The sequence below is a fragment of the Siphateles boraxobius genome, unplaced genomic scaffold (genome assembly GCF_051911475.1).
Source record: "Siphateles boraxobius isolate OS27281-9 unplaced genomic scaffold, OSU_SipBor_1 86, whole genome shotgun sequence".
NCBI lineage: Eukaryota > Metazoa > Chordata > Actinopteri > Cypriniformes > Leuciscidae > Siphateles > Siphateles boraxobius.
Genome location: NW_027509215.1, coordinates 327,567 through 399,655, shown reverse-complemented (window position 1 = coordinate 399,655; position 72,089 = coordinate 327,567). Strand labels below are relative to the sequence as shown.

The 72,089-nt window shown below is 39.0% G+C and overlaps 2 protein-coding genes across 4 annotated transcripts in view; both read right to left on the bottom strand.

Annotated features, from left to right (window-relative positions):
• The window catches only part of epha4b (eph receptor A4b), a 156,098-nt gene extending 126,176 nt beyond the window's left edge, over positions 1-29,922 (bottom strand). For all 3 annotated transcript variants that reach the window (XM_077221789.1, XM_077221790.1, XM_077221791.1), the window contains exons 1-3: positions 28,929-29,922; positions 9,399-9,463; positions 2,889-3,549 (exon numbers count right to left, since the gene is read on the bottom strand). In XM_077221789.1, the coding sequence (XP_077077904.1) occupies positions 2,889-3,549; positions 9,399-9,463; positions 28,929-29,022 (820 nt within the window). In that variant the 5' untranslated portion in view covers positions 29,023-29,922. The remainder of the gene's footprint in view (positions 1-2,888; positions 3,550-9,398; positions 9,464-28,928) is intronic.
• Positions 29,923-50,243: 20,321 nt separating this feature from the next.
• LOC143731141 (uncharacterized) lies at positions 50,244-55,293 on the bottom strand. The gene is made up of 8 exons (XM_077221801.1): positions 55,082-55,293; positions 54,785-54,899; positions 54,486-54,673; positions 53,340-53,363; positions 53,043-53,160; positions 52,735-52,922; positions 51,176-51,257; positions 50,244-51,061 (listed from the first exon to the last, which is right to left on the bottom strand). The coding sequence occupies exons 1-8, from the start codon at positions 55,143-55,145 to the stop codon at positions 51,010-51,012; spliced, it is 831 nt and encodes a 276-aa protein (XP_077077916.1). The 5' UTR covers positions 55,146-55,293; the 3' UTR covers positions 50,244-51,009.
• Between the last annotated feature and the right edge of the window lie 16,796 nt (positions 55,294-72,089).

The window sequence follows — 72,089 nt, the reverse complement described above, 5'->3', positions numbered from 1 at the left end:
GTGTGATTATTTTGCAAAGTGTTACCATTTCATGACCACACAACCAATGAATCGGTCGACCTCTAACATTCTGAAATATACATAAAAGGAAAACTATGTAGGATACTTTATCCTAAAATTCAATGTTCTCAATTTGGCCATCCATTTCTAGAGTTATGAATGATCCGGATGTAATATCAACAGTCACTTTAAATATCAAAATCTTGATCAATCTTTCTTGATTGATCGGAATTCCAAAATATATTAGTTGATATTTTTACACAAAATAACTAGTTTTCTGTTATTTTAATTGGATGCCACTTTCAGAATTAAACAAGATGTGTACTGACAACAAAATGCCATTCTACTCTCATTCACAAATATCAGGAAGTAGATATTGGTACCATTAAATTAGCATAAGCTAAGCTAACTAAAACAAAATTCATAGCAACGGAGCAAAAAAAGCACAAAATCAATGGAGAAAAAAATGGGGGAAAAAAATTGAGATGGTATCTGCTTGCGAGCGGTAGGAGTTCTGTAAACGTTTCATCATGAAGGTGTTGTCATTGACTCCTCAGCAGGTCCCTCTGTGTTGTTCTAGCCTGTCTATTAGCAAACAACATGAACCCCCTCAGCAACCATTAGATGGAAAGCAAGCAGCCCAATGCACAAAGAAAGAGAACAACATCCCCACAATACACTCATGTTCCCGTCATGCTTTATTCACTTCCACTCCTCTTTCCAAAGTCCTCTAAAATCTCAAAGTTGATAATAGAAAGTACACTGCATAATGATGCTACTCGCAAATAAATAAAGATCAGTAGGAGTTTGTAGATGAGCTGCAAATTCAATCAACAAGAGGTTTTAAACTTTGATAGCTGTGTGAGTTGCTAGATATTTACTTTTTAATGTTGTGACGTGTTTGCAGGCTATGCAGAAATCAAAACAGCAAAAGAATAATGTAAGAAGAATTAAAAGTAATTTAAGCGAGGTTGATCCCAGCGGATCAGAAAAATAATAATAATAAAAAGTTTATATATATATATAGATAAATTATAATATACCAAAACGTATGTGTGTGTGTGTGTGTGTATATATATATATATATATATATATATATATATATATATAAATGCATTGTTCTAAAATATACCAAAATGTAGCATATAGTATTTGAATAATGAATTTGCTTAATAAAATTATGTTTTAATGAAAATTAAGAATGTAAATATGTAATATTAGTTTAAAAAAAGTGTAAAATTTAAAACGTTATTGTGAATACAGTTGTGCTGAACATTCTTTAAACATATGGCCACTGGTACCTTATAGTTTAAATATTAAACTCCATGAATCTAGAAGATCTGGGGTTTGAGCAAGTACTACACTTAAATGAGACAAAAGTAAGCAGATTTGAAAATAATGATTCAACAGCTGGCATAGACTTCTTTAAAGAAAACTTCTACAAACTCATCCAATGAACGCACACACTCTTGAATAAAAGCAAGACAGCCTGCTGGAGTCCTATGGATTTGCAAAGCAAGTAAACAGAACAGATAGTCTTTGGAATGCTATGTCTCAATAATTTGTATCCTGGAGCATAACTACCTTCCCAAACTCAGGGAAACAAGGCACGGAGTGAATCTGAATGAGTCACAGAAGCCCACAGCTACTTTCATTGCAAACTTATTTGCATTTGCTCACAAACACACACACACACGCTCACTAAACATACAAAGGGACTGCAACTGCTAAAAAAACAGATTGTGGATATTTCATCACTACAGACCGTGCCATATTAACCAATAAATCCCCTAATAAAGTCATAAAAACATGGGTTTTGTTATACAGTGGCCCTAAAACGTATTTGGAAAATTTAGCCAAACTTGAAATACATGAATGGCATTGTTTTTTCTAAGAAAGTACCTTTAATTTAAAAGAAAGATTGCATACACTTGATAATGTCAAACATCCAATAAAAATGACCTAGAATACACTTAAAAGTAAATGCAAAAGAAAACAAAAGGTTAGCTCTGTTTGGCTTAGCATCGTTTGCACCGAATATTTTGTATGGAAAGCAATGAGATTCAAACATATTAATAGGGATGCAGTAATATAAAAATTTTGACCAAAGCTGAAAATTATTTTCATGTTATAGCTGATAATGTTAAATGGCAAATTTGTACTATTTTGACTAAATAAATTAAAATCCCCCCCCAAAACATTTTTTTTAAATGCTAGTGAATGCTAAGTAAATTTAGGCATCACAATAAAATAATCAACAGTATAAAAAAAAGGATATTCATTTTGAGATTTGCAACATTTAAGATTACATTTAAAGGAAAACGCCACCGTTTTTTGAAATAAGGGTTATTCCCTCACTGTCTCCCCTACATTTAGATAGGTGGGCAAACAAATTTTTTTCTCAGTCAAGCATGCATTGTCTTAGTCTGGCAGTACCGCCGCTAGCTTAGCTTAGCATAACGAATGGATTCCGTTGTTGACGGATAGGATGTTGTGATAAAAAGTGATACAAAAGAAGGTTTTTTTTTTTTTGGATCACTTTTAATCACGACATACTATCCTTTAACAGTGTCATTAAATTATTAGTGTTCATTTTGAGATTTAGATGACGGCAAAGGTAATCTAAATGTAAAATAGGAGGAATGAGCATGCACAATTTAATATATCCAATATCGACCAATAAAGAAAAATACTTTAATATTGGCCGGTAACCAAACAATAGGGTGATTGCCATTGAAATGACTGTGAAAAGTGTCCCAATTTACTGTGTGCATCCCTACATCTTAAAGTGTAACTTGAGGGTACAGACGTGTCTAAATACTTTTAACTACCACTGTATATCTAAAGTTGCCAACACAGGAGAACAATAAGCTGCATAGAAAACTCACGCTGACAGTAGTCCTTGTTCTCTTCGAAGCCTGGCTTGCAGACACAGCGTCCAATGGGCACCAGCCATCCGCCATCTCCACTGCAGTACATCCTCGGCGCCTCAAACTCCTCAGAGTCATTCACACAAGATCCCCTAACCTCCACCAAAGCCGAATCTCCCCCTGTCACCGTGTCGGGAAACTGGGCCAAGTTCAGAACGGCAAGAGGACACTTCTTGTAGAAGACCCTCAGGGACACCAAAGCGATGCAGGCTCCAACATCTTGGAAAGCCAGGTAGAAACCCTTCTTGCTCAAGTTACTGATGTCCCTGACTTCTGTGTTTAGTTTCATGACGCGATCGCCCACGTCAGTCTGCGTGAAGCTCTCGTCGGCTGCAATAGTGTCTATCTTTATGTACTGGCTCTCCTTGATGAACCACAGTTTGGCGTTGTTGGACTCGTAGTAGTACATATTGAAAGTTTCTTTGCAGGTGCCAGGGACTCCAGGCAGACTGTTGCAGTCACGCAGGGTGAACTTAATCTCGATGTAGACGCGCTGCGCTCCATCTCGTGGGATGTGGCGCGTGAGTAGCCAGTTGTTCTGATTAGCCTCCATCACATTACACACCTGGTAGGAGCGCATTGGGGTGTTCCTCTCATCCATCACACTGATTTCCTCCCACTGCAACAGACAGAACAACTGTTATGATTGCAAAAATGTGCAAGTTTGCCAATCCTGAACTCTGGGCTTAAATATTGCATGTATATTGTGTAAATATTTGTTATATATTATTTCTATTGCATGTACACTTATGGAACACATAGTATGCCTCAGTTAGTTTGTGTGAGGGTGTATGTCTCCAGATGCATGGGCAGCAATAGATAGAGTATGTGTAAGGGACTCGTCTCCCATCATCTCTTGCCATCTGCTTCCACTTGTCTACGGTACCTTCATTTGGAACACTTCATGCATAAGTAACATTTCACTCCTTAAAGGGAGAGAAAATAAACCATCCAGGGAGTCTTAGAGGGGTGGGCAATTTTTCAACGGCTGGTTCTCAAAAAAGATTCTGATTTGCTTCAATAAATTCTATTCCGTCTCTGTATAATTTGCAGCGGAGATGAGCTAGAAGACCACCGGCTCAGTTCTAAGTGATTTTAGAGATTCATTCGAGCTGCTGATCAATCAGCAAGTAATGTACTAGACTTCAAATTCTCAGCATTCAGGAATCACTGCTTGACCACTTGAGTTGCCACTCGAAGGCATTCATCATCATTTCCACTCAAGATTTCTTGAAATTTTGTTCATTTACAGTGAATGGGACTGGAGCTTTCAAGCCCAAAAAAGGATACAAAAACACCATAAAGTATCATTAAAAGTGATCAATAATGACTTGTGCTCTATATTCAAATTTTCCTGAAGCCATACAATGGCTTTGTCTGATAAACAGAAAGTTGCTATGTTGGACACATCAACAAAATCTTACTTTGTTTCGGATATGTCCAATGAATAGGTTGATACAAAATCTGATCTGAATGATTTGACTCAATGATCCAGTTACCACAGTTATCAGATCACTGACTGGAGTAAATAACAACTTTCAATCTGTCCATCATATTAAGCTATCGTGAAACTTGAGACAGCATGTCAATCGTTTGATACTTTTATGGTGCTGTCGTTTCCTTTATGAAGCCTAAAAGCTCCAGTCCTCAATAATGGCAAAGAGCTATCAGTACATAAAATATCTCATTTTGTGTTCCAAGGAAAAAACAAAGTCAAATGGGTTTGGAATGACACATGGATGAATAAATGATGATAGCTTTTTCATTTTTGGGTGAAATAATCCTTTAACAACCCTTAAACTGATTGGCAGTGAATATGGGTGCACATTTAAGCAAATGGTCAAGGAGACCTAGTACATCAGAATGTCTACAAAAGAGCCATTTTCCACATCAGTGCATTCAAGCATTTTAGGTATTTTATACAGTGCGTCAACAAAGTCTGAAGTGCACATAACTTGCCGGCCATGCCATTATGTCATAGCAACAATGAGAGCGTTTATGACACGTTGCCATTAGTTTATAGCTTCAAAAAAAGTGATCGAGGCTCAGTGTCAATTGTTAGAGCAGTTTGGCTTTAAACTGAGCCATATGCTGACTGGTGGGAATGGGTGGATATTACAGATCAAAGTGACAGAGCCACTAAACGTCTTGGGTATGTTCTTTCCCTTTGAGTGGAATAATTACGACTTTTGAAGGAATATTTATGTAGGGATAAAGGCAGTTTTATGCCTTTCTGTTTATTTATTTTCAAGAGTCTGTCTGAACCAAACTGCTATGGAAAGTTTCTTTGGAATTGCATTGTCTGAATTCATGAAGTATTTTACCACAGATTGGCGGTTACACAAAGTCTAAAGGGTTGAGTTACACACCCCAGATCTCCAGGCGCACATATACAATTTAGTTACACATTTTTGTATGCCACGATAGGGCACAGCCGTCCAAAGGAAATTGGCCATGTGCAGTTGATATTCGAAACGTTCATAAATGCACCTACGTACAGCTAGTTCAACACACGCTCACATTTGTTAAGTGAAAAACAGGTTATTTGGACAGGAGGTAAAGCTTAGCCACTCTCAATCAACGTAGCGGTCATAAGTGTGACGTGGGCGTCTTGTTAATTAGCGTCTCCAGCTGGCCGATTCCCCTAGAGTCTCTTCTGAAATACCTTAACTCCATTCCCCAGTCACCCTTCACAGGCTCTGGCAGCTTTGAAGCCAGGCAAATATGTCAGATCAGGGGGTCTGCTTAGCCCTTCATTGGCTTAACTTAATTGCAGGCCCACAATCATCTGGTAGTTTAAGATACTTAAATGCAATTGACTTTAAATCCCTAAAAGAACGTCTGTTTTTTGGGGGGAGAAGGCCCCTTTTGGAGGACACGTTAATAGGGCTACCTGTTTTCTATCACTCTAGGTGAATTGCTCCCTTCTATTTTAGTAACAGACATGCACACATACCCTAAACGACTATGGCCATTTGAGAGCCAGTCCAAAACAAACCTTCCACATCTGGGACAGGGAAAGCTGTATTAGTCTTGACCTGCGAGGGTCAAGTGGCAGTCGATTGAGTCAGTAAGGTAAATATCCAGCGGAGGTGAAGCGGCTGCTTTGGGAACACATCGGCTTTCCTGTGAGTCGCTCCACAACGGCGCACCATCGCCGGGTTCAGTGGGTCTCGGGTCTCCATGATAATCCTCAAATATGAAACGCAAGCCGCAGCTGCGAGACCTGATTTAGCCTTACAGTTCAGTCCCATTAAACAACTGCCATACCAGCAAAACAAAGACACTCCTACTATCACTGAATCTAAGGTAAACACAGCACGAGGACAGGGAGGAATGTTCTCTGAAGAGTTTAACAGACGTAATGTGGAAACAGGCCAATTGGAAGAGACTCTCACAGTACTGTATGTAAGAGTATCACTCAATCCAGTAACAAAAATATGATCGGTAAGGGTAAAATTTAATTAGTGGTTTGTTGTAAAAATAAATAAATAATACTATCCATTTAAAAGCTGTTGATGGCTACTGATGGGAAAGCACATACTTTTGAATATGCAATAAGAAAGCATGCCAGCATTGAGATCTACAATGTTTCCCTTTGCAAAGGCTGTTTACATGAAGCATTTAGATAAATTCAATAAGATGTTTTTCTTTAGCAGATCTAAAAATGAATGGTTAAATGGTCTATATTAAAAATCTGTAGTATATAGAGTAATGCAGGAATTAGTCCTAAAATCATTTTTTTTGAAATGACAAAAAAGTATTTATGTACTGAATTTAAGCAACAAAATGTCTAAGAATCATAAACCTTTGTTGATCACAAAGCTTTTGTCTTTAATAATCCAAATGCCAACAGAAAAATCCCATTGGCTTTTTGTCAATGGAAACAGGGTGATGTTAACTTCCAGATTGGCCTACAAAAATACATTGTCTCTCCAGCACCATTTTGTCAAAAAAAAAAAAAATTCAGAAATATTCTGTCAAATTTAAGTTGATTTGTATAGCGCTTTTCACACTACATTGTTTCAAAGCAGCTTTACAGAAAACCAATAGTCAAATCAGTGAAGTGAAGCTTAAGATCAGCCATCATAACTTGCGAATGATGTACAGTTAAAAATATGGAATATTAATTTTGAATTCTGCTAAAGAAAATAGTGTTTTTAATAAAAAAAAATCTAAAACAATTACTAGCAATTGTGGATCTTTGTTGTGATTGTGCAAAATCCATTAAAATTATGTTGGTGTTAGATGATAGCAAATGTAATCAAAGATGTAAAAAAGTCAGAAACAAGCATTCACAATAAAAGAATACACTAATATTGGCCGATAAGTGATATGGTCCAGATACATCATACATCCCTAGAACACACAAATTCCAATCATGCGTACTATGTAGGACAGATAGTATGCAAACTAGAATGCAGTCTTAGAGAAACAGCCCCCTGTAGACACTCCATTCACCTGCTGAGGAGCTGGTGATGTGCTCACTCACACTACAGAAATTCAAACATTCCAAGCCGTTTACATGAACAATCTCATAAATGAAGTTTGGTTTACAGTATGCATCTGTTTTGAGGATCTTGCCCTACAGTGTTTGCATTGTCTTCCACGACTTCAATTTTAAATGTCATTCAGTATTCACATGATTTCTTATGGAGATGTGCCTGGTTTGTGCTATTGACAACATATCAGCCTGTTATGCAATGCAATGCAATACTCTGTTATGCAAGTCTAACATTTCTTGGTTTGGGAAGGAGTACATGTCTGTCGCACTATTTTCAGCAAAAAATAATAATTTGTAAATTCCGCTCATCTCTAGATTAAGCTGCTACACGACACGTCTCATAGACACGCCTGTGGGGCACAGGCAATCTGATCTAGCTTCTGACGTCTCTATTAAATCATTTAAAAGGCAGCTGTGAAATCCCCGAGATTGATTTTCTTTTAAGTTCACCATGGTTTTTGCTAACTTGATTATTTTTAGACCACTTTGGGTGCATCAAAAAAGACAGAACATGCCTCCTCTACTCAAAATAAACGGCTCCTTCTTCTGTTCTCTGGCACAGGGGATTGTGTTCCTGCTTTAGAGACTCTTAATCTTGACGTCTTCCTCAAATAAATTGGAAGTAAGCGACCGGGTAAGTTGGTGTTAAGCCGAACATGAATGCCTCTTGGCTGAAAACGAGTATAAGCTTGCTAGACTTCACTTCACAGATGACCTTGACACCACATCCTACAATTTGCACATGCAAAAAACAGTGGCTCCTATTTATATAACTTGAGAACGTGCTTACAGCCTTCCTTTCCCATGGGCTCGATGTATGCTGTATCCACTCTTATACATATGCATGTGGAGGTTGGGTCTAACCATATGCGATTCCAGCACATTTAAGACATGATTACCGATAATTGTTGGCAGGGGGATTTTTTTTTTCTTTTTGTTTAAGGTGTCCCTCTACAGTTCAAATAATTTTGTGTAAAAGAAGCACTGAAGATTACCTTGAAGAATAAAATGTGTAAGATCAACAGAGCTTATTCAAAGTCCATTTTGGTGGCCATCTTTGAAACTCCTCTCCGGCATGCAAGTGCAGCTCCTATCTCTTTGAATGGGGGAACATCAAATTCTCCAGAACTGTTCACCAAGCTTATGATTACATTTTATATTTGAAATCATCAATGAAATCGACAACAACTGTTTCATAAATTTTGTTTGTAAATGCTCGTATCATTACAAGAAACAGAATTTTGCAGCCTGGACAAAGCTAATGCGCATGCACAGTCCTAAGCATGCGTCTCAAAACACTGTCTGTTTCTATAACAACCGGAGATTCTAACGGCAGCTGCAGTGATGACTTTGCTAATCAATGATTGGGTCTTTCATTTAGAAGGCGGGTCTTATTCGCCATTTTGGGCATTGCACTTTCTCCCATTCATAAGTAATCGGAGTGCACCGTCTCCCTATAAAGTCTTCGACTTATTTTATGTAAAAAAACTACAGCGTTTTGTTGAAGGAACCAGGGTGATTCTTACTTCTGGATTGGCCTACAAAATCCTTCATCACCAAATTTTGTCAAGAAAAAAAAACCAATATCCAAATCAGTGATGTTATGCTTAAGATGACATCATAACCTTATAATGTACAGTAAAAAATGTGGACTAATATTTTAAAGTTCTGCTAAAAGAAAAGAGCATGTTTTAATAAAAAAGGAAAAACATGCAAAAGGGGTTCAAATAGAAAAAAAAAATACAAGAGTTCAAAAGTGTGTCGGAGCCCAAGAGCCCAGACTCATTTTAATTTAAAAAAATAAATAAAAGTTGTCCCTGCACAGTTCAAATAATTTTGTGTAAAACAAGCGCCAAGACAAAATGCACCATAATTTTGGCTGGTTGCAAGAGTCAAAATTGATTAAAGACGTTTGTGGGGGCTTGTGTGTTTGGGTCTTGATTTTGATTGGTTGTGTTACTCACCCCTTCAGCTGGGTAGGCCTCCCAGCCAAGGTCTCCCAGAGCAGACATAGTGTCCAGCAATGTAACTAGAGAGAAAGAAAGGAGTAGAGAAAGAAAAAGAGCACACGGGGGAGAGAGAGAAAAAGTAATGATTTGTTAAAGTTCACTCAACCTCGTGACACTGTGAGCAAAACAAGCTAGTTAGATGAGATTGCATATTTGGCAAGTAAATCACAGAGCAGTTGCAGACAATCAGGTCCGTAGCCTGAGGGACGAGAGTCTAGCCCCACGGTTTAAATCATTCCCACAATGCCCTCGTTCATCCAGCGTAGAAATCCAATGCTGGGAACCCATTACGAGGGAAAGACTGTTTTGTAAATCAGATGTATCAATAAAAACACATTCATGTCTTACACAGCATTACCGGCAGAACAACGCTTGCCCTCGATCGCTGTATTGATGGTTTTCATTTTCAGTTCTGGAGTATGTATGAATATGTGTGCGTATGCAAAGGGAAATGGGTCAACAAAACATCTAAGAGGTCATTTAATTTCTTATGCAAGTCTCTCCCCCCCTTCGCACAGGGGGTCGCATACTGTGTTTTTCTGCTATGATCTACATTCCAGGGTAAATCAGGTTTTGCCATCGACGGCTACTACTTTTTAATCACCTCTGATGTTGCGTTTTCACACTGAGGAAAAGATATACATATGGCTAATTTAATAAAGTTTTGCAAACCATGTGTTCTACATTTCAATTCTACATTTCATGAATTAAAAGACAAAATTATCAAAACACTGATATATTTGGTCACAGTGACATCACAGAACTGAAATTAACAAAATCAGACTTCAAATTTCATATATTTAAATATGTATATATAATAAAAATATACACATTAGATAGACAGACAGACAGACACACACGCACACGCACACACACACACACACACACACACACACACACACACACACACACACACACACACACACACACACACACACACAATCACTTCTTCCAGTCAATACTTCCAGGATATTCGCATAAAGAAAAGCTGAGCACAGCATGTTTGACATCAGCACACATAAGTTATTGGCATGCAGATCTTAAGTGGTTTAATAGCTTTGTTTGTCTTTCACCCTCTCGGAAGTCAATGTTTTAACTGTATTCGTTCAAAGAAAAAGTAAAGAATGAGAATAGACCAAGGTATATCCTTAGCCGCTGTGTATGAAGTGGAGTGGGATGTGTGTTTGATTTATAGTGACAGTGCAGTGTTGGTGTAAGATTAATGGAGTCATGTTTCATAAATATTTTCTTGAGGGCTGACTGTAATCCTTAAGCGGTGAGAGGGATCTGATCTACCTCACATACTGCACAGCACAGCACACATAAGATGTCCAAACAACGACAGCGACACAGAGCTGTGAATGTCATTCACTCATTTCACATGCAAAGAGGCGTTAGCCAATCAGAAAAGTGGTCATTTACACAATTAATCTTAAGGTACAATACCAAAACAGCTTGTTTAGTTCTAAGGGCCAAAGAGAGGGTGGAAACGGACATTTAAAAATAAGTTACAACTGGTTTCAGTAAAAAAAAAAAAAAGATTGAGAATGCACAATTTGTGTTTAATAGTTTGAGTAAACCATTAAAAAAGTAAATTAAATTATATATTATATATAAATTAAATTACATATAGCCTAAAGTGTAAAATGAAAAAAGAGTGTTCTAATGAAGTGATTTACCACCTCCTCCTCTCTGCAGCCCCCATCTAAATCCTCTGGATTGATGAGGAGCGCTTTTCTAAAGAGCCCTTCGCCTGATGCAACACATTACGCCCCGGTGACGGTGACATTTGTAAATAAATAAAGTCTCAGCGAAAGTGTGTCAGAGTATTTGCTAAGGCCATTTGCTCAGTGAACAGGTACCCTTTTCACAGAGGAAAGGTCGCTCTTTAAAACCGCACACAAGGGATACACAGCATTTATGTGGTCTCTGTTTGGTTAAACCTACTGATTATTACAGATGTCTTTAATAGCACACCAGCTAATAGAGGGCGGAATCTGACCCAATACAACCGCTGTGTGGATCAGAAAAACTAATCTGGATGCGTTAAAGGTTAAACAATTCTGAAATTGCAGAGGAGGAAGAGGAAGGCCGCAATAATACAGATAACACAGGTTGGGTTGATGACTGTTATGTCAATTACTCAAATACAGTGGTATGAAAAAGTTTTGGCACCTCTGTACATTTTCATGATTTTGTTTTATAAATCATTGGTTGTCTGGATAAGATATTTCAATTAAATGTCATATAGGAGACAAACACAGTGATATTTGAGAAGTGAAATAAAGTTTATATGATTTATGGAAAGTGTGCAAGAATTATTTAAACTAAATTAGGCATGTGCATAAATTTAGGCACCCTTGTCATTTTATTGAATTCAATACCTTTAGCACTAACTATTAGAACTCAGAATTGGTTTGGTAACCTCAGTGACCCTTGACCTCCATACACAGGTGAATCCAATCATGAGAAAGGGTTTAATGAGGCCAATTGTAAGTATTTCTTCTCTTTGCATCTTCTCTGAAGAGTGGCAACATGTAAGCCTCAAAACAACTCTCAAATGACCTGAAACCAAAGATTGTTCAACATCATGGTTTAGGGGAAGGATACAGTAAGCTGTCTCAGAGATTTAAGTTCTCTGTTTCAACTGTGAGGAACATTGTGAGGAATTGGAAGACCAGAGGCACAGTTCTAGTTAAGGCCAGAAGTGGCAGACCAAGAAAGATCTCAGATAAGCAGAGGCACGGGATGGTGAGAACAGTCACAGTCAACCCACAGACCAGCTCAAAAGACCTACAACATCATCTTGCTGCAGATGGTGTCACTGTGCATCGTTCAACTATTCAGCGCACTTTACACAAGGAGATGCTGTATGGATGAGTAATGCGGAAAAAGCCTTTTCTCAGCACACGCCACAAACGGTCTCGCTTGAGGTATGCTCAAGAACATTTGGACAAGCCAGCTTCATTTTGGAATAAGGTGCTGTGGACTGTTGAAACTAAAATAGAGTAATTTGGGCAAAACAAGGGGCGTTATGCATGGCGGAAAAAGAACACAGCATTCCAAGAAAAACACTTGCTACCTACAGTAAAATTTGGTGGCGGCTCCATCATGCTGTGGGGCTCTGTGACCAGTCCAGTGCATGGATTCCATTCAATATAAGCAGATTCTGGAGAACAATGTCCAGGAATCAGTGACAAAGTTGAAGTTGCGCCGGGGCTGGATCTTTCAACAAGACAACGACCCAAAACACTGCTCAAAATCTACTAAGGCATTCATGCAGAGGAACAAGTACAACGTTCTGGAATGGCCATCTCAGTCCCCAGACCTGAATATTATTGAAAATGTGTGGTATGATTTAAAGTGGGCTGTCCATGCCCGTAAACCATCAAACCTGACTGAACTGGAGATGTTTTGTAAAGAAGAATGGTCCAAAATACCTTCTGCCAGAATCCAGACTCTAATTGGAAGCTATAGAAAGCGTTTAGAGGGTGTTATTTATGCAAAAGGAGGATGCACAAAATATTGAGTTAATTATTATTTTGTGGTGCCTAAATTTATGCACATGCCTAATTTAGTTTAAATAATTCTTGCACACTTTCCATAAATCATATAAACTTTATTTCACTTCTCAAATATCACTGTGTTTGTCTCCTAGACCTATATGATATATTTAATTGAAATTTCTTATCCAGACAACCAATGATTTGTAAAAGAAAATCATGAGAATTTGCAGGGGTGCCCAAACTTTTTCATACAACTGTAACTGGTGATAAAGCCTGAGGGGGTGAAACATATACAGACCTTTATTTAACTAAACACTACAACTCTTCTGCTCTGCTTCACAAACACAACTGTGTGTGTAGTGAAAACCTCACTTGCAACTCAAATTTGCATGTAATAGCTTATAGTGGAATTACCATGAATTGAAATTCAAAGAAACTCAAAGTTGTTGTTCTAGTCATGTCAACAGACAGATATATATATATATATATATATATATATATATATATATATATATATATATATATATATATATCGCATATACTCGCATTGTAGAGGTATCTATCTATCTGTCTATCTGTCTATCTATCTGTCTATCTATCTATCTGTCTATCAAGCTATCTATCTATATAATATATATATATATATATATATATATATATATATATATATATATATATATATATATATTATATAGATAGATAGCTTGATAGACAGATAGATAGATAGATAGATAGATAGATAGATAGATAGATAGATAGATAGATAGATAGATAGATAGATAGATAGATAGATAGATACCTCTACAATGCGAGTCGATCACTCGCATATGCGACTAAATCATCACTCTTGGCTACAAAAGAATATCTATCATTAGCATAGATTGTAAAAAGAATAGATCATTAGCCTTTGGCTAATAAATTATTTGATTGTACTCGCCAGTGTGTGAGGCGAAGTATAAGTTTAGCATGGATATATGTTCACTCGATAAACACTCACGTTTCTCACACACACGCAAAGAGAGAGAGAGAGAGAGAGAGAGAGAGAGAGAGAGAGAGAGAGAGAGAGAGAGAGAGAGAGAGAGAGAGAGAGAGAGAGAGAGAGAGAGAGACTAATGTCGCTACATGTTACGATATTCTTTGTTATATTTTTCTGTCAGTTCATTTGGAATTATTCAGCTTTTAAGAACAAGCAGAACAAGCACAAGCAGAAGATATGTAGTGGTAATTTCAAAACACTGCTTCATGAAGCTTCAAAACCTTTACGAATCAGGAGTCAAATGACTTGTTCGACTTGAACCGGCGCAGCACAAACCGATCGGTTTATGACATCAAAGTACCGCGAGAGCGATTAGAGAGCAGACAGCTCCTTATGCTTTTGAATCGCTCTCGCGGTACTTTGATGTCATCAACCGAGCGGTCTGTGCAGCGCCGGTTCAAGTCGAGAGTGTAGTTCCAGTCCAAAATTAGGTGTGTTCGACATCGGCTGCGGCTGGATGTAATCGATTGGCGAGAGTTGCCGTGTGCAGGCGGGGAGGAGCTGCAAACAGAGACGTGAAGTCGGACACTAGGGTTGTTTGTGATGCGCTTTGCCTCGCCTGAAACGTAGTCGAGACTCGAGAGTAGGCGGCTGCAGTGAGAGGAGGAGTGAAAAAAAGCGCAGGCAAGCCGGACAGTTCTCTTCTCGCAGTGGATCTGACACCTGCGATATCAATGATGGATATCGCGGGATTCATGGGATTCACGCTTGTGCACAGTGTTGCTAATAAACTGGATGTAATTTAAGTTCTGTTGCTTTTATATGAAAATAAATATAATGAACAAGACACCCAAAGTACTTATTATTTAATTCCATTCCAATTAAGTGTTTATCAATCATTTTTTTCTTTAATACAGACATAGGGTATGTGTTTTTTTTTTGTTTTTATAATAAAATGGCATTGCATAACCCATAGAGATCGCACTTTCCGAGAGTTTGGGAATATTCACACATAACATATACACATAAAACATGATATCCGAGTTTTAAAATCAAACATTTTAAAATAGAACAATACATCACAATTGTTTAAACTAATCAACATTAAGCTGTGTCGTCAGCAAGTCATTTCCCATCATGCTTTTGATCAGTTGGTGGAGAGCAACATGCGTTCTACTGCAGAATCCGACACGTGCGTCTTGCGCTCGCGAGAGCTTTTTGACACACGTCAGTATGACATCATAGCAAGGCGGACCGCACTCGGACGCGTGATTTTTTTTCCCAAACCACTTCAGTGGAAATCCCGCCCTGCAGCCGATTTAAAAGTTTTCATTGGTCATGTCAATCACTGTACTGATTGCCTACACCAAACACTGATCCCTAAACCTACCCGTCACTGTAACCTAAACCAATGAAATCGGCTGCAGGGCGGGATTTCCGCTGAAGTGGTTTGGGAAAAAAAATCACGCCACTCGGACACATTTCTAACCGGCATGCATTGCGCGCTGATCACCGGTGATCGGTTCTGCGCAGATTTTGCTCATCTCAAACAAGCCCCTTCACTCCTAACTTCCCTCCATCTCGTTCACTCGGATGTGCGTCATTGCTTACGTTTCACGAGAGCCCACTACTGGCGGAAACTGCAATGGGCTGAACTGGAACGTCCTAAGCCCTTGATAACTTGGAATCAACTATGGAGTTGATTTATTATTTTAAATTTTTCCCCTTTAAGAACTTGTTTAATGCAGCATCCAAATGTATATAGGTGTGTTTGGATTGTTTTAAATTTTAAAGAAATATAATTAATATATATATTTCGGCAAACAGCAATCTCATTGGATGGCGCTTATCCCTGTTTTTATTTCAGCAAATCAGCTCGAGCGAACGCTGCCAATGTAATTAATATGTATGAACCCAGCAATCAATCCTTGTGTTGTATATTGTCATTATTATTAGTAGAATTAGTAGTAGGATTATTATATTTTAATAATTACTATTATATATATATATATATATATATACGATCCTTCTCAAGAAATTAGCATATTGTGATAAAGTTCATTATTTTCCATAATGTAATGATAAGAATTAAACTTTCATATATTTTAGATTCATTGCACACCAACTAAAATATTTCAGGTATTTTTTTGTTTTAATACTGATGATTTTGGCATACAGCTCATGAAAACCCAAAATTCCTATCTCAAAAAATTAGCATATCATGAAAAGGTTCTGTAAACGAGCTATTAACCTAATCATCTGAATCAACTAATTAACTCTAAACACCTGCAAAAGATTCCTGAGGCTTTTAAAAACTCCCGGCCTGTTTCATTACTCAAAACCGCAATCAAGGGTAAGACTGCCGACCTGACTGCTGTCCAGAAGGCCATCATTGACACCCTCAAGCAAGAGGGTAAGACAGAAAGAAATTGCGGCGTGGCATGGAGGCAATCAGCCTTGGGTCTTGCGTCTCTCAACTTTCTCTTCACAATATCCCACAGATTCTCTATGGGGTTCAGGTCAGGAGAGTTGGCAGGCCAATTGAGCACAGTAATACCATGGTCAGTAAACCATTTACCAGTGGTTTTGGCACTGTGAGCAGGTGCCAGGTCGTGCTGAAAAATGAAATCTTCATCTCCATAAAGCTTTTCAGCAGATGGAAGTATGAAGTGCTCCAAAATCTCCTGATAGCTAGCTGCATTGACCCTGCCCTTGATAAAACACAGTGGACCGACTGTGCTGACATGGCACCCCAGACCATCACTGACTGTGGGTACTCCAGTGCTGCTTATCTGTAGCCCAGGTCAGGCACTTCTGCCGCTGTTTCTGGTTCAAAAGTGGCTTGACCTGGGGAATGCGGCACCTGTAGCCAATTTCCTGCACACGCCTGTGCACGGTGGCTCTGGATGTTTCTACTCCAGACTCAGTCCACTGCTTCCGCAGGTCCCCCAAGGTCTGGAATCGGGCCTTCTCCACAATCTTCCTCAGGGGTCCGGTCACCTCTTCTCTTTGTGCAGCGTTTTTTGCCACACTTTTTCCTTCCCACAGACTTCCCACTGAGGTGCGTTGATACAGCACTCTGGGAACAGCCTATTTGTTTTTGAGAAGGACTATATATATATATACATTTTTTTTTTTTACAGAAACACTGACTGACCAACAGTATCTTAAGCACCACCACCAGTCCTAAATTCAAAATGAACATTCATGCATGGTTACCAAGTTTTAGTTCTAATTACTATAGTTATATCATTAAATAGTGCTTGATTATCATAATATAATGCTTGATTGACTGAAGAGTGTACGTTTAGATATTTAAAAAGCTGTGCCATTTTACAAAGAAAAGCTGATTTGGTGGAATATATATATATATATATATATATATATATATATATATATATATATATATATATATATATATATATACAGTATATCAATAGTAGCCTATATCAGTATGGCGAGTAACCAAACGATTCTATTGCCAAGGTGTGCGTAGAGGTGTAGATAGATAGATCGATTTTAAATTTAAAACCCTTCAGATTATCTTGATTATCAAAAATTGACAAAAGACAAGAAATAGGCCAAAAAGCTCACATAAATGTGTTGTCCAGAGGCCACAAATATAGTGCAAAAAGTTCCAGGTGCTCAAAACTTTTTGGGTTCAACCCTTCATCAGTGTCATCCGTTCTCTCCAGAGTATCTTGATTTACATAGATAGATCTAAATAGATAAATAGACTGATGGCCAGATACTCTTATAAATTCATGTTCTCTTTCTCTCTTCGATTCCTTCTCACTCTTATTTTCTCGTTCTGTTTCTCTGGCTCTGGAGAAGTGAATTCATCCACAGGCTTAACACCTTGACTTGGACTTGTCACTTGCCCATTTGTGTCCGTGCCCAGCTCATATTCATCATCCAATAAAACACCATCAATGTCAATACTAGATTAAACCCTGCAAAACACTTTACATTAAGATCCATATCGCGCCTCATCTCACACTTATGACAAATAATACACAGCATCATCTCACATTTCCATTGCCTTGCGTAATTCATACTTTAACATTCGTTTGTTTGTTGTGTCAAGTTGCAGTTTGTTTGAAATAACAAACCTTTTCACCTGAAGGGAAACTCGACGAAGTGCTATAAGAAGAGATCCTGTCATAGCTTTTTGGCACATAACAGCTACCGTAGGTGCAACACGCATTTGAAAAAGACGAGGTACTGGAGAGCACAATTAACTGCAATTCAATTCACAGTGAATACAATTTCAATGCTAGATGGGAGAAATTCCTACACAATATACCTTTAAAAACATACTTTTACTTTTATTCAGTAAGGATGCATTTGTAACAGAGCACTAGCGACTGACGCTAGAGGCTAGGATCCTTGTTAACCTTGTTTGCCTTCTGAGCCTGTAACGCCAGTTCGAATCCGGAGGGGTTAAATTGGTGCATTACCAGGATTGGGAGTGAGGTTTAGGGAGGGGGTGAGTGTAATGGATGCTAGTTAGTACTTGTATGAGTAAATCTCACTCCCGTGGCCTTACAGGGTTAGTTCACCCAAAAATGAAATTTCTGTCATTAATTATTCACCCTCATGTCCTTCCGAACCCGTAAGACCTTCGTTCATCTTCGGAATACAAATGAAGACCTTGATGAAAATATGAAATCCGAGAGCTTTCTATTTTGAAAGAACAAAGTGTTTTTTGCTAATGTAGTGGGTTGTCAGTGTTTATAATTTTTTACTATTGTGACTGACGTCACGGCAGAATGCGTCCAGCATCATTTCCGCCTAAGCGAGTTAAAGGGGGGTGTGGCACAATGGTGTGGGAGACACGCACATGTTTGTTTGGCGTGGAATTGCTGTGAGTGAGAAGAGCTGTTGCACGCTGGGGGTACCGCTTACCGTTTATGTTGCCAATAATCCTCGGGTAGGTCGTTTGATTTATGTGTAAAAAGCAGAGTATTGTTTGTCATTGAATATGTGTTTTAGATGTGTTTTAGTAACAGACCTGGCATTGCGACGCGGTCATTCACTTGGATCTGTACGTATCACATCGTTCAGTTTCCCCTGTTCATGTTGCGGACAATTCCCGGGTAGGTCGTTTGATTTTATTATGTGCAAAAAGCAGAGTATTGTTGTTCTTGAGCATGTATGTTTTGTATGTGTTGTAGTAACCTAACAAGCTTCCCATCGTGTTCGTGACTTGCGATATGACGTGTTCAGTATAAGATAGGACACACTGTGGAGGTAAAGAAATTATTTATGTGGTTTTATATTTTATAGAAAGATGTATAAATGAAATGTATGGTCCAAATGCTAATTGTATATTTTAATAGTGTACAAATGTAGATGTGTATTATGTTTTGGCAGATTCATCTGGCAGCTGTTGGTGCACTACACCACTGTTTTTCCCAGTATATGGTTTATTTACAATTGTGTCTGTTTGGATTTGTTTCTGGATGGTTTCGTAAATTTCATGTTCATATGGTATTGTTTATTTGTGTTCTTTTTCTTTAGTTGATTTTCGTCCATTGTATAGTGTAATTTTCTTTTTTTCTTTTTTTTCTTTTGTTTGGCCAGCTAGGGGTTTTCCTTTAATGGACGTGACTATATCTTCCTTATTCGGAGATGATGTGATGCAGTGATAGTGGTATCTTTTGATTTGAGTGTTGTGTATTACATTTGGCACGTGTGTTACAATTTTCCTGGGTTGCACTAAATTAGCGGAGATTGTTACTTCCAGTCCAAGACTTTGTCTAAGTAAATCAATCTGGCCCCTATTGCGGCCCCGTTATTTTGTGAATGTTTATTTTGTTTGGTATTTGTTGAATCAATGTTTATATATGGTTTTTTTTAAAAGAAGAAATAAAGAAACCGTGTACCTCACCAGAGCCTATACTTTCATTTAGTTGAACAACTTGAGCGGGTCTACTCCCCCATTACTTATAGACTTCGGATATCTCTCCGTTACACTAAGAATCAACTTAAAAAATTACACAGTGTAGCTTTAAAAATGTCTTTACTACCTTTCTGGGCCTTGAAAGTGTTAATAACATTGCAGTCTATGGGGATGTCAGAAAGCTTGCTGTTTTATTCAAAAAGATCTTTATTTTTGTTCAGAAGATGAACGAAGGTCTTACGGGTTTGGAACAACATGAGGGTGAGTAATTAATGACAGAAATTTCATTTTTGGGTGAATTAACCCTTTAGGGGCACGCAAGCCACTGACGTTAGAGGCTGCGGTCTTTAGAATCTTTGTTAGCATGCAGGAACGCCGGTCTGAATCCCACTCGGAGCAGTGTAAACCGAGTAAACCGGAGGGGTTACACATTCAACTGAGCAAAAGTGATGATAACTTATATTGTTACAAATCATTTCTATTTCAAATGAACACTGATCATTTGAACTTTCTATTAATGAAATAATCCTGGAAAAAATGATTATAACTGTTTGCAACATTGATAACAAATAAATGTTTCTTGAGCACCAAATCAGCAAATTAGAATGATTTCTGAAGGATCATGTGACACTGAAGACTGGAGTAATGATGCTGAAAATTCAACTTTGCCATCACAGGAATAAATACATCCAGTAGTTGAGCCAACACCAAACCTGTTCCCTTTTTTATTCTAGTTCTCTCTCTTTTATCCAGATCGCCCATGATGCTCTCGCCTGCTGTTGAAGTGCTTGAGGCCAGGCCAAGGGTGATTCCAGCCACTTTGAGTGGGGAGAGCAGTGTTCCTCTGGCTGTGATCTCCACTTCCATCCTCTTTTGCTTTCTAATCCTGGCAGAAGAGCTGCTTTAATCTACCTGCCAGCAATCAAACGCCCTGTCATCCCTTCCGAAACCTTGGGCAGAGTCGCCCGACTTCACAATGAGGCCAGCAGCCAAAAAACACACGCTTTGTCACAGGTGTGAATATATAGATTGCTAACTTGAAAAACAGAATCGATATGAAGATCAAAAGATGTACTGCAAAAGCCCACCTATAGAATACATTAGGTCTAAAAACAAAGTTTATATACAGATAAAATACAAAATCACACAAACCTTTAATCCTCTCTGATGGATTTCTCCATCTGAATGAGGCTATCAATGGTGCTTAAGGCCTTTCGTTCCAGTCTAAGTGGCAGGGGCCAGGGTGTTGACGTGGTAACAGGGAGGTACAGGGGTACAGCAAGGGGGAAATTGAAGATCTTGTGTGCATCTCGCTCCAGTAAGATATTAAGGAATGCTGGAGTCGGTGTGTTTCGGTCAGCCCTCTCCACACTGGGTCACTCGGCAGCCAATGGTACATTAGTGAGAACATAATCACTACTGAGGGCCAAATCAGTGTACCTGCGAGCAGCTACCAGCAACATGGGCTGAATCCCTAATGAGCCAAAGTCATCAGAAAAGCATATGGAAGAGACTGTTTCCTCTTCCAAATTCGCAGATGGCTTAGAACGAGGTATATAAAAGCATATTAGATGGAGATGCCAGATATATCAGTGACTATATCAGTATTGGCCACCATTAGCGTTTGAATCGGCATCGGTCTGATTAAAGATAATAAGTGCTTAATTTTCTATTACAGTTTTCATAAGTACTAAACACTTATATTTTCTATATATTTGATCTATTTCCCATAATTTCTACTTATTGTTTTGATTCTTGATTTCATATATTAAATTAATAACATAAAATATGTGATAGTGTGATATTCTAATATGCTCAAGAAACTATTTTTGTATTATATAATTATCAATGTTGACAGCGGTGCAGCTTAATGTTTTTGTGGAAACTGTGATGCATTTTTTTCTGGATTCTTTTGATAAATAGATATTTGTTCAAATGTACATAATTTATTTGAAATATAAATATTTTACTATCACTTTTTATCAATTTAATGCATCCTCGCTAAGTAAAAGTATTAATTTATTTTTAAAAAATCTTGATTCCAAACTTTTGAATCATATTGTATACAAAATAAAAGCAGAAAAACTGTGCATAATTATATACAATGTAATATGTAGTTCTCTATATTATATAAATATGGTTTGGATCAATGTGTAAAAAGTCCTATAGAAATAAAATACATTTTTGAGAGAAAATCTGCATGACATGTAGAGGTGTAACAATATATCGTGTCACAATATTTTGAAATACAAACATGCAACAATATGTATCGTGGATAGTGACAATATGTATTGTGTATAGTTCACCCAAAATAAAAATTACTGTGTGAGAAAAAAATTAAAGTTTTAGTGTCAGTACTACATTAAACTGCTATATATCATGTTGAATATAATGTATCATAATGCAATGGGGGAATATCCGTGGGTCCTTATAATGCCAAATGTCTTGTTACCAGTAAAAAGTGGCCTACATTATTTTAAATATATCTAGTAAGTGTCAGAGATCAAGCATATTCGTCTAAAATAATTCTGTTTTCAGTTTCAGAATCATGAATATTTTTATTCTGGTGTCACTATTGTCCTGTGCATTGGGTTATCAGCACCAAGTCCAAGCCTATTCATTTCCATCCCCAATGTAATATGTTTAGCTGTAATTAGCTGTATTCAGAAAATCTAGCGGCAAGCAACACCAAAATATATGTCAGATACAGATTTTAAATAGCAATAAAAAAATACTGAGGAAAATCTTGTAAATTGAAAAAAATGGCATCTGTTTGCCCCATGAAAGTACTGTAAAATGTATCTAGAGCACCCCAAATCCAGACAAGCACTGACACACACGAAACTGAGTACAGGAGAGAAGGAAAGCTGAATACACTCGCATACGCACACACATGCACTCTGACAATCAGACAGGAGGACAAAGCTTGGAGTCACGGGAATACAAAGCTTTAGAAGACAAGATTTTTGAATGACAGCATCCTCAAGTCCCTTGGCACCAAATTGGCCACAGAAGGGAAAGAGTGAGAGAAAGCGGAAAATGAAAAGAGTGTGAATGACTGAGAGAGAAAGAGAGAGACTTTCAGTAAGTCCAGGCTAAAGCTCATTGGCATACAAACCCTTCCCACAAACACATCTCCATTCTGTCTCTTTTTTCCCCCATCAGCTGCCAGGTCATCCTGCTATTGTGCTGCCAACATCAGCCCCGGCCTGGAGAGTGCATGGAGAATGAAGCCCTCAGACAATGACCACTCTTTTCCTCTCCTTTTCATCTCTTTCATTCTCATTTTCCTCTGCCATTTCCCGCTGGCCATCAGACTCTACAAGGACTGAACAAAAAGACCACAAAAATTCCCATAATGACCTGGCTGCTGGATGGAAAAGGTTTGACTCCATTCACAAATCTGAGTATCCCTGATTTGTGATTAATGCATGAGGTAAATATTTCAGATAAATATTTAACCTAAAGGGATAGTTGAGAAATTCTGTCATTTACTCACCGTCAAATTTATTTCTTCTGCTGAACACAAAAGAACACAAAAGAAGATATTTTAAAGAATATGAGTACCCAAACAGTTGATGAGCCCCAATGACTTTCATAGTATGGAAAAAAATAAAAAATACTGTGGAAGTCAATGGGGCTCATCAACCGGCATTCTACATTACCAACATTACAGACATTCTTCAAAATATCTTCTTTTGTGTTCAGAAGAAAGAAAGAAATTCATACAAGTTTGGAACAACTTGACGGTGAGTAAATGATGACAGAATTAACATTTTTGGGTGAACTATCCTTTAATGGATGTAGCCCAAATTGTAATAAATGTTTTTTATTTACACAAAAATAAATAATGATAATAATAAATTAAATGTATAATTGTTTAATTATCTAAAAAATTATTCAACTGATGAATTAAATTGTTTAATTAAATATTAAAAAATGTCAGCACATTTTTTTTTGAAATTACTCACTTTAGAAACATTACTACAAAAAAATTTTCAGTTTTTGACCAATGTCACTGTATTCTGTCACATTGTTGTAGAAGTGGGTTGTATGACACTAGAAACCTAAAAGGAAATCGTGAATTAATTTTCAGTATCATCTTCTCACAAACCTCATTCAATCCATTTTCAGTGCACTTACTTGTGACCACCAATAGTTTTGTGGTACATTATCGTATCACTTTAACTATTTTCCAACAAAAAAATGCTGCCCCATCTTTATAACATGACCAGGCTGTATTATTTTCCAGTTAAGAGGCGCATTACTTAAATTACACCTCTTTTATCACTGTGTGTTGACCGTCTAAAGTGCCGTCTCAAGAACCGCATAAGACTGGATCAGGTCACAAAGACAGTATGTGATATCAGAGTGACCCAGGAAGCTGGCTGTCCAGAGCAGGATGTTGGTTTTGGCTTTTGAAAAAAGATGCTCCTCAGGTGAGTGGGGAGAAGTCGGTGGCAAGGTCGCATTCCATCGAAATGTAAATCCAGCCATCGTTTGACCCATCGCACAGGAGGAGCTAGCGTAGACAAGCTGAGCAAACAGCCCACCATCAGCTCTGACTCACAGAAAACAGAGACTCAAAGCATACGGGACGGAGGCAGTGAGAGATTTCACCCGGTCAATAACACAGAGCCGAGCAAATTGAAAAACCCTGCTGTTTGTTTAGTGCTGCAGTAAGGCGGCGATTCTCCGAGCACAATCGCCTCTCCAAACCGCACAAAAAAGAGAGAAGCCGAGGCCAAAGGCAGGCAGATGAATTCAATTATAACAAATAAAAGGTCAAGACTGGGACCCAGCAAGACCGCAGGGAGAGCGGAGCACACAGCGTGATGTTTAGAGTCAGGCTCCATTGTGTTGACTAGCCTGCTAATGAGCTTCCAGTCAGAGAACCGGTAGCTGAACATGAGTGTCAGAGGCGTTCATTTGTAGAAACAGAAAGGAAAGAGCGAGAGAGTTAAAAAAAGAGGGGACAGTGCAGCTCATTTGTCAGAGACACAAGTAGTTGTAGCTGACAGGGCAATGCTTTGTGCCCGCAGAACAGAGGGCATCCCATTGAATATAGGTCACCAGCCCAGCATGTCACAAAAAGGGTTCCTTTACCAAAACAATATAGAACCCCAAACAATGACCTGAGCTCAACCAAAACAAATAACTGATCACGTAAAATGATCCTTCTTAGAAAAAAATCTTGTTTATATTCTGCAGTTTGGCAATTAATGTTGTTTGCAAACTTCAAGACTGATGATGTCTTAAAATCAATAGCTATCCGTCTACCCCCTACCTTTTTCACCGATTTGAATTTCATTGCTAATACTATTGGCAATCCATTATCTGGCTTGAGCCATTGTGTGTCCAGAAAATCATTTGCCCTCAGACTTTGGTCATGTGTGGTGATAATAGTGTGTATGGTGGGAAATTAAGATGCCTCCAAAGGTCTTTTTTATGATTGCACATTGCTGTGCGACCCACAGCGTAAAGACATCAGTAATCCCAGTAATAGAGGTGAATCAGAGCAGTGGGGCGGCCAATCAATGTCCACGTCAGCTCAAGGTCATGAACAAAATAATGATGGTGATAAAAGCAATCCAATTACACTGATGTGATTAATCATAGAATATATATATATATTCCCATTCCAATTACATAGTTAAACAAGTATAATCGATAAATAGATCAATAGTTTCCTAAGAAAGACTCTAGTAATCTCAAATGTATCAACTCGAAGAGATCTCAAAGAAATTACAAATTTGGACTTTCTTTGTTCAGCAGAACATAAAAGAATATATTTTGAAGAATGTACGGACTGTTTAAACAATGCAAGTCAATGTGGCCCAAAAGAACATTGGACCACATTGATGTTTAGTTCAATGTATGCACCAAAAAAGAATGTCATCATCATACCTGTTTGGAACTAGATGAGACCAGTTGCAATCTAAAGTCAAAGATTTCAATACTCAAACACTTATTTTTACCCAAAACCAAATGATCTGAGGTATGCTATCCAAATTAATATTATTGTATACAGTATAGCAACAAATATCTTTTTTTGTGTGTTCCTATTTTAATTTCTCCAGAGACATTTGTGGAAAAAGTTTGAGATAAACTTTTGTGAAATCAGATGTATGTCTACTTAGCTATCTATATATCCAACAGCTAAATAGATAGAAAGAAAGAAAGACTGAATGGCTGGATGGCTGGATGGATGGATGATGCAATTGTATAGTTTGATTCTAATTTTAGAATATATATTGACTTGCTGTAATCTAGCAAATCAAATATACATTATCATAAGAGCATGTATCCTTGATTTTGTGTGTGTTGTGTGTCCCTCTCTTGCTTGTTTTAGCCGAGGCATTTGGCCATAGGGGCACTCTAATCCAGACTGTTTAAACCTAGAGAAAAGGCAGAGAACAGAGGCTCCTTCACAAACAGACCCTGTTCCCCTGGGGGGAAGCTGAACCACTAATCCTGCTGCCCAGTAAATGAAAGCATGCAACAGGGACAGGTCACCCAAACTCGCTAGAAGGGAGGAAAGAGAGAGGAATATCACAGAAGTAAAAACGGCCCATGGCAGAGAATACTAATCTAGAGCAAAAGAAGCGGAAGAAAAAAACATAAATCAATGACCATTCCAGGGGTTCAGCAAAAAGATTAAATGTTCATTTTAAGCCATTAAACCGAATTAAGCTCGCCAACCCAGATCAGACTCAATATAATCTTTTCTCAAGCAGGTGGTGGTATGAAACCTCTGCTGTAAGCGCTCTTCTTCATTTTATTGTAAATTTAGGTTTGACTAATTTGTGTACATTTGTGTGCTTGTTCAAACTGCAAGAGTCTGCAAAACATGCCTGTGATGTGTCGGCATAATAGCGTTAAGATCTGAAAAGGGATCCAAATCTCAACCCAATATAGTGAAATAAAAACAGATTTTTCGGTTTCTGCCCCAAGTGTTTTATTTCCTATATTTACAAAATTGTGCTAAGATCCAGCGCAAAACAAAAGCTTCACAAAATAATTCTAGTGCTGCAAGGCGCCCTCTGTTGTTCACATTAGCTACTGCACTGTCCCCTGACCTCTCAGAATACATTCCTTCTTAGATGACTTCCACATTTTGGTCCATATGTGGCAAATGACTCCCGTGTCATTGTGTTCGCATTGCTCCACTGTAACATGGCACCCGCACTCCCACTGCGGCTTAAAATAACAAACGTTGGTCAGTCTTACGGATCGGCGAGCAAGCACAGCGGGCGTCCTGCAGATTAGACGACGTTATTTACAGTCATATAGAGCACAGCAGAGCATGGCGGAGACAAAGCAGAAGAGACTGTGCTTTTGCACTGAAAGTCACTTGATGAACGGTTATGCACTCCGGTCACATACACACAAAAACACACAAGCTACTGCGAAAACATGCAAAGACATGGGGCAGTCGACTAAAGTCAGCCAATTAGGCCGATAACAGAGGGGAAGGTTCAGATGAAAGCAGAAAACATTATAAAGAGGAAAGAGGCTAGAAGAACAAGCCCTGCTTGGAGAGAAAAAGAGAGAAAGAGCGAGAGCGGCTCCCAGTCACCGGACTGCCACAGAGACCAACACTAGAAAAGCACTATTTAGTCCTTCTATTGGGCACAAAATGATTTGTCTTTTATTTCCATTCGTTAAACTCAGTTTCATCATCCACTCAAATGAATTTTTTCTCCAACGAAAGGCATTTTCTTCAGGTTTTAAGGGTTGCCATTGGTGCAATCTAAATGCTTTCTGATATTCAAAAAGCAGATTTATTTGTTCATGCAATTGACTTAATTCACTGAAAAGACCAAGAAAACAAGTTATTGCACTCTTCTGCTCGGGATAAGAAATTACTTCAAAAGCACTGCATCTCGATGGAATCATTATCCTCATTGTCTATCTAGGATGGATTTTCCTGAACTCTAATTCCAACATTTGACATTTAAGGGATAAGCTGTGCCAAAAAAAGAAGCTTGTTCATAAGGTCTGACTGACACACACACACACACACACACACACACACACACACAAACACTGAAACCATATTGAAATATTTGCTGCAACTCACAGCTCTGGCACACATAGATAAAAAATGATCTTTGAGAGGATAAATATACTTTAAACCTTCATTCCAAGTACATTAATATAACCATAGATTACCATTCTACATTTATTTTCAAATAAAGTGCTAAATTGGCCAGCTTTGTGTGTTTTCACTCTTGTGGCAGGGAACTGGTACTTGTATGCTATTTCAGGATTTTTTTATTTATTTAACAGATTGTGGAACAGATTTGTCTTGCGTGCATTGAGACTGCTATATAGAAAAGATGCACACGCCATTAACAAATTACCTTATGGTCACTGATAAATGATCAGGCTTATAGAGACTTCCAGTTCTCTCTATATCCTGCTTGCCATACGGCACATTGTACACAATACATGCATCAATTCTGGACAGTCGACTCATGACAAGTTCTTCTTTTTGTTTAATTTTTTTTTTTTAATCCTTAGCTAGATGATTTATTATATATACATATATTCGTAAACAACGTAAACACTTTAATATAACATTAAATTCCATTTTATTTATTTAAAAAAAAACATTACTGAACTTTTTTTCAGTGACTTTCCAATAGAAGAGGAAACAGTTTACTGCTTAATTTTAAATATTTAAAAATGTTCAAAAATGGCTTTCATATAGCCATAACTCCATACAACAAATTATGGTAGCAAATATATTCATTAATAATAACACTTGTGACGATGTGCCATCGTTTTCATTAATCACTGGCACGTGCACAGTGTAAAATACGTATATCATAAACGTCCAGCTGCAATCCACCGGTAACACTTAGAGCGAGTTCTACTGGACATGGACAGGCATGATGAACTCTAATATTTCAACAAACCCTACTTAAAAACACATGCACTTGCTAGTTTTCCTCTGCTTGCTTAATTAGCCTTGTGCATGGCTTATAGGAACCACATCATCCATACAGCGCACTTCAGTAAACTGTGTCTCCCGCAAACCTCAGCCATTCATAAACCCTATTCTTTACTTGTTAAACTCAAAGTCCTCATACCTTCATTCTCTGGGTAATTCCGTAAGGCTTGACTCGGCGTGAGGGAGGATAAGAGAAAGAAAAGTAGGGACGGATAAATCCAAAGGGTTGCCATTTTCAGGCTGCGCTGGGCGCGCGCTGCATCCCTCTCGCTGTAGAAAGTTACTGAGGCTCGCGATCAGAGCTGAAGTGAGGAGAGGAGAGCAGGAGAGGAGAGGGAGGGTCCGGTTAGCCTCGGCGTGTCAATCATCCCGGGCTGCCAGGGAAACGGAGGACGGCGGGAGGCGCGCTGGTGCTTTTAAAGGCGCGAGCTCGATAAAGATCTCAACCGCCACAGAGAAACTGAAGGAAGCGCAGACGATGACAGCTGACAAATTTCATTTTAGACTGGCTTTAAACTGCTTAATTAAAGTATCTTTACTTGTAGCGTCACTTTGCACAAGTTTGTCATGTAAGCTATATTAGGCTGTAAAGAGAAAACGTCTCGTAGTACGAAACTAAACAAATATGCAATAATTTAAGTGATTCTCATATTATTAGCAATCGCTATAAAATTGCGCTCCGCTTAAATACTGTACAAATTTATTTTTAGGAAGAATTTTTGGACTAATGTTCAAAAAAGCATGCAGGATACAGACTTAATCCAAAATATACTTTAGCCAAGTAGCCTAGCCTACGTGAACGCTATTTTTTGCTGCACATTATCGATTTATTATATTAGCATTGTCAGTTTTCTCTTTCATGCTTGTGGCTGTATCCAAAATCACTCACATTCTCTCATTCACTATAGGCCTACCTAAGTAGTCATTCACTATAGGCCTACCTAAGTAGTCCACGGAAGGAGTGATTGAAAACAAATGAGCCAATTCGTACACTGAAGGTGCATCCCAATTTGCATACGTATGCACTATTCTATATAATTTTGTAGTATAAATAGTGCAAGTAGTGAGTTCACAATGAAAATTCCAAAAAGAAAAAGTGCACTTTAAAAACGTAAATTATGCACTTAACCGGAAAAAAATACTGTGGGACGTTGGACACTTAATGCAGTTGCAGCCCTCCTTAAGGGGAAGGGCTATCAGACTCCAATGTTAAAATGAGAAAATAACCATATAAAATTAATTCACCACACAGTTGAATACAGTTTAAGGGCATAGTGTATTCTGCCATTTGGAACACTATTTGAGTGTGCCGGAAGGGCTACCACTTTTTGCATATATTTTGCTTGCTGTTGCAAATTGCATTATGGGTATGAGCCATTGAGTGTACATCAGTTGTATACTAATATACTTATAGTCGATTTCGGACACCTCTACAAATGGTTTCCCCCTAAATGATTGCACTAGATGAGATTTTGGACAGAGCTTGGGAAACTGCAGTCATGACTAAGCTGCCATGGCAGAGCAACAAAAACAAACAGTGCCATAGAGGGGAGCAGGCATGTGGTCAGAACCCAGAAGTCTAATTCGCCGCTGGTTCCTTTGAGATTTTTCTATGGGTTTTCTATTTATGAGTAAAATAAAGCCTGTGGTAAACATAACTTGGCAATACTTTGACGTTTTGTTCTAAACACACATTCACAACCCAAGCTGTCTTATCTAGTTACTACAAAACGTAGCCTACATTTAAAAAAAATGAACATAACTGCTTAAAAAATCATGTTTTGGCTATGGGTATAATTTACGTTGTAGAACAAAACATCAAAGTATAGTTAAGTTATGTTTACCACAGGTTTTATTTTACACATAAATCGAAAAACCCCACAGAAAAATCTCAAAGGAACGAGAGGCATATTACTCTTCAGGGTTCTGACGTCATACCTGCACCACTCTGTTTCATCATACTTTTAAAGGGGTCATGAACTGGCTTTTTAAAAAAAATTATATTGTTGTCTGAGGTCAACTTATGACGCTCGCTTGGTTTTTACATTAAAAAACATCAAAATGAATAAGTAATAGGCTATTTTCAACCCTAGTTTTGAGCCTAGCTCAAAAACGCTCGGTTTTTATGGGCGTCTCGCATTGAAGACTTGGAAATAAACGCCCACTGCTGTGAGTGGATAACAGTTTTGCATAATAATGAGTTTCAACTCACTCGTCAGTGCACGTGGGGGAAATTGTTTTGAAAACCTCCAATGTTGCAAAATGGCAACCGGAATGATTCGCCCATACATGTTCGACCCAGAGTCCGATCCCGAATCGCAGGACAATGAACCAACAACACCTCAAATACAACGGATACTTCAGCCTGTGACAGCGTGGTAAGTTATTGTTAATTGTTTATGCTACTTCTAATGTAGGCTATCTTTAATGTTTTTATAGAAATTTTACTCACATAAGAGTGTTGCACCATTCCTGTCGGATCCAATATAGAAGGCACAGCACCGTTTTTAAATGTTAATCGGTCTGCAAATCCTGTCTCGACCTGTGTCTTGTTTACAAAACAGTCCTCGGCGAAATGAAGCGAACAAACGGACAATGTTTTACCCACATCAGCTGGAACCTCATTAAAAATAAATTTTAACCATGCATTCCTATTGGAATCCAGAGGAATCTTATGCAGCGACTGTCTTCTTCCACAACCAGGCACTGCACAATATTTAGTAAACGGCATGTTTACTGCTCGGTAGCTCGATCCGGTTTGTCATCACGAGGTAGGCCTATGTTATTTAGCTATGCGTGTAATGCGCGAATCGGTGGGCGGGGCTAACCCGGCCGTGTTGAAGTAGGCGTTGATCTTCTTCTGCGGGGGTGGTGTTTTATCCTCTTTGACGTCATAGTTCCCCAGTTTGAAAAACGAGTCGTTTGCTGAGCATGGTGTCAATAAAAGCATTTATTGGACTAACAAGGACTTTTTCAGTTCTGAAACTTACAGGATATTCTTATAATATGGTGACCTCTTAGATTTCAAAAGCTCAAGGAAAATTTTATTTCTCAGTTCATCACCCCTTTAAGTGTGTTTTCATAAAGCTCATAACTAAAAAAAAAGCATGCTGATGTGATTAATATTTGAGTAATAACTTAAACTAAATTAAAATCTTACTGGTCAATTCGCTAGTGTGCCACCATTGTTTCCAAATGACGTATTGTTAGGTAGAAAAAAGAAAACGTCTCGTATTAACATGGAAAGCAAACAAGATTTACGTCATTCTTAAATTATTTGCTATATAAAGCTTTATGACATATTTACAAAGCATTCAAAGTACAGATTACACCAAGAAGTCAGACATGCTTTAGTCTGGGAGGCTTAAACCTTGTCTGTGAAAACATAAAATATATTATGAGAAATGTCTCAGCGTTTTTTGTCCAATGGACAGCAAACCTGTCAATGGTCTGCAAAACAAAACTTTTCTTCTTTTTGAAGAATGTTGATACTAAAAATCTTTAAAATATATATTTTTTTAAGCTGAACACTGACCAGTGAAACCAGCATTACTTTATCCATTTGCTCTTTGCTCCAACTGGGACTTTCTATGTGTCCAATTAAGACAGCAATTTACACCCCATACAGGCTGCATGCCAATGACCTAATTTCCCCATGGGGTAAAATAAGAAAAGGTTTTCAGCATGCTTCATTCATCTAGTAACAAAACTCTGCTTCGTCATGGCAACACTATCAATGATGTGACAAGGCTTTCAGACTCCTCAACTAACATCAACCCCCATCTATGGCTGTGTGTGTGATGTCTGACACTTACAGTCCTCATAGTCGCTGTGGATTGACTCTGAAAGCTACTGTAAAGTGCAGTGTCAGCTTCTGCTCTTCAGGAGAAACCAACAAAGTCAAGGCAGAGTATATGAAATATGTCTGCAATATTCCTCTTTTCTCTTTCATAAAACAAATGGCCATTAGAGGAGGATAGAGAGCTATTGTTAAGATTTCCTCATAGAATCACTTCCTGGTGTACATTTACCTTCAGTCAGTGCTGTTCAACACACACACACACACACACACACACACACACACACACACACACACACACACACACACACACACACACACACACACACACACACACACACACACACACACACACACACACACACACACACACACATACACACACACACAAAAAAAAACTTTATTCTCACACACCTTTCTTCTCAGACTAATGCATGTGCCATTTGTGCATTTCTGCCATTCTGTGTCATTTTGAGACACATCAAAGCTTAATGGTTGACTTTTTGTCCAAAATAAATGCTTCACTCTCTACCTTTTTTTTTTTAGCACATTTCTGAAAGGATTGAACTCTGGTCACCTGCTTTCTCCCCCGTTCACCCTCAAAGGTCAGCCAGTTATAATGGCTTGGATTGAGGGCCAAATCTAACTCTTCATTCTACAGATTGTTCTATTTGGCAGGTTGTGCTGTTGTGAAGATTCATTGCTGTAAGGAAACTCACGACAAAAAAAAGCCACATGCACATGAAACCACCAAAGAAAGCAATCCGTTGACCTCAAAAACAGTAAGATATGCAGGTGTATTTTGCCTGTTACTTTACTCATAAAATGTACATTTACACATACACACACACACACACACACACGCACACACACACACACACACACACACACACACACACACACACACACACACACACACACACACACACACAACTGTTCAGTAAGATTATAATACTTTTAGAAAGTAATACTTTTATTGAACAATGATGCATTTCATTGATGATAAAAAAAGTAAAGACGTTTCTATTTCTGTTTTCTATATACATTTTTTTTTCACAGCTGTTTGAATAAAAGAATCCTAAAAATATCCACAAAAATATTAAGCAGCACAACTTTTTTTAACTCTGACAATAACAAATAAAAGTTTTTTAGCACCAAATCAGCATTTTAGAGTGTTCACAATGCAGTTTTTTTACTGTATTTTTGATGAAGGAACATAAGAGACTTCTTATCTTACCACATTACTTACCAACTCCAAACAAACACAGATACAATATAACACATATATAATAATAATATAATATAATATAATATAATATAATATAATACACCGTATAATATAATACACTGTATAATATAATACACTTTATAATATAATATAATATAATATAATATAATATAATATAATATATCACTGAAGTCCCAAAAATTCAGTCCAGGTTTCAACCTCCAGCTGAAGCCACTGCGCTTGTGGTACTACAGGCCCAGGGCTCGCTGAAAGGGTCGTCTGCCATGCTGAATTCACCTAACACTCTAACAGGCTTTTCAGAGCTACTCACTCGTGTGTTAATGTCTCTATTGTGGTGGACCAAACATTTAATGGCCAGCAGTTTGGTGCTCGCATTTAGAGGAAAAGAAAGGCTTTTTATGAGGAGGAGGGGACACTGATCCAGAGACCCTCTGGACATCACAGACCGCCAACGAGGGGCGGGCTGGACGAGGCTAATGGGTAAAGAAAGAGAGAGAAAGTTGAACAGCGTGGGGCCGTGTGCCTCGGGTTCCAAGATAGATAGTTTGAGCGTGAGGAACATAATGGAGGGATGGAGAGTGATAGTCTGCTCATGAACTGAAGAAAGCATATTGAGAGATGAGTGTAGGGATGGGGGAGGAGGTATAACCATAACGGAGAAAGTAACTCCAGTGCAACTGAACCACATGGCATGCAGCGTGCAGCAGGTAATTCATCATGTCTGAGTTTGCAAGGGACTGCACACACAAAAGTGAGACTGTGGGAAAGCCCAGGACAACAATGCAAGCTTACAAGATCCCCCCATAAACACCCCCCTGTTCTCCTCTCCCATCTCCTAAGAAATCCCTCCCTGAGCAAAGAACTTCGCCTGCCACACTGTAAAGCAGACAGCCATTCATCCCATTCCAATAAGTAGAAAGTGAAAGAGAATAAGAAGTACTTTGTGCATCCTAGTTGCCAGTCACTATTTCACACTCTTTCTCTCTTTCTGTGCACATAATGTTGTTGTCAGGTCTGCGATTACTTGATAAGACATGATGATAAAGATCACTGAGATAGCCAAAGCCTTTCAAAGCTTTATCTGTTGGCCTTTTTGTTCTAGAATGAGCTCCATTTCTGAGCTCTATGTCACTGTACTGTCTCTAGGAAAAGACAAAAACTGATCCAGCCAGAAATCTCATGACAGCCTTTCTTCTAAGAAAATATTCACCGCAGATACGCACAAGCAGCTGCGGGACAATGCGATTTTAGTTTCGCACTGAGCTCACGAATGCCTTATCAAAAAGGATATTTGCTTCTCAGTTATTTATCTAAAGATATCTGAAACAAACTTTTGGCAGCTACTGGGTTACCTTGTAGGAAACCACAGTCATTTCCTGCATAGTTAGTGGGCTAGGGGGGAGTTATCGCTTTGCAACTTTCTATCTGCATTACTATTGCTGAGGTACTTTAGCTGCATGGTGTTTGAATCTGGCCATCTTTCAGAGCTAGTTTATCTCAATGTCGTTATACTGTATTTGAGATTCACAACCAATATTTCACAGGCACCAATATAGTGGTCTAGTGTATGAAAGGTTAACCGGTCTATCCATAATAGATCCTGAGACAGGAAGATCTACAGTAGTACTCTTGACCCAGACTCGCAAGAATATGAAACCGCTTTCCTCACAATCATTATACTGTCTGCATGGAGGAGGGGAATGTATGGCTTTGCTGCTGATACATAAAGTTTTGCACTTTAAAAGTTTTAAAAGTTCAATGTAAACACAACGTAGATAAACAGTAATCATGTTTAGTGTCGTTTCTACTCAGAGCAGCAAGAACAAAGGCCAACTTTATTAACATTTATGAACACCAAACCTTCAGCATACCATTAATATGACTAAATAATGGCCAGTCTTACAATGATTCATATCTAAACTAATAATAAACAATGCATCGAAAAACAGACATATCAAGTGTCTGTCCTCTCAACTTTCATTTAATGAGAGACCCGAGTTCATTTTTAATTCATTCGTTTTGACAGCTCTGGGGACAATTTTGGAGAAACTTTCGAGATTTGTAAGAACGCTGTTGAAGAACTCTACCTGTCTGTTCTCTTCCAATACATTCACATTTATTCTGCTTCAAGTGTTATGCACACAATTTCCAAACTGACATTTTTCTTTCCTCAAAAAGCAACTCAAACTGTTAAGGGTTCAAACCAGGTTAACAATAACTAGCTTTAAAGTTGTAATAATAATTCTAATTATATGAGAATAAGGATGTCCAAACCACATCTAATGATAATGACAGAATAGCAATATCAATGGAATCACTTTCAGAATGATTTTTTTTTTCCCCCAGGTGATAAACTATAAAAATATTCACACTTGACATCCAATCAGTATCCGCCCGATTTTAAAGAGCTCAAGCATTTAAAGCAACAGACAACATAGTTTAAGTGAGCACTTATAATAAACAATGTTATTGTAAGTTTGTGTGTAGGCTACATATAATACCGTTATGGTTATCTTTCATGGTCTATAGGTCTAAGATTAGGCGTATTTAATTATGTTAATCTTTTGACAGCCCTAATATTTTAAAGCCATAATTTCTGAAAGAAATTTCAAGTAGCCTGGAACCTGCTTAAATACTCTATATCACTGTATATGACAACATGGTCATGTAAACTCCTTAAACTGTTCTTTTATTTGGGAACGGTCATAAACTGCTTAAATAAAGCCCATAGAGCACACACACATTTTTGACGATTTCTCAAGTATACACATTAGCCTATGTTCTTATTAACGTTTTGACATAATTTAGGCTAACACTGTTATAGGCCCTTCTTTCAGGTTTTTGGAACAATCTGTTTTTGGATAGTTTTCAGCATATTGCGGTGCATGTAAACTCATTTATTGTGCTAAATAACTCCATTTGAATTTCATGGAGGGAAAAAAAAAACTATTTCATGAGTAAAAATATAGATGATGAGAAAATGCTCATTTTTGGGGGGATAAACTATCCTCTCTACACCAAAAATATATCTTGTTCTTCCTGTACACTGCCAGCATTAAACTGAGAGGAAATCTATGTGTGATTTGTCACCATTTCCACAGACTTAGACACCCAGGCACACAAACCCCATCCCTAATGGACACTCTGCGCACGCTAAACAAATTAGGCCCGCGCATTACAGCTAGAGTGCTAGACAGAGAGAGATAAAGATGCTAAAGCTAATGGCTACCAACACTCTCTTCTAACACCATGATGGATAACCATGGGTAACATAGTTACAAACCCCCCCGGAGGCACGATCGACAGGCAGCACCGCAGCTAGACGTCAAAGGACGTTCTCATACCCAGAGTGAATGAGTGAATGCATTACGATCCATCAACGCTCAGACACCTTTAACACCATTACAGAGATGCTTTCACTTAACAGAGTCTAGACTAGGCAAAAACAAACTTATCAGCTTCACCTATGGACGATGAAGAGACGCCTATATGCAACGACTGGCGTTATACATTTATTAGTGTCAATGTCACGTGTCCAGGTCAATAAACACCATGGACCCAATGCACTAGTAGGGAACTCAGTTTTATTTTTACGTTTTTATTTTTCTGGATTTCATTTTTCAATGTTTAATACAATTTTAATAATCAAAATGGAAGTAGGTCTTGTATGACTTGATCCCATACAATTTGTATGACTTGATCCCACGATTCTGTCTGTAAGTTAAAACTTAGATTAGTAGTGGCGTAAATATGCACTAAGTGATAATTTAATTACTACTTGTTTTTTGGCTCTGTGTCACTACATATATGTGTCATATATTATATTATAATGATAAAATATTCTACTTTATTTAATGATTATTTACGTATCATATTTCAATGGCTTTGCATATACTCACCATCTCATGCATTTTCCGTATTATACAAAAACCTACAAGACTCCCACTGATGACACCATGAGGACCGTAACATAATTGTGTTAGTCAGATAACGGTCGGTAACTGTAGCGATGGTGTTGGCAGTGGTAAGGAAGAAGACGGGTGGAAGCCCATTAGGACACACTTCCTTGGTGAGCGGTAGAGTGAATCTCCCACACATCAGTGGACCTTAATCAGATCTGGAGCCAGCACAGGGACTCATCTGCACCTTTCATCTTTCTCTCTCCCGCTACCACTCTGACTGTCACTCCATCATTCCAACCTTCAAATCTCTCCTATTTTTGTACTGATAAATGCACACATCACTTGTTCTGTACGCCGCATGCGTTACCCAAGTAACTGAAGCCGTTGAGGGGCCGATCCTGTGATCCTTTGGCATATCTGCCAAAAGGAAACAGACACAGCAGAGTTAGAATTGAAGAAGAGGAAACCGGAGAAATGCAATGTGTTTTTTTTGGGAAACGCTGTCATGTAAACAAACATTACATGCAGTTCAACGCACTGGCTCACTGCACAACATCACTTTGACATGCGGTTGGAAACACGATCGTCTTGACGTCCGTTGAAAATTCCAGAATGTTCCAGCACATTCTTCAATTCCTCTTGGAACCTGTCATGGTCAGTAGGTTAACCAGCCATCTCTAAGCTCTGACCTGGCCTCAGACGTTGACAGAGAGATCTGCTGAAAACCATCCGAAGACCCCCCCTATGCTCATGCTGTGACTTTGGGGCACAATTACGGCCAGTGTTTCCAAACACAGCGCACGGTCCGTCATGAGTGAGTGAGGTTCACAGCATAATCTGCCCCAACAGAGGGGCCCCTTTTTCAGCATGCAGGGCTTTGATTCTGACCTCATTTAACCCCGAAAAGTCGAGTGAGTTAGCTGGGGGATGGAAGCAAAGACATTTTTATCTTGAATATAGTACATCATATAGATAAAGGAAGTTCAGAAGGAGCTTGTTCATCTACTGTAGATTGACAATCACAAGGACCAAAGCGGCTGCTTCCCGTGGTCCCACCACCGGCCCACTTTCATTTTAGTCTCTTCTATATTACTTCAATGCCATGATTGAGCCTCCTCTTGACAGATAGAACGTTTATCTGGTTATTTTCATACAACTTTCAAAGGTTAGATGGACAAATAAACTAGAATTGTCTGTTTTTGGGGGGTTTTGGGGTTGTTACAAAGATAAAATTAAAGTCTCTTAATTCTCTCTTATTCTTTATTCTCTCTAAAGCCTGTTATTTAGGCACCCACATCCCCATGGGTGAAGACGGAGAATACCATTATAAGAATAGCATGAATAGTTACCAGTGATGAACAAGTGGAGCGAGTGAAGTTGGTATCTAAAGTAATCATTTCTGGATCAGCTGTGGCTTTCAGTGGCTGTGAACCATGAAATCTGGGGCAGGCGCGCAACAATTTAACTACTTATTGATTGTATGTTTCTGCTCCCTGTGAAAAGTCCAGACTACCACTGAGACAGTGGAAATACACAATTTAAGAATTTCATCAAATCTTTTTTTTTATTTAAATACAGACAAAATTACCAGGCTTTCTTTAATACAGACTAAATTACCAGGTTAAAATCAAGTTAATTTTACAATTCATTGTTACATTTTCAACAATACACATTAAAGCTAAGGAAATCAGATGTTTTTTGAATACCACCAATAATACCATCAAATGTTTTCAATCACTCAAAGAAAAATACACAACATACACTATTGTTAAAAAGTTTAGGGTCACCAAGATTTTTGTTTTTTCAGCAAGGATGCGTTAAATTGATCAGAAGAGACAATAACAACAATTCTGTTTCAAATACTCTATTCTTTTGAACTTTCTATTCATCATAGAATCCTGGGGAAAAAATCACAGTTTCAACAAAAATATTAAGCAGCACAACTTTTTTTATCAACATTAATTACAAATGTTTCTTGAGCACCACATCGGCATTTTGTATTGTTTTTCGAATGACATGTGATGCTGTAATTTATTCCTAATATCTCCAGAATAAATTGCATTTTAAAATATAGGCTATTAACCGATCTTAAACTTTTGAAAACTATATGGGAATTACTCTTAAGGACAGAAAAAAAAAAAAAAGATCTAGTGAATCTCACACCAACAGGTGATTTGAAGGTCTGTGTGGTGGAAGACCTCAGAAAAAAACGAAGCAAAAAAAACATTAAATATAAAGAGGCAGAGAAAATGCAATCTCAGGATTAGAAAAAACAGCTTTCAGATCAATGGCCAAGAAAAGGTCTGAGTATCGATTTGAGAAAGGTACTTGTGGCGTATGAAAACACAGAGGTGGATTTTCTGTCTGCTGATGGCTTAGATGACCTTCTTCAGATCCTCAGAGGCAAGCACACCAGCTACACACCTTTCATATCTCGGGCTTGTGTCCGTTCCCATCAAAATCAGAGGTGAGATCCTGTAACCTGACCGAACCTTATTTAAAAAAGAAAAAAAAAGCCTCAAGCCCTGTCCATTCTGATCTTGGTTGTGAACTATAATTGTCTCACAGTCTACCGACATGATCCTGTCAGCTCGTATGTGATTGACAGCCCTTAGTCCAAGAAAGCCTCATTTGTGGAGAGTTTTTTGCTCACTTTGGCAATAAATATCCCTCTCCTCATCTTCTGGGGTGAAAAAAGTACTCGCTAATGTTCTGCTCATAGGAACATGTGTGCGCACACATGCGCGACCACATTGAGCATCACTGTTTAATGGGGAGTATCCGTAGACATATTGATTTTTATACTGTACAAACAAACAGTATATTCTATCTCCTAGCCCTACCCATCACAGAAAACTTTCAGCATTTTTAGATTTTCAAAAAACATCATATGATTTATAAGCTACCTCATGGGGACCGAAATATGTCCCCACAAGTTCAGAGATTTCTGGCATTGCCATCCTTGTGGGGACATTTTGTCGCCATAACTTACAGAGAATATCTAAACCATACACACACGCACACACTCACACACATACACACGAGAAGTACTTCTACAGACTGAAACTACAATGATCATAAACTGAAAGCTGCTGCAGACCATTTAATGATGAAGAAGTGCTCAGCAATCAGGGGATTCTTAACATTTAAATAGTTTCTTCAATCAGCCAATACCAAGAATATTTAAAGTATGGAATTCCATTATACAAAGCAAATGTGACCTTTAGCTGTAATTGTAATCAATCTATCTATCTATCTGTCTATCTATCTATCTATCTATCTATCTATCTATCTATCTATCTATCTATCTATCTATCTATCTATCTATCTATCTATCTATCTATCTATCTATCTATCTATCTATCTATCTATCTATCTATCTATCTATCTATCTACATACCTGTCCAATCAATCCTACCTTATCCATCCATCCATCCATCCAAAATAGTACCAGGTGGATGCTGCACATTGGTGGTGGTTGAGGAGATTCCCCGCTTTGAGGTCCCAGAAAAAGCGCTATATAAATGTAACAAATTATCTATCTATCTTTCTATCTATCTTTCTATCTTTCTATCTATCTTTCTATCTTTCTATCGATCTATCTATCTATCTATCTATCTATCTATCTATCTATCTATCTATCTATCTATCTATCTATCTATCTATCTATCTATCTATCTATCTGTCTATCCATCTATCCATCTATCTATCTCAAAATGACAATAACAATATGACTGCAGTATATACAGATTCTGAATAAAGTGTCACTGCAAAACCACAGTTTTACAAAACAAGAGGGACAGAGTATTGATTAGGAGGGGGTAGAATCCATTACTAGGGGTCATTCTTAATCCTGCCTAACACAGATGCCACTCTTATTGACTATAGGATGGCAAATTAAACAGAGGAAGTGAAGATATGCAGCACACAGGCTCACACAAAAGCGACTCTTCCCAGAGGTTAATATAAAGGACAATCAAACATGATCGAAAACAGGCCAGAGGAGAGGGTGATACGAAGGAAAGAAATAAAGCTTCAAGTTCAAAGAGGAATCTTTTCAATACGTATTCTATCTCCTAATAGCAGACAACATATGCTATTATACAAGCTCCCTGTGTCACTGCTTAGTACTTTTTCCTTTTTAATTGTTTGTTTTCAGCCATAGTATGTTTTTTTGTGTCTCTCTTTGAATCTCAGGGATTTCTGAAACACGAAAGATGTGTGTGTGTGTGTGTGTGTGTGTGTGTGTGTGTGTGTGTGTGTGTGTGTGTGTGTGTGTGTGTGTGTGTGTGTGTGTGTGTGTGTGTGTGTGTGTGTGTGTGTGTGTGTGTGTGTGTGTGTGTGTGTGTGTGTGTGTGTGTGTGTTAAATTCTGCTCATTTGAGGTGATGTTAAATCAAATCCAAAATGAATAAAATAACATATACAGTATAAGCCATCTGAAAGATTACAGTCAGTCATATCACAAAATTAGGCCCTGGAAATGTTTAAATTGCAGCTCTGACAGCATCAAATAAGCAATAAGCAATAATGTACAATAAAATCTTCAATAATTATTCAGTGAAGACTTGTATAGGCTACAACTTCTTATACAAGTCATTTACTGTTTTACATTTTTAATATTCGTCCTTGTAACTGTCAATGTTGTCATGATTGATGTGTGTTGCTTTTGGACAGTTGCGTCAGTTCCAGTGAAAAGTCAGAAATCTTAATTCGCTTTCTCCAATGCGACCAAACAACCAATTTTTCCCTGACGTTACGTCTTCAAACTTTTTTTTTTTATATCTGTGTGGCATTCGACTCTTGCGCACGCGGAACTAATTAAAGGATTCTGCCGTGTCTGCTGCTTTAATGGTACGTTTGATTATTTTTTTGCCATGGAAAAAAAAAACGCCTTTGCGTCCATGACGTCCTATATGGGTAGGCTGCAGACCTGGTACAGTGTAATAATTTTCTGAATGCATGTAATAACCATTGTCAACATTTATCAAAATATGTAGTAGGCCTATAAATGCAAGGCATAGCCTAGCCTAGGCCTACGCAGAATAATCCCAAAATATGCATAGGTCTAAACAGAAACAAAATTACAATATGATTAAACAATACAATTTTATAATATAACACATAATAATAAACTATACACAGTGACAGTGTATAGTTTAATACACATCAACTACAATTCTAAAATGTAAAATAAAAGTAAATAAAAACAATATAAAATATATAAGAAAATTTAAGTAAATAATACAGTTTGGTCCCACTTTATATTAAGTGGCTTTAAGTCCTATGTACTTACGTCGAAAATTAATTACAATGTACGTCTTGTGTTCAGGGGCTGGTGTGGTGGTATGGGTCGGTTTAAGGGTAGGTTAAGGTGTAAGGGAAGGGTCAGCTGTGTAATTATAAATGTAATTACATAAATTAATTACAGCTGTAATTACACACAGTTTTTTTCAAAATATAACTGGAATGTAAAAACATGTATGTACACAATAAGTCAATTGTATCAAATTATTCATTTCAATGTAAGTACCGTACATAGTACTTAAAGCCACTAAATATAAAGTGGGACCTACAGGGTCATTAATAAAACATATTTAATATAATTATACTGATTCTGAGGTTCTGTGGCTGGTCAGGCTGTTGTGTATTTGCTATTCGATTGCCTGTGCCCTTGCCTAACACAGGTGAGTCACTGAATGTAATCTCCCTGTGTCAGACAAATCAATCTTGTCGCTGTCTCTCAGGTTAAGCTCTGTCCCATGAGTGCATCTCCTTCAGGCCTTAAAACCATGTGCTCAGCACAAGTTGTGCTGTCTTTCCGTATAACACACACACACGCACACACGTTACTCCTTACATGTTATCTTTCATGTTCTTTGTAGTATGTTTTCTTCAGTACAAAATGATAATGTACTGATATACTTTGGGTGCACATGTAAAAAAAATAATAAAAAAACCCAGTTCAACACCTAAAGAAACAAGTAGGCTAGTAATAGAAATAGAATTTGTGATACACTTTTCTTACCTAACCTTATTGTGACATATCCGAGTGAAACAGCTTCTCCAACAAGAAGGATGTAGGGGGGGGACTTGATTTTGTCCATGTTGAATTGATTGGGTCATTGTGGTTTGCTATTGCTGTGATCTCATGTGAGTGACGGGTTGTCCCGCCCTCGAGACAGAAAACACATCATCAGAGAAGATGATTGTTGCATGGGGGAGGGGAAGTTATGGGTACGTTATTTTAATTAAAGATCTCTCAAGTACGAGGGTACATGATTTAAAAAATTATAATGAGACAGATAAATCATTTATAATAAATGCTGCAATATTCTATTAAAACAAACAAACAACAAATAAAATAAAAAGAATTGTCAATCTTGATTTTATGGTGACTTTAAACAATATGTAAATTGACTTAAGTGTGCAGAGGCATAAAAAAAAGCTGTTTTATTCTGCATACGAGTGGTCCCACCTCATAGACGCCACCATTTTAAGATCACATGACCAACCAAGTACTACACACTTTACCTCCGTAACACTAACCCACATTATCTGATATGAAGTCCAATTAAAATATAATAATAAGTATTATTATTATCATTATTATTATTATTATTATTATTTTACCCCCCAAAAAGTCTCATTTGGTAATCCTGTTAAAAACAGAAAATATTTGTGCTGTGTGTTTTTTTTATTTGTATTTATTTATAGCCTACCATAAAGTCAGTAATAATCAGAGCTGACTTGGATGTGATCTGTCTTAATACATATTTAATGTAATCAGTTTTAACTGCCTGAGTCGGGCCTCATCATTTCTTATAAATGTTGACAGACGTCAAAATACTTAATAAAAACCCCCCACAAAAAGAATACCCCCTTATGACTTGCAAAACATAGTGACCCTTCCCTACGCCTGTGGATGGGCACTGGGAGTTTGGGTCTGTCTTATTAGTGTGCAATATTATCATATTTCACGGACGAGCAGGCCAGAGAAGGTAATTACCTGCTCTGTGCTATTAAACCCTGTTTTATTCCATTCATTTTCGCCTGACCAACTCAGGCAAAGGGCTGTTGGCATTTATTTCCCGTCTGTAGATTTACGAGGATCTCGGCTCAGGCGAGCCATAAAAAAATCTGAGGAGAAAAACCGCTCTATGTGTCAATGTGTGTCTGCCCACATGAATGTGAAGGAGAATGCTGTAAATGTTCACACATTAATGTGAGATTTTTCACAGCCGTGATATAAACAATATCGATCGTTCATTTCAGCGTTGTTGTTATTGGAGAAAAACAACTTATTTTTATGTACAAAATGCAGCTGGGCCTCCAGTCATAACGTCCACAGATATACAGGGTGAAAAAAAGAGAAGCTCAATGAGATCTGATCTCAAACCAGGTGTGTGTGAATCTCTCCATCCTGCGAGATTTGATCTCAATCAGTACAATTGTTTTGTTTAACTCTTGTTTCAAGATCTAAATCTTTGATAACAGCAGGCTTCTCCTCTGTTTTTCAGTTTAACTGTGTTTCCTACATTTTGTAATGCAATTTTTTCATCTTATAAAAGGGTTCATATCGGATGAGTATCAGAAGCCAAGTATTGATTGTAATTTCCTGCAATGTTCATTCCAATCGCAAGCTTTATTAAGAATCTCATTTCTATCTGCCATACAACTGGTGATCCAACAAGCGTGCCCGTACAAACAGAGAGAAAATCAAGAAACAAAACAAGACGCCCCAGCTCCTGTGTCTGAAATCAACATTATTGTGCTGATCTAATTACATTATTTTACCTTAATGTACATTGATCACTTTGTGTCTGTCTGGAGCAAGTGGGATGAAGTAGGCCTATAGCATATACATAGGAAAAAAAGAGTCTTCCAAACTTCCAGAGTGCTAGCGGTAAAACTGTATTATTATCACCCTACTGAGACTGAGAATGAGACGTTCTCCCTTTAGACTATTATAGCTTGAAGTTTAAGTTTGAAATGCACTGCCTTCTTTGTGGAACTGCTGCAGTACCAGTAGGCCTAACAGAGAAACTCACACAGAAAAATATTCAGTTTTTCAATTCAAGACAATTCAGTTGATTTTCAGCTGTTTCCAAGGTTTTACATCAGCTTTATCCTGTAGTACATGAACAATGAGTTTAACTCTACTGGTGTAAAACAGTTAACTGACTGATTGAGCATTCTCATGGTTTGCTAAATGCTGGAGTTAGTTCGAAACGGTTCTCTAGGTTAGTCTGTCACCATGTGGGGATAATGTGACACTGCACTCCTCGATGTAGGAAGATATTGATATTATGAAGGCCTGTTTTCCATCACATCAGTTTCAGATCATCCAACTATGACCATCACTTAAGACTTGTCTATAACATTATTTTTTGTAAAGATCCTAATTGTGGAACATTTTGAAAGCAATAAAATTTAAGAACTATTAAAGAATTGTAAAACAGTATGTCTACAAATGAAAAAAACAAAAACATCCAGCAATATACATTTATTATATTTATTGGTTATTGTAATAGAAATAAAGATATGAATCAACATTTTATTTATATTTACAAATATTTTTTGAATTAATTTATTAAACAAACAACAATCATGCAAATTATTTAAATTACACTCTCATTTGGATCCTCACCACACAATTGAACTGGTCGAAAATCGTAACATTTCTGTCATTCACAACTGAAAATTAGTTGACTAGGACTAAATGATACTGTAGTGCCTCAAGTTCAAATTTACTGGTGTGTGTGTGTGTGTGTGTGTGTGTGTGTGTGTGTGTGTGTGTGTGTGTGTGTGTGTGTGTGTGTGTGTGTGCGTGCGTGCGTGCGTGCGTGCGTGCGTGCGTGCGTGCGTGCGTGCGTGCGTGCGTGCGTGTGTGTGAGATTGTTCAGTTTTTTCCATGTTTATTCTTGAAATCTATACCCATCTGAAATTTTCTAAGTCTACTTTTGCTCCCCCCTTTTCTTTTTCTCCTTTTTTCTTTTCCATTTTCTATTAACTTTGACAGTTTTGTCGTCCTGACCCAAGTTTTGTTGATCACTCTAGAGGTTGTTCCTGTGTTGTCCATTGTTTTAAATGTGGTTAGATGTGTAACTGCGCCTATTCCAGGTGTTTCACGTCTTGTTTCTGTTGATGATGAAGTTGTTCCACCTGTCCCACATGTTGTCACAGGACTCAAAGAAGATTCTGGGTTTTCTTTGGACACTGAAGTCTTTTGGCTTGTTGTTTTGGTGATCTCAGTCTCTGTTCTAGATGTTTCGATTGTCGTAACTATTTGTGATGCAGTTGTACTCGTGCTGGTCTCAGTCTTTGGTCTAGATGTTTCGATTGTCGTAACTATTCGTGATGCTGTTGTACTCGTGCTGGTCACAGTCTTTGGTCTAGATGTTTTGATTATCATAATTATTCGTGATGCTGCTGTACTCGTGCTGGTCTCAGTCTCTGTTTCCGGTGGTTTGTTTGTTGTAGTTACAGTTGGGATCATGTTTGTTGTTCTTGTATAGCACATAGGTTCTTTAGAAGGTTCCTTGATCGTGTTTCTCTCATTCACGTGATTTATCGCTTTGATAGCCCAACTGTCATTTGGATCTGAACAGATATATGCACCTTTTCTGGTGCGGAATCTGGAGATGGAGAAAAAATAATACTTGATGTTTTAGCTTTCATCATTTAATTAACCACCCTCCAAAAAAATCAAATTGTGATATATTATAATAACTTTTGAACTTGCCTTACAGCTTCGATGGCACATACTCCTGATGACTCTTGTTTTGTATAATCCTTAATATTTTCAACTGGTGTTTTGGTGTGGCTCACTTTAAGACAGCAGTTTGGTAGATGACCATCACCTTTAGGAGAAGCACATCAATGTATTCAGTTAAATAATCATTACTTTCACAGACACATACTCTCTCTCATAAAGATACAATGTCAGCTCAACTTCTCTACATTTCAGTCAAGTGAAAGTTACTGAGGTCAAACCACAGTATTTAAACAAATAGCTCAGGAATTAAAATCATCAAATCTCACCTGGTGCCACAAAACTCATCCATCCTATAGATAAAAGAACGGGAGAAAACAGAGAGAACTTCATCTTGTTCTGTTGCTCACTTCTAATTCTGAAACTTTCTGCTGGGCTGAATGGTCTATGTTGAGGGAGGTCTTTCAGTCCACAAAGCTCACCACCCTCTGCGATCACTTTTCTTCGTCACCTAGGCCCACAGACACCTCAGTCGGGGACAGGAAAAGATGACTGATGAGTGGAAGCCAAAAGTGAGAGAGAAAGAGATGCACTCAACCACATAGAGGAAAATAAGGGGTTACAGAATTCACAATGAGCATTCAACATGACTAAATTCAGTTCATCGTGGCCTACAGTTTTGGTCCAAGTGGCAATTCAGTTGAATACATGTTCTATTTACATAGATTTAGATATGTAATAGCTCATTTGCAGCCTCTGTCCCTGGTTTGGTTTTAAAATTTAACATCAATAATAACAATTATTATTATTATTATTTCATTTTGAGGGTTTGTCTTACTTAAACAATCATTATCAGGTATTTAAATAAATAAATGGACTCTTAAAAAGTGGGGTAGCATGGTACAATGTGTCACCATTATGTTCAGTTTAGTGTCATTATGATGGACTTTTAGTTTGTTTTCATTCTCATCATGTGATCCATTGTTCAGTCTTCCCGCTTCTCATTATTAGTTCAATTGTGTCAGCTGTGTTTTATCAATCATCCTCGTTTGTGTTTGCTATATAAGTCGATCCCTCACATTCATTCTCTGTTCAGTCTAAGTTGCTTTTGTGTGTGTCCTTCGTTGGGTCGGCATCATTAAACTTTGTGTCGGAATCTGAATCTTCATCCTCTTCTTCCAGCAACCACTCTTGACACAATGATGATATCTTAGTAATTATATATAGGTACTGATTCTAAATGATAACAATATTAATCTACACTGAAAAAGTTTAGAAATGAATTTTTAGAAATAATTTTCCCTCAGAAAATGCTAGTGAATTTCAAGTATCGGCAAGTTAAACTTCATGTTAAAAAATGTGGTAAAAGACCATTTAAGTTGAAAGAATAATTGTTTAAAAAGATTATAGCAAGTGCTAATTTGTATCTGGGGTCCATAGAAAGTATTTGTTTTCCATTTACATAGTACTTCAAAGAGTCATAGTGTCCAAGAAACATGGTATTTCCATGCTACCATGTCAAAAATGTGGTAATGCAATGGAACTTCATTGTAAATGCACTGTATGTAGAGCTAGTCCTGACTACATTCACAAACTTCTGTTTCTAAATAGAATTTGCTTGACTCATGTTACGCGATGTTTACAGCAATGTCACAAGCAACAGGAAAACTATAGATAGAAAAAGCTTTGAAGTTGAATTGAATGGCAAAATAAAATGAAAAGCCAAAAATGAGTTTGCATGCATCTAAAAATTGACGCTTTGTGCACTTTGTGAGCAATAGATATAAAATGTGGGTCTGTTAAACGTGTGTGGAAATTACAGAGGGCTTAAAGGGGCTGTGATCATGAAACCACAAACGTTTTATTCAGCCTTTATGGGATCTTCCACGTCTCAATGAGACCTTAAAACAAAACCAGCTCCCACCCAGCACTCACCTACACTTAAACAGAGACACGTAAAGCGGTTTTGAGATGTCATTTTTCTCTTTACGGCATTTAGATGATCAAATGTATAAAGCTAATGCTATTATACAAATGTTTGGCATTTTATAAGGTTAACATTTATGAGTTTGTTTACTACTGCCCTTTTTACTACAGTGGTTCTTTCTGGTCTTATATGAAAGTAAATATGTAACCCTAAATGAATAACCACATGCGCATTTCCTGTTTCAAAATCACATTAAAGAAACAGGGTGTACGATGTCCTCTGAGCTATTTGTAGAGAGTTCTGGTGTAGATGAGAGATGGCAGACCACAGGATCACACTCTGTTCGGCTAGAGGAAGTAGTGACAGCAATGATGCACATTATTATGCAGTACATACTAAGTTCTAGTAAACCAAAGAGCAGCCAGGGTGCCATGTACATATGTCTAAAGTTTCAGTATTCACTGACCAGAATTGCATCATCTTGACCTGAGTCACTGGAAAATATTAGAGTTGTATTATAATTATAGTTACGGTCAAAATGCTTGTTAATACTTCATGTTCTGGAACTGAGAAGCAGGTTTTCAGCAGTTGTGGAAAAAGTATTGAAGTTCCATACTTAAGTAAATGAACTGATACCGCACTAATGTATTAAATTAATTGTTCACCCCAGTAATACAAATCCTGTCATCGATTACTCGCCGATTACTCGCCGATTACTGTAATATCGATTACACTTATAAGCATATATATATATATGCTTATAAGTCTTATAAGTCATCTTATATGCTTATAAGTTTTAAGGAAAATACCTTTTAAAAAAAAGTTAAATGCTTAAATACTACATAGTGTTTTACATATTTTTTTATTTATAATAATAATTTGTATGTGTTTCTCAATTTCTCAATGCAACCGTTAGCTTGCTCACTGGCAGTATGGCACTATTTTTTTTATTAAAGTATTTCTACAAAATTTTACTATTGGGTCAAAATTAATACACAGCATAAATAACAATTAAATATTGTATACAGACAATATTTTAACAACTAACTTTAGTTCAATAAGAAGTAAAAGCTATTATTTCATTTAACATACATGCTGTCTACATAATGTTACTTCATATTTTTCACGACAGTAAGTTTATGAATGGAACTTGTCTTATTTAAAAAAGGAAGTTTGATGTAATCCGACTGCTGGATAAAATAATAAAATAATAGTTCACTCAAAGCTTTAAGCTGCATCAAAATAAAGTTTACAGGCACTGGATGTTACATACACATCTAACTCAGGCATCAGGCACTCTATATTTGACCATTTATTATGTAGCCAATAGCATGCAAAACATAATATGAACAAGATGTTGCTAATTCATATATTTTTGATTAAGTAAATTAAGAAAACAATAAACAAAATACAAGGCATCACACAAAACGTGAATATAAAGATTAAGGCAAATCAGGCAAAATAATTGGAGTTAGATTTAAAAGTTATTCAGTCATCCTGTTAATATCAGTATACTGGCATAAAAAGCCATAAAAAAGTTTTCAAAGATAAGTTTTATAGGCTGTTGGATAGAAAAGTAAAAACTTGAGTTTTCAGCTTGCTCATTCTTTATACAAAAACCGTGCAGCTTTATTGCCAAACCCCTGTTTGGAATCTGCGGAGCCCTTTCTTGCCGCGAGACCTGTAAATTGAATAAGGAAAAAATTTGACTATTACGCTGTCATGGTTTAATTAAATAATTATTACTGCATCTGGGTATCACAACTTCATATTGTGTGAATAAGTTTGAACTTACTTGATGTGAATTTTCAAAAGGGATTTAACTGGCATTGTGGTGGTTGTCACAATATTACAGCAGCTTTCTGGACCCCCATTTCCTGTTAGAGAGAAAAAAAATTTTAGATTTAAAAATGTTTAAGTTTAGTTGTTGTTGCTGTTAAGCAGTAGTCTTTGGTTGTAGAGGCAAAGCCACATTTCACAAAAACATTGTTTTACATGTTAAAATAGGTCTAAACATCGTCTATGTCAAAGACCTGTTATCAAAAAAAAAAAAAAAATCCACATAAAAAATAAAATAAAATAAAATCAAACAAACCATCCAGCCTAGGTTTGAATGTTATCCCAGAAGAGTTTGCTCTTGTTATGTTACTCTCAGTGGTGGTCCTTTGTATTCTAGTTGTGATTGGGTTTGCTGTACTTGTCTCATACATAAAAGGTTCTTTGGAACGTTCCTTTGTCTGTGTCCTTCTTCCATTCACGTCATTTATTGCTTTCTTAGCCCAAATGTATTATGGATCTGAACAATGATTATATTTTTTGTGGTGCGGAACCTGTACATGAGAAAAATGCTTGACTTTTTAGCTCTCATCATTCAGTTATCTACCAATTTATTACTGAATCTGGACAAAATGTTATATTATGATTATATTATATTAACTTTGGACATGCCTCACAGCTCTGAGGGGACATAGAAAACATCTCGGTTATGTATGGTAACCCTCGTTCCCCGAGGAGGGAATGGAGACTTGAGTCAGAAGTGATTCTGACAAATGGGGATCGCTTGCGAGAGCCTATCTACTTCGAGTGTAACTAAACGAGCCAAAGCACATTGGCATAATTGCACCAGCTGCTGTGCATCGCATCCTTGTTTTTCCTGCTGAGGAGCCGGACCTGTCGGACTCGGCCGTACAGCGGAAGCACAGCAACTGTGACGAGGGGACTCAAGTCTCTGTTCCGTCCTCGGGGAACGAGGGTTACCATGCGTAACCGAGACGTTCCCCTTCGTCAGTCACTACGAGTAAGTCTAGACTGACGAATGGAGATATCTACCAAAACGCCGCGGCTGCTGACCCTTTCCTACCCAGGAAGCCACATCCTACCCCAGAGGGAGGCACTGTCATGGATACCCTGCTAACCAAGCAGGGTAGTACAACATTTGGCAGTCTCTGTGGTTGCAGCCTAGTTATAGGAGGGAAAGACACGGGATCGTCCACAGAGGAGCTGATCATAGAAGAGTACACATATGGGGTCGCCGCAGGAAGCGCTACATATGGACACCCAGCGTAACACAGGTTCCACAATGCATACGAGTTCAGGCCTGGCGTCAGACGCTTCGCAACGTCCGACTGCCGCAGGGGTGACGGAGGAACTCACAGGGTTAGCAATTTCTGGGGAACACTACTTGAGCAAATAGATGCATGTATCCGGCCCATGGGGGCGGGAGTGGCGTTGCAAGCCGAGACTAAGAACGGATCTGGAGAAGAGCATATTATTTTGTTCTCCACAGTTATGAATTTGTAAATATGCAAATGTCTACATAAATCATTTTAATATTGTATTTTAAAAGATACATACTTGTGCTGGTCTCAGTCTTTGTTTCCGGTGTTTTGTTTGTTGTAGTTACAGCTGGGATTGTGTTTGTTGTACTTGTATAGTGGATAGTAGGTTTTATTGCCGTTCTTCCATCCACTATAGCCATTGCTCTCTTAGCATATTTGCTATCTGGATCTGAACAAATAACTATGCTTCTCTTGGTGTAGAATCTGAATATGGAAAGAAAATACTTTATGTTTTAGTTTTCGTTGTTTAATTATCCAACCAAAAATAATTACAAATAAATGAAACCTTCAAATTGTAATATAATATAACAACTTTGTACATGCCTTACAGCTCTGATATGACACAATGGTGGATCCTGCATTCCATATTTCACAATGTTTTCAACTGGTATTCTGGTGTTTGTCACAGTAAGACAGCAGTTTATTGGACGACCATCATCACCTATTGGAGAAGCACATCATTGTATTCAGTTAAATAATCATTCCTTTCACAAACACATCTCTCTCATAAAGATACAATGTCAGCTCAACTTCTCTACATTTCAGTCAAGTGAAAGTTACTGTGGTCAAAACCACAGTATTTAAACAAAGAGCTCAGCAATTAAAATAATCAAATCTCACCTGTTACTACAACACCCATCCATCCTATAGAGAAAAGAACGGCAGAAAACGTCTCAGTTACGTATGGCAACCCTCGTTCCCCGAGGAGGGAACAGAGACGTGAGTCAGAAATGATTCTGACGAATGAGGATCGCTTGCAAGTGCCTATCTACTTTGCGTGTAACTAAAAGAGCCAATGCACATTGGCATGCGATAATTGCACCAGCTGCTGTGCATCGCGGCGCAAGCATATAATGAGCAGAAGGTGCCTCGCATCCTTGAGGAGCCGGACCTGTGACTCGGCCGTACAGCGGAAGCTCAGCAACTTTGGCGAAGGGACTCACGTCTCCGTTCCCTCCTCGGGGAACAAGGGTTACCATACGTTACCGAAACGTTCCCCTTCGCCAGATCACTATGAAGTGAGTTAGAAGTGATTCTGACTAATGGGAATATCTACCAAAACGCCACGGCTGCTGGCCCTTCCAGCGCTCAGATTGAGCCTCCTGGCCTGACCGCAGTGTTGAGCAGAAGTAGGAGCTCTAAGCAGAAAAGGTCAGTCACTGCTGTTCCGCAAGACCCACTCAGTGTGACTTATTGGATAACGCTGGGAAAGCGTGCCCTTGGGGAAGGGAACGCTGCGGAAGCCACATCCTACCCTGGAGGGAGGCACTGTGACGGATACACATATGGACTAACCAATCAGGGTAGTACAACATATGGCAGTCTCTGGGGTGGTTCCAGCCTAGAAATAGGGGGAAAGAACACCAGCAGAGACTCTGTCAAGGGAAAGACACCAGATCGTCCGCAGGGGAGCTGATCGTGGAGGAATACACATATGGGGTCGCCGCAGGAAGCGCTACATATGGACACCCAGCATAACACAGGTTCCACAATGCATACGAGTTCAGGCCTGGCGTCAGACGCTTCGAAACGTCTGACTGCCGCAGGGGTGACGGAGGAACTCACAGGGTTAGCCATTTCTGGGGAAAACTACTGGAGCAAATAGATGCATGTATCCGGCCCATGGGGGCGGGAGTGGCGTTGCAAGCCGAGACTAAGAACGGGTCTGGAGAAGAGCATATTATGTTGTTCTCCACAGTTATGAATCTGTAAATATGCAAATGTATACATAAATCGTTTTAATATTGTATTTTAAAACATACATACTCGTGCTGATCTCAGTCTTTGTTCCCGGTGTTTTGTTTGTTGTAGTTACAGCTGGGATCGTGTTTGTTGTACTGGTATAGCACATAGTAGGTTTTGTTGTCGTTCTTCCATCCACTATATCCATTACTGTCTTAGCATATTTGCTATCTGGATCTGAACAAATAACTGTGCCTCTCTTGGTGTAGAATCTGAATATGGAAATAAAATACTTGTTGTTTAATAATCCAACCAAAAATAATTACAAATAAATGAAACTTTCAAATTGTAAAAGGCCTATAATATAACAACCTTGTGCATGCCTTACAGCTCTGATATGACACAATGGTGGATCCTGCATCTCATATTTCACAATGTTTTCAACTGGTATTTTGGTGTCTTTCACAGTAAGACAGCAGTTTATTGGACCATCAACACCTATTGGAGAAGCACATCATTGTATTCAGTTAAATAATCATTCCTTTCACAGACACATAATCTCTCTCATGAAGATACAATGTCAGCTCAACTTCTGTACATTTCAGTCAAGTGAAAGTTACTGAGGTCAAAACCACAGTATTTAAACAAAGAGCTCAGCAATTAAAATAATCGAATCTCACCTTTTCCTACAACACTCATCCATCCTATAGTGAAAAGAACAGCAGAAAACAGAGAGAACTTCATCTTGTTCTGTTGCTCACTTCTAATTCTGAAACTTTCTGCTGGGCTGAAGGGTCTATGTTGAGGGAGGTCTTTTAGCCCACAAAGCTCACCACCCTCTGCGATCACTTTTCTTCGTCACCTAGGCCCACAGACATCTCAGTCGGGGAAATAAAAAGATGACTGATGAGTGGAAGATATTGACAATAATCCGTTCTAATTAAAATGTTTACAATATAAGCAAACATCTTCACTCCCATTTACATGCAATTTTCAGTGAATGTTATTGTAAGCTGTGTTGTCTGCAATTGTTCACTTGTTCTCCGAGAATGAAATAATTAAGGTACAGGTAGGGAAACAGGTAACGTTAGTGAAAGTAATATGCTTAGCATACATTAAAAATCTCAGCACTCCATTTTACTGTCATTGTTTATTGCTAATGTGCATAATCGCATTAACGTTAGGCATGCATGAGCCTCGTAGTTTAATCGGAGTATTGCCTTGAACATAATCACTTAAGGGCGCATTTTTAGCAGTGTTATTGGATATGAGTTTTCAAAAGCTGCAGACCTAAATAATCTTCGTCAGTGTCTTTCGAGAGCAGCGCATTTAATAGGCCTAAATGAAAACGAAAGCCTAAAGTCAAGAGAGAGAGAGAGACAATGTGACTCATTATATACATTTTATTTTTTATCGTTTCAACAACAGTTGATAAAATAGTATACCTCCACTAGTTCTCTTACTGAATAACTTACGTTTGTCGTAAATAAGTCTGATACAAATGAAGTCTGGTAACGTTATAGGCTAATTCGCCATTCCCAAGTAATTCCAACTACCTTACATCATGATGTTCAATGTAACGTTAAAGGTAAAAACATTTTTGATGAACATTTTTGACATCTGATTACCTGTAAAGGCAGGAGTAATATTCACTAAATGAACAAAAAAGATCGGGATTTGAACTCCATCAATAATATACTGTACACCACAATAATAATGGCTGCGTCCGCAGGCAGAAGTATTCTCCAATAATAACCAACTGCAGAACGTCCTGGTTGCGTATGCAACCCACCGTTCCCTGAAGGAGGGAACGGAGGACGTAGTCGACGCGACTGAAATGGGATCACGCTAGGGAGCCTATCATCTTCGATTACTATTGAACGAGCCAATGGAATTTGGCGTGCGTGATTTGCATCACACACTCCGCCCCCGCGGCGCGGGTATAAATACGGAAGTGGATGCACGCACTAGTTGCTTTTCGCTGAGGAGCCGAGAGTAACCCGGGGTCAGCGGTGGTCCAGCGGTAGTGGCAAGGGGACTACGTCCTCCGTTCCCTCCTTCAGGGAACGGTGGGTTGCATACGCAACCAGGACGTTCCCTTTCAGTCGATAACGTCGGACGTAGTCGACGCGACTGAAATGGGATCAACCATTGAACACGCCACTAACGCTGCCACCTTCCAGTGCCTAAACCAAAGCCTCCTGATGCCCCCGCAAACTTAAGGCGGGGAAGGACAGGGCTTAGGCCAGGGAAGTCACTGCTGTTCCTACAGGACCACTGGGAAAGCGTTCCCCGTACGTTGGAAGGAAGGGACGCTGCGGAAGCCACATCCAACCCGAGGGAGGTAACGTGGAGAATACACATATGAACTGGGCGGAAACCGGGCAGTCTAACATATGGAATGTCACTGGGGTGGCTCCAGCCTAAGACGTGGGGAGACACACCGGACAGTGACGGCAGAGAGACTCTGCCGAGGGAAGACACGGGCTCACCGCAGGGAGCCGTATCGTGGAAGAATACACATATGGGGTCACCGAAGGGACCGCAACATATGGACCCAGCCTAACACAGGTTCCACACTGCTTACGAGTGGTAGGCCTAACACCAGACGTTCCGCACGTCCGACGTCGGAGGGGTGTGGAGGAACTCAACAGGGTTCAATATTAAGGGAACTCAACTGGAGTAGAAAGGCGCACGTATCCAGTCCATAGGAGGGGAATGGCGCAGCAAGCCGACACTTGAACCGGGCTCACGGTGAAACTGGCTTCATGAGAAGGGAGCCCACGGGAAGCAGCGGTTCAACCAGGTGTCGTCCAGCCCCCAACTCTAGAATCTGTTTAGCAAAGTATATCGTCAACGCCCAGGCGGAGCACTTTACACTCATCATAGAGGAGCTCAACACCTAAGTGGACATGTTGCATCTCGGATCTTTGCCGAAATGAAGGCAAGCACTAAGTGCAACTTTGCATGGAAACAGCCTTCCCTCTCTGCTGAATTCCAACAGATATTTGAAGAGCTGGTCTGAGGTCTATGACTTGCATTCTGTACACGTCCAAGCGAACGGACAGAGAAGCCAGGGCTGGATCTGCCTCCTCCAGGGCAGCGCTTGCAGGCTCACCACCTGCTCCTATTACGGGAGAGATAGGAACCTTGGGCACAATCCGAGCCGGGGTCTCAGCTTGTGAGAGTTAGCCGGCCCAGACTCCAGGCACAATACGTTGACCGAAAGCGAGCAAGTCCCTACCCTCTAGTAGAGACCACGCGAGCAGGAGAACTGATATAACAGAATTTTTAACTCACTACCTGCAGTGGCTCAGGGGCGGTCTCTGCAGTGCAGTCGCACCAGGGACAAGGCCCAAGAGGATAAAGAGGGACACAAGGATTTACAAGACCTTGCTCCTCAGGAACCTGACGATCAGAACGTGCTTCTGCATACTTCTGCAACCCGATGAGCGTCGTTTAAACACCGAGGCAACATCATTTTGAGGGTGATTTAAGAAAACAGCCTACTGCAACCCATTTTGCAGGAAAGAGAGCACTGAAGTGATCGAAAGCTTTCAGGATCTCCTCTGGAGAGAAGACGCACTCAACGACTAGGTTCCACTTCTAAAGGCGTAAGCACGCTACCCCATTCTAGGGGGTGCTCGCAGAAGTGATGGTAACTATCACACATTCCTGTGATAGCCACCTGAACCTCCGCGTCCAGATGTAAGACCGCCCGGAATCCCCGGGGGAAGAACGCGTGTGCCATCGTGCCCCGCCCCTGAAGAGTTTTCCGGGGAAGTCAGGAAGGCTGTTGATGGGAGCCAGGTCTAGTTGGGCCAATAAGGGGCAACTATGAAGACCTGTTCCTCTCCTGACTTGGCACGTAGGTGCAAGTGACGGGCGCAAAAGACAGGAGCATTGCTCAACACAACATGTGAAGATCACTGGGCTTCAGGAGCATTTTCTGCTCAGCACTTGGGTGTGACAACTTCACTGAGCTTCAGGAGCATTCCTGCTCAACACCTGAGTGTGATAAACTCACCGAGCTTCAGGAGCATTTCTGCTCAACACTTGAGTACGAAGAACCTCACTGAGCGACAGGAGCATTTCTGCTCAGCACTTGAGTGTGACAAGTTCACTGAACTTCAGGAGCATTCCCTCACTGAGCTTCAGGAGCATTTCTGCTCAACACTTGAGTGCGAAGAATTTCACTGAACGACAGGAGCATTACTGCTCAACACCTGAGTGTGATAAACTCACTGAGCTTCAGGAGCATTACTGCTCAACACTTGAGTGCGAGGAACTTCACTGAGCACCAGGAGCATTTCTGCTCAGCACTGCGTGTGATGAATTCACTGCGCTACCTGTGATGGACTCACTGAGCTACAGGAGCATTGCTGCTCAACACCTGAGTGCGATGAACTTCACTGAGTTTCAGGAGCAACTCTGCTCAACATGAAGTGTGATGATCTCACTGACTTGAGCAGCGCAAGGCGACCCTGAGTCGCCGTCACTTCTTAGAAGGCTCACTGGGGTTAAACGTATTCTGCGGGCCCCTGGGACAGCTGGGACCCAGTGTTTGTCCAAGGGTAGTCCGCTCGGTTTACCCAAACACTGGCGGAAAAATAAAACCGGGGGGGGCAATTGAGCGGCCCCGGAATGGTCAAGACCCAGCGGACCCAGGAGATGGAGTCTCCACTTGCCCTGGCTATAACTGTCGTGAGGCTCGATGGCGGCACGATTGAGTAAGCGGGAGGGGTGGAACAAGGCGCCCTCAGAAGCGTCTGACTCCAAGGAGGAGGTGACGGGAGAGTTTGTGACACCCGCAATGTCTAACAACTCGAGGCACGAATGCCCGTGTAGTCGGGGGTCGCCCAGGCCCCCGTTAAAACACGCCCTTTGTACATGGCCCCTCTGCTGAGGAGGGTTTGGCAGCAGACCGGGATGAACTATAGTCACACAGGGTGAGCTGCTCTGCCACGGTCACCTCGGGACTCGATCGTAAAGCTAGCGCTGAAGCGGTCACATACGGAGGAAGCCAACTTAGGCTGCGCTATTGTATACCCCAGGAGCCTCTGAATCTTTTCAGTGGGACCCTTTCTCACTTCAACACCAGCTGAACACATTCTCACTGGAGAGACGTGTTGGACCGAGTACCTCTCCAAAACTGAAAAAGAGATACTCAGCCCGTGGGCGAGATCACTCTCTTCCAGTTGACCTGAAGACCCAACGGGCTCTGGAGCACTCGAGGGGAAGGACACCACGTGTCCTTCAGGTCAAAGCTGCAGACCAATCTTGGGCCAAGATGGTCACGACCCACCACCTAGTAGCACGAAGAACGAGTTTACAACTGGCCTTCGTACCGGCTGGAGGAGCGGCTATATCAAATCCTTCGCCAGCAGGATAAGATAAGCACGCACAAGTCAGGAGCACTGCTCAACACTTGGTGTGAAGAATATCACTGAATTTTCAGGAGCACGTCTGCTCAACACCTAATGTGATGTTACTATCACTGACTTGAGCGGGGTAGCCGAGCCTGAGGTGGGGCAGCAAAGTAGAGATAGTGGTGTTAGTGTGCAGTGCAACACTTACCTGTCTCCACTAGCGGCAGGGGACGTGAGAAGGCGGATGACCGGGTCCTCGAACGCCCCAAGCTGCCTGTTGGCGACCAAGGGAAGCTGGGGGATGTAAGGCTATTATACAGGGTCACATCCGCCATACTGGCCCACTTGGGACTAAGGAATAGAAAAATTGCTCTTTTTCTGAATATGTGGGTACCTCTGACCCCGTTTTTATAGGGGCCAGCGGCGGAACAGACACACACATAACAAAAAACTCCAGCCGGCCCTCCAACCAGCCAGAGGGAGTGGATCGGCGACCACTCCACAAGCAACTCTTCCATCCCTGAGAGCCCGTCCAGGTTCAGCGTTTTCTTTTGCGCTGGAGCTTACCACCTGGCTTGGCAGCGCCTGGAGCGGGCTGGGCGCCCCTTCCGCGGCCGGCTCCGCGCCGGAACCTGGGTGAAGGCTGCTGCGGTGGTCCGGCGGGAGCTGAGGCGGCTGCAGGCGGACGCCCTCGGCGACGAGCAGGCGGAGGATCTGACCTCGGGGGGCGGGTGAAGGCAGCAGCGTCCCTCCGAGGCAGGATGTGCCGGATGGCCTCCGTCTGCTTCTGAGCTGTAGAGAACTGTTGGGCAAAGTTCTCCACAGCGTCGCCGAATAACCCAACCTGGGAAATGGGAGAGTCCAGGAACCGAACCTTGTCCGCATCTCTCATATCGGCCAGGTTGAGCCAGAGATGGCGCTCCTGGACCACTAGTGTGGACATCGCCGAACCCACCGCGCGAGCTGCAACCTTCGCCGCCCGGAGGGCGAGGTCAGTTGCAGTGCGGAGCTCACCCATGAGCTCAGGGTCCGAACTACCCTCGTGCATGTTCATGAGTGCCTGGGCCTGGTGGACCTGGAGCAACGCCATGGCATGCAAGGAGGAAGCGGCTTGCCCACAAGCTTTGTAAGCCTTGCCCGTAAGAGCGGACGAGAACTTACAGGCTTTAGAGGGGTGACGAGGATCACCTCTCCAGGAAGCGGCCGCCGTTGGGCATAACTGCATCGCAACGGCCCGCTCCACCGGAAGGATAGCCTCGTAACCCTTCACCGCTCCCCCATCAAGGGTAGTGAGGGGGGAGGAGCTACTCAGGCGGTTTCTGGCAGAGAAAGGTGCCATCCATGCCCTCGTAAGCTCCTCATGCACTTCAGGAAAGAAAGGAACCGGGGCGGCGGACTGAGAACCAGTACGGCCCGCCCCGATATACCAATCATCCAACCGAGACGGCTCGGGACACGGTGGAGGGTTCCACACGAGCCCTACCGCCTCGGCGGCCTTTTTCAGCATAGCTGACATCTCTGGATCTGGCTCGGGCAACACTGGTCTCCCGGATGGAGGCAGTGCAGCCGAGTCATCATCTCCAGAGTTCAGCTCCCCCTCCGATGCTGCGATTGACAACGTATCCCCTGGAGGGGCCCCAAATGACACGGCTGGCCCGTCCATTACAGAGGGACCAGCGGGATCAATGGGGAGCTCCACCGGCTGCGGTGTGAAAGAGGAGTGAGGGACCCACGGGGCGTGGCCGGGCGGATTACCCCTCACTGTGATCCTCAGATCACCCAGCTTGGACGGCACCCCAGTCCTCCTCTGGGAAGGTAACCCAGAGGAAGAACAGGGGCGGGGCCCAGAGGTGGGGACTGCACCAACGCTTTTAACGAAGGCGAGTCTAGATCTCAACACCGAGATGGACATGTTCCCGCAGTGAGAACATGCCTCATCCACGAAAGCTGCCTCAGCATGCTGTAAGCCCAAACATGCGACACAACTTTCGTGACCGTCAGAAGGGGATAGTGCCAGACCGCACCCAGAAACGCACGGATGGAATGGCATCTTGAAAAAGACGCACTCACACCCGTGTTGCTCTTTTAGGAAATGGGACCGTCACCAGTGCCGGAGCACACAGGGAATGACCGCGGCAAACACTGAATAGTCTTTCAACTAACAGTGAAGCACTCACTTCTCGCCCTCTAACCAACCGTCAACACACAAACAAACAGTAGAAATTTGATGCTGTTAAAACAGCAGTTGAGAGCTGAGAAGCTCGCGATCACCGCTGCACCACGCTGTAGAACACCAACACTGGAGAGGTCTTCCCGCAAGAACACCGACACACTCGCTCGTTGAACACAACAGCACTCTTCAGAGACATCAAAGACGAACGGCTCCGAAGCGAAAGGCAACTAGTGCGTGCATCCACTTCCGTATTTATACCCGCGCCGCAGGGGCGGAGTGTGTGATGCAAATCACGCACGCCAAATTCCATTGGCTCGTTCAATAGTAATCGAAGATGATAGGCTCCCTAGCGTGATCCCATTTCAGTCGCGTCGACTACGTCCGACGTTATCGACTGAAAGGGAACCGCAGAAGCATTCGTCATAGCAGTGGTAGGACGACACATAAATATCATATAGGGACGACAGCTCCAGCCTAACAGTCTGATGCAGGAAGTGGGCGGAGTTCATAACTATGGCGAAGCAAAAAGTTGTTCTATCTTTGATGGATGCAACATACTTAACGTTATAAGCTTATACAAATCAGCTCTAAGTATTTTGTAAGTTAATATTCAACAATACTATTGATCTTTTTTTTTTACATGTTTTTTTGTAAATTGTTTTTCTTTTTTCCCTTTTCTTTTGAAGTTGACCCAAATAAAACTTAACTAACTAACTTAAATCTGTCATTGACACCATTATATGAGAACTGAACTGAGCTGGACGATGCCATCACTGTCTTCTCCAGAATGGCTATATAGATAAATTAACTGAATTAATAACTTTTTTACGACATAAATGAATCAACACTGAACTTACTTAAGCTGTGTTGTGACACTATTTTGTTCTAGATCTGCAGAGACAAACTTTGTTGCACTATTTTCCTATTATCCCTGTAAAGCTGCTTTGAAACAATCTGTATTGTAAAAAGTGCTATAATAAATGTGACTAAGTGAGAATTGTGACGGAGGCACTTGATCATGTATTGTTATTTTACAGTTGGATTGTATCACTTTGTTAGGTTACATATTCATGATTTGTCTATTTTGTATTTTACAGCATTTGTTAAATTTTCTGACCATGAGAATTGCATTAATTGTATTTTATTTCACCTATAGAAGCAAATAACGATTCAGAGAGGTTCAGCACTACCAACTTTGGAGCAATGCACAATGCACTTACATTGCATTTCAAGGTAGGCCTATAGTCCCTTTGGAATTAGATGGTTTTCTGCATGATTTAGCCATAAAAAATTTATTTATCTTCATTAACGTCTAAAGGTTACACAAACAAAGCACACTGAAACTTAAGCTCACAAAACACAAACAATTATATATATTTGTATTTTGTTATAATAATATTTCATAGCTATGAAGGCATCCAATTAAACATTTAAACACACAACAGGGATACGTTTGGGTAGGGTTGGAGTTATACTCTGAAGCACAGGAACTGAGTGTTTCCTTTTTCCCGTCATATTTCACATTTCATCATATAATTGTTGTGTATGGTCTGTGAAAAAAATTGTTGGTTGAGTATTAAAAAATATTTTCAATTACATCAAATGTTCAGACGCTCAAGCTTTGTTTTCATTGTATAGTTTTTGTTATGTTTTAAGCTTTGTTCAATTTACATTGTTAGACATTTGACTCAACAAAACAAATGGATAAAGTATAATTTTAACTTTTAAAAAACTATTAACATTTGTTAATAGTACTAGTAGGCTATTGTAATGATGGTGGTTGAAGCAAGGAAGAAGCAGGATCAACTTGCAACAAACACTTTATTAAACAAACTCTAAACTTGACGAGGACTCAGACAGGGAACATGACTCAGGAACAGATCAACCAACATCAATGCTACAACATCACACATTCACGTACATTCAAGAACTCACAAAGACTGGACTGAAACATAGGGTTTAAATACAAGGGCAAACGAGCTGAACAAGATAACAAGGGGGCGTGGTTAATCTGGGACACCTGGGAAGACTAATAGTGATAATGGGGAACTACAAGAAACGAGGAGTGGGAAACAGAAAACAGGACTAAACCAAAAACACAAAGAACGGGGAAACACGGACAGAATTCATAACAGCTATATTGTCTTTTGTTAATAGGACAGAACATAATTCGGTAACACTTTAGAATAATGGTCCGTAGTTAACAAGTAGCTATGCAGGAAGTAATAGGTAGTACTGCATTAACACCGAACTTAATACTATTAACTAATATGGAAGCAATATTAACTAAGCAGTAAGTAATAGGTAATTTAGTACAAAGGTAGTTCCTTGGTAGGTATTTGATTATTACTTAAGAAATATATCCTCATTGAGAACTACTTGTGAACTAAGAAATAATAACCAATTTATTACTAATCACAAAAGTAACATGTCTAAAAAGTGAACAATTGTCGGGGTTTTACTCTTAACATGGTCATAACATTTCAGAAGTGTGTGCCTCAAATGGGTTCTTTGTGGAAACCAGTTTATGAATATTATATCCCCCCAAATACATTAGCTACAGGTTGAGATTGTGACTACTACTCTTGCCAAAGGATGGACGTATGTTCTCTGTTTATTTCAAACTTAAACATAGAATAATACTAATAATGATAGTTTTTTTTAAAAATCTTAAATAATTAGGAAGTGATGCTGACACTCTCATGATTGGATTAGTTCACTATTATGAGCTCTATTGAGTGTCAGTTCAATATATCTCAGACTCCAAAGACCTACCTTTATGTTACAGTAGCTGCCTGAGGAGGACTTCTCTTAAGGATATGAATATAAACATTTATGTTCTCTTGTCAAAAACAATTTGCATCTTTAATGAAGAAATTGGCTGCATTTATGTTGAAATAAGCGCAAAACCACATCTTCCAGATTACAGTGTTTGTTAGAATATTAGTGCCTCACAGAACCTGTACAGTATGTGTCAAATATAAAATTAAATAACTTGTATTATTTGTGAAAAACATGTTAACTCCTCACTAACTACTCAAGCGTTACCTTGTCATCCCGCAGGAACTACTAGTGATGTGGTCCATTATTTTAAAGTGAAAAACATGTTAACTCCTCACTAACTACTCAAGCGTTACCTTGTCATCCCGCAGATGTGATCCATTATTCTAAAGTGAAAAACATGTTAACTCCTCACTAACTACTCAAGCGTTCCCTTGTCATCCCGCAGGAACTACTAGTGATGTGGCCCATTATTCTAAAGTGAAAAACATGTTAACTCCTCACTAACTACTCAAGCGTTACCTTGTCATCCCGCAGGAACTACTAGTGATGTGGTCCATTATTTTAAAGTGAAAAACATGTTAACTTCTCACTGACATGTCACCCCACAAAAACTATATAAAACATAAAACAACTGCAGTGATTGGGTCCAACATTTTTTTAATTATATGCACTGGAAGATTTCCATGTAATCGTAAAAGAAAATAGTGCATTATGCAAAAAAAGCACAACTGGGCGTGCAAGAATAAAGCACTGTTCAAAATATAATATCTGAATTAAACATTGTAAATTCAATAAAATTTGGTACAATGATGAAATTAGCCATAAACTAAACAAAAATTCTGTATTTTGGAATTAAACATTCAACACATTCAACAAACTGTGATGAGAAAAACTGAGTCAAACATAATGGCTAAATAAAATAAAATAAAAACATTCAACACAATCAATTAGATTGTGAGGATAAACAGAATGTACATAAGAATGCATACATCTACTGGCAACATGTTATTTATTTTTTGGTGGAATGTCTATTAGCTCTCCATTTTTCTTTTTTTCCTCTATGGCACTGCACACTGGTTCCTGTGTGCACAACTGTCGGCAACGGTCTGCAAAGTCGGACAGCTTCTGCCCTTTTTGAAACGCAGCACGTAATTTATTGTACGCTGTGATGTCACAGGCTTCCAACTCAGCAATGGCAGACGTATCGACAATCGTTTTCCTATCCACACCGCACTTTTGGTATGCCTCCGTTTTGGTTGCTCCTTTTGACAGGTACTTCAGGACCTTTTTGTATCTTCCTATGACTTGCTCTGGTAAAAATACTGACAAAGAACAAAACACTAAAATTCATTCATCTTAACAATTTCCTCCAAATAACATAATTTTGTAGTTTTTCTCAAAGCTTATATGCAGACTCCACATGGGAGTAGCATTTCATACATTACAGGATATATTGTATTAATAAATACATTTATAAATATAGGAATTTGTTTGCTAGTAAAGGCAGACCACCTGAATTCTGAAGTGAGTGTAAAGCCACAGCCACCCATGCATATTTAAGGGCTTCGGAGTATAATAAACAATACATAACAGTATAATATAATACTATACAAAATATTAAAAGATACTGTTAATTTACTTTAGTGCTACACTATAAAATGTTTTGTACTGAGCCAATGTCCGAAAGGTCACATATCTTCATGTTCCCTTTTGAAAGTGAACTCGCACCGCGTCGATGATGCTATTGGGGAACGCGCCCCCTTTACGCGAACCAGTGTCTGAAAAACTATCCAATCACGGCAATCGAAATTAACCGGCTTGTGACGTCATTACTAGAGTGACCCAGAAGTATAAAAGCGGCGCCTAGAGAACATGTCATCCTCTTTTCGTCTTCGGGACTGTTTTGTCTGATTTACAATCATCTGAAAAAGGTAAGAACAATTATGGCAAGTGATAAGCGTTTCAAGAAATGTGTGTATCCGTGTCTAAGATATTGACATCAGATGACACACACAACTTGTGCCAACTGTGATTTTTTTCCCCTGAGAAAACTTTGCTCTTGTTTGCCCAGTTCTCAAGGGAAGAGGGACAGCATCTGTGCCAGGCGATTCAGGTCCAGCTAGTGCTGAGGCAGCTAGAAACAGAGGCAGTGCGAGTTCCCTTTTGAAAGGGAACGTCTAGGTTACGACTGTAACCTCTGTGCCCTGAGAACAGGGAACGAGACACTGCATCGTTAGCCATGCCTCAGGGATGCCTGCTTAACAGTCCCTTCAGAAGTGGATGACATGTTCTCTAGTCGCCCCTTTTATACTACCGGGTCGCACTAGCAGTGACGTTATAGGCTGTCGCCGGTCAAATTCGATTGCCGTGATTGGATAGTTTTTCTGACACCGGTTCACATGGAGTGCATTCCCCATAGCGTCATCTACGCAGTGTGAGTTCCCTACTCTCAGGGAACAAAGGTACGTTATCAACATCTACAAGAGATAACCAAACTTGAATTTTCTGAATGGAAGAGAAGCAAGCACAAAGTGCACATTAATTAGAAAGAATGATGAAAGGCCATTGAACATACCTCTTCTGCTTTTTGCACTTTTCTGTGTTTTCATTCCCTTCTTGTACTTCTTAGTCTTATGAGGTGTTGAAGAAGAGTCGGAGGAAGATGAGGACTGGAAGGAACTCGAAGGAGAGTCATCTCTTTTGGTCTTCTTGCTTCCCTTTCTGTACTTTTTCTTTTCTGCTCGCACATGGTCCTCATCAGAAGAATCTGTGATCACAATAGACCTCTTTGGCTCTTTTGTTTCTTTAGTTGACAGTGCTGTAAAAAAAAAAAAAATCATTTAGAGTAATTTTTATTAGTGCAGAGCAGTCAAACCATTCCTGAAGCCTTCTGCACATTTTGAAAGTCACCCTTATTGGACACACCCAGTTCAGGTCATAGTGTGCTAATCAGCAATGACTTAATTTAACTATGTTAAATAAGGGAGACCTACAAAATGTGCATTGCTGGGGAGGCTTCAGGATCAGTGTGAAGACTCACGGTGTAGTGCTTTTTACAATAGGCATTATTTTAAACCAGCTTTCCACAAACAGAAATCACAAAAGTTTGGAACAAAATGGAAATAAGGAAATGAGGTAACACTTTATATTACCACCCGCAAACAACTGCGTAAGTACACCAAAATTACGGTGTACGTTTCTGTAATTATAGTGTACTTCCGTGTAGGTATAAGGGAACAATATGTTAAGTTTTGGGTAATAAAGGGGTAACAAGCAGATATACAACCTGCAAAGAACTTCGTAAGTAAACCGAAATTACGGTGTACGTTTCTGTAATTATAGTGTACCTCCGTGTAGGTATAAGGGAACAATATGTTACGTTTTGGGTAATAAAGGGGTACAACCAGATATACAAGCAAATTATTTATAATGTAATTATTTTAAAACTAACAGGTACCTATTCTGTTAATATATTCCAGGCAAACATTGTACATCTGTTGTATATAAAAGTTTTTATCACATTTCTGGCAAAATATTCCTGTGCAATGTAGGTAGAGGGTAATTTTGACATCTGTGGGTTGTAAATTAAACGTATATATATATATATATATATATATATATATATATATATATATATATATATGGCTGTATGTATGCACAGTATGATAAAAATTGAATTTATTGGCTTTTCTTACTAAACTACTTAACGTTAAGCCAAAAAAAATAGTTTCTGCTATGATTTTAGTTTAGAACGTACCATGTAGTACTTAGTATTTACCTTATCACATTGTATTGCAATGACACTTAAATGTCAGGGCAAATATACTGTGTAATTAAAACGTTTTTTTGTTTTGTTTTAGTAGAGTACCTTTCTCTGTAATTACTGTGCAAATAGTGTTGTTTCGTATTGTTACATAGTAAGTAGTGTTTCTTACCCATTTCAACTGTGTATTTACAGGGTAAGTGTAACTCATGCGGTCTGTAAATTAAAGTGGCGCTTGTTACCCCCTTGTTCTGTGTAGTTACAGGGTAAGTGCAGTAAATATACAATAAAGGATCCCATTTAATTTCTGACTTTTATTTTACAAAAAAATTTCAAAACAAAATTTCAAAGTATTTACCCTGTAACTACAATCAATTTTAAGCCTTCCAAAACTTTAATTATGTTTTTTGTTTTAACATTTTCTCCTTTAAATTGAATCAGTGTCATCCTGTCAGTTGATCCATCCAAATTGAACCAGGACAATAGTAAAACTACTTGATTAAAATAGTTACAAGAATGTAAATTTTTACAAATTATTACCTAATTATGCTATATTTACTTTTTAGGTGTTTTGGTGCAATTTTATAACTCAGTAAAACAGATTTTTTTCTATTTTATAAATAAAAATAAATAAAAAGGACATAAACATTAACATTGAATTTGTGTTTAGGCTATTAGTTTCTTTTTTCTTTTTCTTCTTTTTTTAATATTTCCTGAAAACTGTGGGTGGAGTAGATGTAGAAAATAATTCAGGCAGTACGTTACTTCCGAAGTTCAGGGGTCAAGTCAAATGCGCTATCACTAACGCCATCATCACACTCTTTGGTTTAGAGTTGTTAGTAGATGGCAACTATTGCCTGTAGTTATGGGACTTTCGAAGAAAATCCTCTCTCTTTGTAATCGCAGAAAAGGGACTAAAAAAATAATCGATTTTTTACAAAAACAATCTAATGAAGTCAAGAATGAAGTGTAACATCTGTAAGAAATCGATGAAACTACAAAAGACACATACAGGCGATGGATATCAATGGTAAAAAAAAAAAGGAATGGAAATTATTTAAAATAATTTTAAAAACTCCTACACTAATGTTGAATGTTTGTGATTTTAGGGTATGTCGCATAAGATCACATACTAGAAAATTAACAAATAGCTGCAGAGCTGGATCGATATTCGAAAACAGCAGGACCAGCTTACAAAGTTGGATGACTTTTGTTTACCGGTATGTATTACAGTATTGCACCTCTCTCCCTTTTTTCGTATCACATATTTTAGTAATCTGTTTGAAATTTGAAATTTGACGTTGTGTTACCATGGAAATGGTACTTTAAATTCTAAAATTTAGGGTTTTTATAATCAAAATTTTTCTAATCTTAACAAAACACAAAAGTCTCGAGGTTCCATATTTGGCAACTATATTGTGATAGAAGTGATATTTAGAACATAATTTATTAATTTGTTACTTATTTAGATGTATGGCTTTGATTTTATAGTAATTTTATAGTAAAACAATGCATACTTTATAGTAAAATATGTATTCTATATAAAATAAAAATGTCTACAGTATATTTGATTAACTGTACATTAAAACTTGCATATCTTTTGTCATACTTTAATAAAAACAAAATCAATAATCTGCTGGGTATCTTCTTTAAAACAAGACCAAACATACGTCTATAGGTCTCTAAAGCATTTTTGCATTCTCATTACAACCATTTAAGTTTGGATAGTGCATTTTCACGTCTATTCTAAAAAAAAAGGGGGTGACAGTTAAAGGATTAAATATTCACACAATATTACTTATTTATCAAAATATTATGATTATTCATGAATGATAATTCATGTATTGTTACAACATTATTGTTGTAATATGACCTTATTCACATAATTTTGACATTATCCTCAAAATAAAAGTCATCATATTGCTACAACTTTATTCTCATAATCAAAGACTAAAAGACCCTGTCATATTGGCAGACTGAATAATTTAACTTTGGGCGAATATGTTTTTGCAAAGATAAAGCAAACATCATTGTGATACTGTAATGACCAATGTGAATCTTTTTACACATTTTCTCTCTGGTTAACAGATATAATCAAGGACTGAGATTACGACAAGTGGATATGATCCAGGACGGGATAGCTGGAAGCTCAGCAACACTGAGCAAAATGACAAAGAAGCTAAGAATGGTCTGTAGAAAAGCCTTGAGAAAGAACAAAAGAAAGAAAGGACAGGTTGTGGGGGGAAGGACAGAGTTTGTCGTCATAGATGAAAGCAATTTCCGTCACAAAAGAAAGGTAGAATATCTACATGTATTTCTAAGGCTATAATATATAATGGATCTTGTGCAACTTAACTTTCAAATCAAATCTAATCAAATCACAAAAATAAATTGCCTTTTGAAAAGGTAAAACAAAGCAAGGAGCATCATGATTGGAGCAACATGCCCTTGATCAGTGAGTTTTGCTTGAGCAAAATTTATATTAGCTAGAAAAATTGTTTGAATAGAATGATTTAAAGACAAAACAAAGTTGTAAAAAGTATGGACACTGACGACAAACTAAATATGCAAGATAACACAAAGACAAAAGTGTAAGAGAAAGCAAGAAACTTATTGAATGTTTTTATTTTATTTTATTTTTTAGTATATCTAAAAATATACTTGGCCATTAAGGGTGTTAGAAGACGACCAATTTTGAGGCTAATTGAACGGCGCTCAAGAGATCACCTTATTCCAGTTATAACAAGACATGTTCGCCAGGAATCAACCATTTTGAGTGACGAATGGAGACCCTACAGGAGAGCTTTGACCACACTTGGCTACACTCACTACACTGTGAATCATAGCAGGTGGTTTATAGACCCAATTCATGGAGGCCACACCCAGAATATAGAAAGAGCATGGTCAACATATAAAAGCCAGATTTGGAGGTTGAGAGGCAATAGGACAGAAAAGCTGTTAAAGGAACACTTGACCTGCATTGAGTGGACATACTGGCTTGGACACAACCACAGGGATGGTCCTCTAGGACGTTTGCTAAAAGATATTAGAAGACAATACAGAGTTTAATATTTTGGAGTATACAGTACTAAAAAATAAATTGCTTGTACCTGTGTGTGGGTGAGAATATGTGTGGTTGGTGTGTATGTGAATGTCTTTGTAGGTGAAATTACTGTGGCTCAGTTCTCTCAACTGTTTCATAACTGTGCCAAATTTTAGGTTTAATTCAGATATCATATTTTACACAGTACTTTATTCTTGCATGCCCAGTTGTGCATTTTTGCATTATGTAGGATTTTTATTTATGATTTTGTGGAAATGTTTCAGTGCTTATAATAAAAAAAACTCTTGAGTAGTTAGTGAGGAGTTAACATGTTTTTCACTTTAGAATAATGGGCCACATCACTAGTAGTTCCTGCAGGAGGACAAGGTAACGCTTGAGTAGTTAGTGAGGTGTTAACATGTTTTTCATTTTAGAATAATGGACCACATCTGCGGGATGACATGGTAACGCTTTAGTAGTTAGTGAGGAGTTAACATGTTTTTCACTTTAGAATAATGGACCACATCACTAGTAGTTCCTGCGTGATGACAAGGTA

What these genes read in the sequence shown, in the direction of transcription:
- LOC143731141 (XM_077221801.1), bottom strand. Translation starts at nt 55,145, where the DNA reads ATGAAGTTCTCTCTGTTTTCTGCTGTTCTTTTCACTATAGGATGGATG. An exon ending in TGTCATATCAGAGCTGTAAG is followed by an intron (nt 54,674 to 54,784) that starts GCATGCACAAGG and finishes TTCCATATTCAG; the next exon opens with ATTCTACACCAAGAGAGGCA. An exon ending in CTTTTGAAAATTCACATCAA is followed by an intron (nt 51,062 to 51,175) that starts GTAAGTTCAAAC and finishes TTCAATTTACAG; the next exon opens with GTCTCGCGGCAAGAAAGGGC.